Source organism: Cupressus sempervirens, chromosome 10, assembly GCF_028749045.1.
Source record: "Cupressus sempervirens isolate cs-2001-9-10 chromosome 10, ASM2874904v1, whole genome shotgun sequence".
Lineage (NCBI taxonomy): Eukaryota > Viridiplantae > Streptophyta > Pinopsida > Cupressales > Cupressaceae > Cupressus > Cupressus sempervirens.
Genome location: NC_143127.1, coordinates 629,354,255 through 629,426,343, shown reverse-complemented (window position 1 = coordinate 629,426,343; position 72,089 = coordinate 629,354,255). Strand labels below are relative to the sequence as shown.

The 72,089-nt window shown below is 33.0% G+C and overlaps 1 pseudogene; it reads right to left on the bottom strand.

Moving 5' to 3' along the window:
• Positions 1-34,627: 34,627 nt before the first annotated feature.
• LOC149535414 (sesquiterpene synthase Cad-like) lies at positions 34,628-38,390 on the bottom strand (annotated as a pseudogene).
• Positions 38,391-72,089: the final 33,699 nt, after the last annotated feature.

Sequence of the window (72,089 nt, the reverse complement as noted above, 5' to 3'; positions counted from 1 at the left end):
CGTAGTCACCTGCCAGTTGGGATCTACATGATGCACCACTTCCTATCACTATCTATTTAGTTTAGAATATATGAATTTGTAGATGCATGGATTTTATGCACATTGCAAGTATCGAGTATCGACTTCTTTGAATTGCTAGGATGGGCGTACCATATCACAATATCTCAAAGGTAAGAGAGGGGAGATAAATTCTTGAGTCCAAATCTTAACCTTTAAACTGATTGTCCTAGAAAATTAGGGCAAGCATCTATGATGATTACCCTTCTAAATTTGTCATATGACGTAAATTCGTGATTAGAACCCTTGAGTTTGATCTTTCATGTGACATTTTGCGGTGGTTTTCATATTTCATCTTGTAAGTCTTTTGTATTTTTTTGTTAATTAAGTTAAATTAAAAGATTAATTAATGATGTAATTTAATAGAAATTATTATGATATTTTAAATATTTAATTAATTGGAAAAATAATGAAATAAAAAGTATTAAATTTAAAGAGAAAATTATAGTCTAATTTGAGAGCGTAATAATATTTATTTAATTTAATAATAAAATATTTAGGAGATCTTTTTTAAATAAATGCTAACTATTATTATTACATAAATTAATAAATATTTTATCAAAAACACTTCAAAAATTAAATAAAAAGTGAAAGAGATTTTAATTTATTTAAAGATATTTAAAATTGCATGAACTTTTGAAAAAATTAAAAAAAAGTTAAAAAGTTGTTATCAAGGAGTTCCCTCAAGTGATCGCACAATTAGTGCCCCAAATTCAGGAGAGAAATCCTTATTAGCATTTGAGGGTCCATTTTCTAGGGACCAAAAATTTTGGAGAGGGGAATTTTCAGAGAGAAGAGATTTCTCTCACAATCTTTGGGTGTGTGCGAATTAGCATCAGAACCAGGTAGATCCTTGTGTTTTGTTCACCTAGTTAATTATGTAATTTAATATTCATGTCTTCATCGTGACTATGAATTGTTTATTCGAATTGTACTGTGACAAATCTTTCAATATTTTATTTTGAAATTACTAGTATACATGTGGATTCCTTCTATATACGTGAGGATTAAAAATATTAATAAAACCCTTGTTTAGTAGATTCAAAGTTGTAAATTAAATTGGGAAGGGTTTAAAAAGAAATGGAAATTGAAAATTAAAAATTTGATTAGTTCATCGTATTTTTCCTACCACAGTATTGATAGAACTTTTGAAATATATATATAACAAATTAGAATTGGGAGGGAGATTGTTCTATTTATTATAAAACAATTATATATATATATATATATATATATATATATATATATATATATATATATATATATATATATATATATATATATATATATATATATATATATATATATATATATATATATATATATATATATATATATATATATATAATTTTTAAAAATATATTAAATGAAAAAGGAGGAGAGACGAGTTTTACCCCACCTCCTCCCTTTCTCCTACCTCCAGCGGCATAACTGTTGCTGCTCGCAGGATACTGCAACAGCAATAGTACTCTGTACTATTGCGACTGTAGGCCCCTACAACAATAGTCATCAAGGCGGTTGCATAGCTTTTAAAGGCCGATAGGCCCTAAACATAATGTTTCATGAATTTCAAATTTTATTTTTAATATCGTTTTCTTTAATTTTATTAAATTTAAATTGTATAATGTAAATTATTATTTATTAATAATTTGTATTAATATTTAATAATTAAAAAGTAATTAATGAATATTAATATAGTTATTTATTTTATAATTATTAATTAATTTAATTAAATTTAGTTTAATTAGGTTTGATTAATAATGAATATCATCAATGAAGTTTTAAATTTATTTTATTATTGTTAATGATATTTATTTTAATAAAATTGTAATTATTTTATTTAAAAATCAATAATTATTATTTTAATAATTAATTACCTTTGAATTATTTTAGAATATTTAACTTATATCAAATAAGGGTAATTGTGCATTTTGTTCAAGTACAAGAAATGGGTTAAATAGTAAGGGTTAAAGTGTAAATCTTATGTACTCGAAAACTTGCATTGAAAAAAAACTTAAACCTTATTGTTACATCAAACTATGTATTTTCAAAATCAAACCAAACTATGAAACTACATTGTTATATGTATGTTGTCTATGTTTTGGGTTTGGGTTGACTAGAGCGTTGACCAGTCTTAGGACATCTACCAAAGGCTTGGGTGTTTTGTGTTTGTGGTATTATGATGATTTGATCTTTGATCTTTTAAACTTGACCATAGTAATGTGTTTGTCGTGCTCTATGATGAGTTCTCTTATATTGTACGTTATTGCTTTCAATGTTTTTGTGTGATTACAGGATGAATGTTATGACATAATTGTCTTGACCTTTGAGTCTTCGATCAATTATTTTTGGGATACTTTCTAGTTGCTTGTAACGAATGGAGGGGTTATTGTGAATTATCTTTTGATGCTTTCTAGTCACTTGTATAGGATTGAGGTGAAATACTATGATTCTTTGATTTTTGTTTTTATGAGCTTAAGGTAGGTTATCTATATGTAATGTCGGGAAGTGGCTTGCAATGGAGTTCGGGGCCCAAAGTGGTTGCCAAGATAACCCATAATAAGTTGTTTAATAAGTGAAAACACTACACTAAATGAGAGTAAAATGAACCTAATAAGAGTCTTTGTATGCCCTCACCCATGCCTTGAGTGCTAGTATAGACTAGGATGGGAGTATAGAGGACGCTTGGTTATGACCATGCATCGTTAGTATGCCTTGTCAATACGAAAGGATACTAGTGCTACATAAAGTCACTAGGGGCCTGGGGTCAAGTTAGACTACCAGGGTAACTCAATTATTGATTCGTGTGATCACACTTGCCCGCTTACATAGTAGATTCGCTACATGTCTTTGTTTGCCTTCGTGTCTAAATGTTGATTTATCTTGGAACCTTTGAGTTATATTACTTTTAGGGTTTCCTTGACATAGATATTACTTTGATTTTGGGATTGATATCCTATTTGGGACTTGAGACTATCTCCTCGGTGCAGTGGGAGTGGACCTTTTTGGGTTACCACAAGGTTGGGTGGTACTTCTTTTTACTCTTACCATTGAGATTCGTTCGTTGATGTCATGGCTAGAGTTCCTTGTCTACATTACCTTTGTTCTATCTTTGTGTATTATGATGGATAATCATATCTTTTTGATGGATGATTTCATTTATTGTATTGTACTTTGTTTCATGGATCCGAAAGGGATGATGTAATCTATTTTTATAAATGTATTTTTTTAAGCCTTTCATATTGTGTGACATGTACAGTGGATGATTGTGCATTCCGAATTTTATTGTTAAGTGGAATTCAGAACAAATGTATATTATTTAAGTGGAATGGACTTCTGGTTGTACTTCATGTGGATGTGTTATTTATTAGACTTAGTATTATTTAAATTTAAATGTGATTCAACATCTTGGGATCCTTAAGGAATGTATTATGTTATGTTTGCTTATGTATGATTGTATGTTATTTCTTTCACTACTTTATGATTGATGTGTATGTTATTCTTTTTATAAAAAAATGTTTGGAAAACTTAGTGGAACTTTAGGTTAATTCTTTTGGATCCCTTGGCAGGGCGTTACATCTTCCAAGAAGAGGAATAAAATATCTCAAATACAATGTTTTACATGTCATCAATATGGACACTATGCAATCAAGTGTCATGATAGAATGAAACAAACTTCATTTTCTAATGATGGAAAAGATAATATAGAACATGATTCTGAGAAATTTACTTTTTACTCAGCCTTGTCAATCCAAGTGTCAAAAAAACTGAACACTTGGCTAATTGATAGTGAATTCTCAAGACACATTACAAGATTCAGAGAACACTTTGGTAGAAGAATTTTATGAAGAATTATTTATTGGGGATGATTCAAATTATCCAATAAAGGGGATTGGAAATTGCACCTTAAATTTGAAATTCAAACATCTCCCTTTAGCTCACTAGAGTATTATATGTACTAGGGATAAAAGGAAACCTAGTCTCCATTTCTACTCTTGAAGACAAAGGGTATAGAGTTAGCATTATGGATATAAAAGTTTTGGCATGGAAAAATAACTCCACTATAAAGAAAGCACAAAGTATAGGAATAAGACAAGGATGTATTTACAAACTTTCCATATATTCAAATCAATCCCTAATGCATGATACTTTTGAATCCAATGGAATTTGGAACTAAAGACTAGGACTTCATTTTTGTGCTCTACCTTCAATAGAAAAATGGTGATTGGATTTTCCAAACTAAATTAATCCCATGAAGGAGCATTGTGAATGGTGTTCCCCAAGAAATAATACAAAGGGGACTTTCCTAAATAGTGTTAGTAAAACTAAAAATATATTAGAATTATTTCATTTGAACTTATGTGGACCCATGTTTGCACTCTCCATGGGAAATTTTCTTATATTATGTAATCTTTGTAGATGATTTCTCTAAAAAGACTTGGATATAATTTCTCAAATGTAATGAGTATAAGGAAATCCTTAAAAGGTTCTAGAAATTCAAAGCTCTTATAGAAAACTTGTCCAGGAAGAAAATCAAAGTACTAAGAATAGATAATGGGAAGGAATACATTTCAAAAAATTTTAAATAATTTTGTGTAAATATTGGGATTAAGAGGGATTTTATCGTACCTTACAATCCACAACAAAATGGAGTTACTAAGAGAAAGAATGTGTCTATTGAAGAAGTTGCTAGAGCCATGTTGTAAAACCAAAACATATTAATTTCATTTTGAGTTAAATCCTCTAGGAAAGTTATCTACATTCAAAATAGATGTCCTCACTCACACCTAGATAATAAAACTTCTAAAAAAGAATTCACCAATGTAAAACCCGAAAAAAGTTTTTTGTCATCATGTCTACATTCGTGTGCCTAAAGAAAAGAGGTCTCATTTAGAATCTAGTAGCAAGAAAGGGATTTTTTTGGCTATATTGTAACATCAAAAGCCTATAGAATATATATACTTGATATAAATTGATTGAACTTAGTAGAGATGCCATCTTTGAGGAAGACATTGCATTCAAGAGATCCAAGAGCTATTGTGAGATAGAAACTCGAGATCATCCTAAACATATGGAGGGGGATCATGCTCCCAAGGTTAAGAGGGAACTCCCAAAGAAACCATAAATGAAAATCAGACTACTCTAGTGGAACAACCCAACAATAACAAAAAGTGACCACTTTGGGTCGAAAAGATGATTGAGGAAGTGAAAAATTATACAACACCAAAAGGAACTTTTAGAGAAAGAAAGAGAACCCACAAATGCTCAAGCTATGTTGCCTTGATGAGTGATATTATCAAATCAAAGTCAACTTGTGTCACAAAAGCCTTAAAACATCAAGTTTGAAAAGAGACTATGACAGAAAAGCATCAGCCCATTATAAAGAACAATGTGTGAGACATAGTTCCAAGACCAAAAGGGAAATTTGTTGTTTCTTCAAAATGGCTCTTCAAGATCAAACATCATGTTCATGGATGTATAGAAAAACACAAATCTCATTTTTTTGCAAGAGGTTTTTCACAAGAAGAAGGCATTAATTATGAAGAGAAATTTGCACTAGTTTTCCATTCCATCTTGGTCAAAGAAGTATTAGCTATTGTAGCATCTAAAGGATGGAAGATCTATCAAATGGATGTGAAGACTACATTTATGAATGTGACTATTGAAGAAGTCTACTTAGAGAAACCTAAAGGCTTTGTAATACATAATTGAATCAAATGTATGAAAATTAAGGAAATATTTATATGGACTTAAACAAGCTCCTAGAGCCTGGTATGAAAGGATTGATCACTATCTTGTGGGACTAAAGTTTTCCAAGAACGTTGTAGATCCAAGCCTCTATTTTAAGGTAATTAATAGTGATATGTAAATACTTATATTATATGTTGATGACCTTCTAATCATAGGAGAAGATCACCTAATCTCTCAACATAAGATGGACCTAGATTCAGAATTTGATATGAAGGAATTGGGCATTTAACATTACTTCTTTAGATTGGAAGTTTGATAGAAAATAGATGGTGTCATTCTTAATCAAGGAAATTATACCATTGACATTTTGAAAAGGTTTGGAATGTTAGATTGTAGACCCATGTCTACACCTATGAAAACCAATTTGCACAAATTGAAGGAAGCAGCAATAGAAATGGAATTTGCAGATCCCACTCTCTATACATAGTAATTGGATCATTGATAATTGGTCAACACAAGACCATGTATGTTATGTAGTGAATGCTTTAACCCAATTTATGTGTGCACCTAAGGATATACAACTTGTTTTTGGAAAGCATATTCTATGATACCTTCAAGGTACAATTGGATATGGTCTTAAACACAAAAATGTAGACCTATATCTACATGGATACTCTGGTAGAGATTGGGCTAGAAGCGTAACTTATTCCTAAAGCACATTAGGATATTGCTTCAATTTAGGGTCGGCAATGATCTAATGGATCAACAGGAAGTAGTCATTAGTTGCACAAAGCTTTTTAGAAGTTGAATAAATTGTAACCTCTATGAGAGCAAGAGAAGCAATGTAGCTCTAGATATTGCTTGTGAGATTATTTGGTGAGCCCCTAAATCCTACTATTATCAACTTTGATAATTAGAGTTGTATTAAGATTTTAGTTAATCTAGTGTTCCATGATAGATCAAAACACATAGAGATTCCTTATCACTATGTGAGAGATATTTTAGAAAAGAATGTGATTCAATTAAAGTATATTAGTACATGTGATCACAAAGAAGACATTCTCACCATGAATCTATCTAAGGTAAAAGTTGGACACTTTTGGAACAAACTTGGTATGTTTGAAAATGTAAGTCAAACTTGAGATTGAGTCTCAAAATTATTATTAATTTGTACTAATATATAACTAAGATGTTTAATGTGTAAAATCTTGTGTCATGTGTACAACTCCCTAAATTTATGGGTCCCTTGTGTACATTATTGAAAGGTGACGATCTTTCAATTAATAAACACTTTTATTTGACATTGTAAGGTAATGACTTTACATTGATTTTTTTTTACTATCATGATGGATATCATGTAACTTGATATCTGTGGACATGCCACGATAGTTAGTATCTCTTGGACATTCTAATAGATACCATGAGACTTGTTATCAACAAGAGATCATTATGATCCCTAACAAGATAATCATGGTGGATAGTATATCGTAGATATACAATCATTCATTTTGGTAGACATTATGAGACATGATGTGAGTGCACATACCATAATGTGGATAGTTGTGTTATGAAGAATATCATGTGACTTTATATTCTTAAACATATCATATCTTTTGATATCATGAGTAAGGTGATATGGTTGTATACTTGGTTAGAATTTTTATCTTTCCTATCTAAAAGGAAGTGTTGAAAATGATAGCTCCAATCATATATATGAATGATGGTATATATAGTAGTATTTATTACATATATATAAACATTGTATATATATTAGTATACATTGTATGTATATGTATGTATATATACATATATACATATATACATATATATACACATACACATACACATACACATACACATACACACACACACACACACACACACACACACACACACACACACACACACACACATATATATATATATGTATGTATGTATGTATGTATGTATGTGTATGTGTATGTGTATGTGTATGTGTATGTGTGTGTGTGTGTGGGTGTGTGTAATATATGCAAGTATTATATAAATAATATGCTTGAAATAGTATCATTATTTTGATCTAATATTTGAAGACTGATTATCATCCATGTACCGAATCAAAATAACATATATAATAAGTTTCAAGTATAATGGTGATATGCAGTTATATTGTAAATCATTATTATTTCATGTCCTTCATATATAATCTCAATTAGGACATGATCGATGGTGCGGAAATTACAATTAGCTCAAGTCTAATATTATCACCTACAAAGATCGTTGATTGTGTTATACACGTGCAAATTAATGTGTAAACCCTGATTAGTGATTGTGTGTTGTTTGGTAATGATATGGCACTAACAAAGTGGCCTGGTAATGAGTGGACATGTCCACTCGTTAACATGCCTCCTCAAATCTATATATATAGCATATCTAATCGGACCAAGGGGAACACCAAAATCAATTAGTAAAAGCCTCTTGGGGATTAAGCATTAAGTTAGATTCATATTTGTGTATGCAGTAACGAGTGTTTCTTAATATTGTTTATACATCATTATTATATTTGATAAGTATAAAAGTATGCATATTCTCATTGCAATATTCAAGAAGAAAATATAAAACAATTAGCATACCATTCAAGAGTCGAGAAATTAAAAGCAATGAAGAATTCAAATCCTCAATAAATCTAATCATCGTTAACACTATAGCTTATAATGATTTATTTTCCATGTGAAAAAATACCTTTAATAAGAACTTCCTAGAAACTAACCACCAATTAAATTATTTTATTAACATAAAAAATAGAACTAACCTATATAAATGTAAAACTCCAACATTTCCCTCTAATTACATTAATCCAAACAAGAGTGGAACATGGCAAGGTTTTTTAACATAACCCTTTTAGAGACTTTGATGAAGTGCCTCCACCAATCCTCTCCAATCCAACAAACATTAAACTAATTACACCAATGGATCTCTTAGCAGTACAACCTAAAACCATTTACACAACATGAGAAAACATTAAAAAATGTTCCTACCCTCCACATACAATGAGACACGTTACCTTTAGTATTTCATGTCTCTTATGAGTGTTATAGATGCCTCCTCTAGTTCTACATATGAGAAGTCTTTCCTCCAAAAGTTGACATCTCCTTTGAATGTATATAATGACTCCTCAAATGTTTTGGACACAATCCCTCTTCTTCTATACAAACCTCCTACCAAATGTTTCCACATGAGGTACCTTCTCTATAAAATTTCACACTTAATCAAAGTGTGTATAATGTCTCCTCGAGTACTCGACAATTCATTAACCAAATGTGAACACAACAAAGTGCACCCACAGGAAACCTTACCCACCATTTTCGCTTGACGTGACACAAATATGCCAAGCACCATTTTTTCTCCAAGGAAAAAAATAGAGGGCTTCCCATGCAAGGAATAGCACATGAGTGAGAAATTAGCTCGAGATTATATACATCCTCCTACCACCATTTTTGTTAACCTCTTGTGCAATTCTTTGTTGAGATTATCAATTATAGGTGTTATTGGAATATGAAGTCGTCTTAGATCACAACTAGTTGTCATTTAATCATAATAGATGTCATTAAGGCACTTGTTGAAAGGAGAACATGCTATGGACATCCTGCTAGAGGTGAAAAAAATTGAGACTTACTATAATTAGAATTTTTGAATGAGTTGATTTACTATAAATAGTAATTTACTTTGGTGTAAACCAAAAACAGTAATTTCAACAACTATTTTACGTGCAGTTGTATGAGTCACACTAAATTTATTAAGTGGTTTGTAATTTAGACTCTACAACTTGGTTGTTATATGTAACTCAAAGTCATGATTGTTCATACACTTTGAAGAATGTTATAATTGTAAAAATTATCAAAAATAAAGTTGTGAGGCATTTGCTTGTGATTTTTTATTGGATATTTTTACATGGTTTTTCCATGTAAGTTTTGTGTTATATATGTGTCTTTTCTCTTCTCTACAATTCTCTACACTTGTTAATTTCATCATAGATATTACCCATATCTTTGAGATTTTTTCGAAGTGTAGCATGAATCGTCCTAATACACAAAGAATTTGATAAGTTGTACATATATTTAAGGATGTCATGTTCAATGGATAATGCATCCATTACAATAGAAATTTTTAATGTACTTTAGATAACCATTTTCTTTGTCTTTTACATAAGCGAAGAATTCCTACATAAACCTTAAACAATAATTCACTTAATCAACCTTTCATATCTCTTCAACACCAAGATGTGCCTGTCGGTTTGAATATGTTATATGTTTTGATAATCAATCTTTCCTTTCACGTGATTGAATATTCTTAACATGTTTTTACAAATCAAATTTGAGCTATGCAATGCAACTTTGCAAATTATTCTTTGCTTGGATGTGGTTTGTAATGGCAAATCATGCTAAGCTTGTTTTTGCTAGCAACCATTGTTTAGCAGTAATATATGGAACTGGTGATTCCATGAATAGCAGAATTTCTGCTTACTTTTTAATAAACATTTGCTCCTTATTTCCAGTTCCATCACTACATTTTTAAAAACACTTATTTTTATATTTTTAAACAAGTATTGCTTTGTTAAAAAAAATCAATCTAACATTTTCCTTTACTACTGCGAAGTAAGCACAATGTTGCAAATAAACAACAGCATAACGACGTGAAGTAAGTAATAATAACACAAACCAGAAGCAACAAGAAAACCTTATCCTAATCAATGATATATTGGCGCTCAAAGATACGCACGCCGCTCTGTAAAATCAATCCCTCAACAACAACAACTTTGATTTCAACAAAAAAAATGATCCCAAAATAATTTACTTTCATCTCTTTCTTTATGTAGAAAATCCATTTACAAGAAATTTAAATTGCGGAAATCGCCACCGGAATGTCATTGAAAAGATAGACGAGGACAACCCTTGCTTTTTGCAGGAATCTGTCAGTATCGAGAACACCCTTCCTCATTAATTCCGACAGCCTTCAAAAAGGTTACATCATTTCACAGACACAGAATTCAAAGGCGCTCTGGTATCAAATGAAAACAGAAAACAGATATTTCACTAATTCAAAATAGGATACCACTTGCTTAGCGTAATTATGGCTTAACAAAATTTGTCCATTTCAAATTCTCTAGCATCATCATGTTATTGACTAACATCTTGTCCAAACAGCACTTGGCCAAGTATCCCTTATTAGGGGTATTTAAGTTCTTAACATTCTATGTGACAATCTTCATTATTCAATGGATCTTAGCCGCAAATTGGCTAGTGTACTTCATGTCCACTAGCCCAACATCATCTTGATCTATCAACTGTTTGTCTAATTATGTATAATCAACCGACATAGAACTCAAAGAAGGGGGTGTCTTTAAACTCCAAAAAGAACCTATTCATCATTATGATAACCTTTGGTGGAGAAAAACGAGGAGTAACCTCCTTAATCAAAATAGATTGTCTTTAACTAGTATAGAGTCGAAAGACAGCCACACATCCAGCTCCATCATTCTCAAGCCTAATTATTGTAAGATAAGATAATGATATTAATGTCCAACAAGAGAACAACTAGGGTCTATGGGACTGAAAGATACAACAGTGCAAAAAAGAATAACACTACGGGAGCACCAAAAGGCGTCCAAGGAAAAAACAAGAAAAAGGGAAAACAACAAGAAGAGAGAAGGATCAACAATCCTTTCTAGGTATAAAGAAATCTCGCACAGAAGGATAAGACCTAGGACAAGCAAGGGTCAAGGCTCGGCTTTTTCGTTGTCTCTGTGTAGCAGTGGGGATAGGGTGCCGCCATCTGAGAAACCCAAGGCGAGCTCTGACCGATCTGTTGTTTTCAGAGATGGGTGCATGTGGTCGTTTCATCCCTGTAGAAGTGGTGGACAAGGAAGGAAAAAATTTAGTGATGAGCTGATCCAAGGTCTAGCTCTGAGGAAACAAGATCTACAAAGTATGGTCTCTGAGCTAGGAGGCCTCCCTGAGGTAGAGCGCTACGCACCCCTGGTTAGACTAACCAAAAAAGCCCAAGAGAGATTTGCAATCTCTGAATAGGTAGTGGAACCTACCTCTAATCTGATAATAGATGGGGCACCTGAAGATGAAGTGAGTCTCTATCTTTGTCTCTAATATGGTGCAAAGGTGGCACACACATTACTCTCTAGTCAAGTGGTGGTCTATCTGGCAACAAAGTCAGTAAGATCCAACTCTGAAAGACCCCAAGGCGATGCGAAGGGTGTGGCTCCAATGTCAACTCAAGTAAGAGGGACGAACAATAATACCATCGTGGATCACTAGAAAGTGTTGCAAGTAGATGGCCATCTGAGGCCATAAACCACCAAGAGGGCTGATTCAAGTCATGCAGATGTACTACCTGTAAATGTCGAGTCTAACATGTCCATTCAACCCCTGTTGAGAAGGCAGGAGATAGGCAGGTGCATCCAAGGAGAACTAGTATGGCAGAAGATGATCGATGTCAATCCTGATCGACCTCAGTAAGATAGTGGCCTAAGTATACCAGGAATGAGCCTTAGTCATCCCCACCAAGTTGGCAATATCCATAGAAGAACACTAAGCAAGGTATGAGTATCTATGTTGGTCATCGACCAAGTCAGCGAAGCCTCTAAGGTAGTGAATGAATAGTGACCTAAGTATACCAAGAACAAGCCTTAGTCATCCCCACCAAGTTGGCAATATCCACAGATGAACAATAAGCAAGGTATGAGTATCTATGTCGATCATCAACCAAGTCTGTGAAGCCTCTGAGGTAGTGAATGAACCAAATCAAGTCAAAAATGGTGCTAGGTCAGAAAGAGTGGGCCGCAAACTCAGCCAAAACAATACTCTACAGAGTGTAACAGTGGCAACAGATAATCCTACAAAGAAGAAGGGTCTGCACCCGCTCGATCAAGACCCAATCAAAATCAAGAAGAGATGGTCCCCAAACAACTACACCATAAAGAATTGTGGCTCTAAGCACAGAGTCCAAGAGAGATAACTTGTACACAGTGTCCTAGAAGTGGTGTTGGAAGCATGCCCTTGGCCATTCTAGGAAGGTGGGTCAGTCTCATGCTAAACTAAGGTCCAAAAAACTTGAAACCAAGATAAGTGTATGAGGAGACAATCTCAATCTGCTAACCCTAAAGCTGAAGTGAAGATGTGACATCTTTAGACAATCAAAGACCATGACTCGAGTTGTACCCAGGTTCATCACCAGTTGGCATTGGTCACAAAATGAGGCAAGACCATCAAGAAGCCTCTGGAGCCCCTCGGGAGAAGAGGCCAGAAGGGCCACATCATCTACAAATAGGAGAGTGGAGATCAAAACTTGGTACAAGTAACAACCATTATCAAGGACCGAAGCCTCATAGAGAAAGGCTTCGAGTTCATCAATATAGAAACTAAATAACATAGCGGAGAGTGGGAAGCCCTGCTTCACCCCGATGGTACTCTGAATTGGAGTTGAAAGTCCCTCTAGAGTCCTCACTCTGCCAACCACTATCTCATAGAGTCTCATAATCGCTGTCACAAGAATATATGGAGTACCAATATCTATGAGTCTTTGAAAGAGAACCTCTTGAGGTACTGAATCAAAAGGCCCTGCAAAATCTACTATACGAAACAATAGTAGACTTTTGCAATATGGTGTTGGGCCTCCTCAATGATAGCCCGCAAGGTGAAGATGTGATCCATAGTCTAATAATCTATACGAAACCCCACCTAACCTCTAACACGACACTGTCACCTATCAAGTTGTCTGGTAAGAATAATGTTCAAAAATATGGCATAAAGCTTGGCAAAGGTGTGCCCAAACATGATAGTTATGTAGTTAATGCGGTCTAAAGTCAGCTTAGATTTGTGAATCAAGTAAATCACATGCCTCGACCATGAAGGAGGGAAACCAGTACACACCACCATATTGAAGAGCACTGGGAGAATAGGGCACAAAATTAGAATACCGAGCTTAAAAAGCTCTACTTGGAAGTCATCCTTGTCGGCGGCTCTGCAACATCTCATGAGTTTAATAGCCTCTCCAACTAAGGATGGAGTGAAAAGATGGCAGTGGGTGGGGGAGTCAGGGTGTGTGGGTCACTAGCCTAGGATGTCATAGAGAGTGGAGACAAGGGAACCCAGGGAGTGTCAGTCTAGGGTGGAAGGTGGGGGAGGATGGCGGGGGAGCAAAGTACGCTAGAAGGATTTAGGGTCGCGAGTGAGTGTGTCGCAAATGAATTTGGTAAAGAAATTTATCTTTTTTCATATCCAAATCTAAAATATTACCAAAGTTATCCACCAATTTGATAAAGCTATTTTTTAGAGTAGAGTTCAAAGTATTGGGGTTATAAAGTAGAATCCAGAAGGGATTACTCAACAACTTTAAATCCTTTGGGTTGAAAGTAGTACACCATTTAAACATGTCAATGAGATCATTTTGAATTTTCAAAGAGGTCTCTCTAAAAATTTATAGCAATTAGGTTTGCTCAACAAATTGAACAAAATGTTTAAGGTGACTTATCATATAGGACAAAATAAACTTGAGAAAGCTTTTGGCAAAAGCATGTCATACCACTGATCAAGACCCATATGATTGCATTGTAAATACTTATGTTCACTTTGTTATAAATATGGAATATTGAGGAGGGGGATGAATCAATGTTCCCCAAAAATTTTCCCAACTATGGAATCTCCTTAACAAACTTTGAACTTGCACATATGATCAAACTGAAAATTAAACATAACCATAATACAATACAACTCATAACACCATTTTTTGTTAACTAGGGAAACTCTCACCAAGGGAAAACCGTAGTGGGGATGGTACCCACAAAATGTTCCATTGATCAAAAGTATCCTATGAAAGATATTGATCCTATTAGGACTCTATTACATTCGTATGGTGTATATGTCCTTCTTAGAGGACTAGGCCTTGTTAGAAGTCTCAACCTTGGTAGGAGTTAGTACTACAATGCAAAATATGCTAGAAGAGCCCACTGCTCAAACAAGCAATTATATCTTTATAATTCTATAATGCTATCAAAAGATGTAGATATGAAAAACCTTTTACTCAGTGTTGATATCTTCAATATCTGATATGTCCTCGTAGATTGTCTTCAAAACTGATTATGCAACCATACTACTACGTACTAGCATAAAATTTGCATCATTATTGGTCATAGATAGTATGCTTTCAAGTATTATAGCATTACATTACAATGTCACACTTTGTTAAACAAAAAGTTCTTCATTTATACCAAATTTTTCATCTTCTTGTCATTTTTGCTTGATACTTTGCCAACTCTTTTGTAAACCACATTGCTAAATCTTCATATACTTTGCTAAGGTGTTGTTAACCACATGTTCTTTAGTACCCTTACTATCTACATCTAAGAGTGCACATGCCCAAGTGCCTTCAATGATCTGCACTGATCAAAATAAGATGATTGTTCATAGTTTCCCTTCATGATGCTTAAACAATTTTCTAAGTCTTAGTTTACAAAGTTCCATAATATGTGTTCTTTCTTTCTCCAACTCAAGAATTCTCATTTCATTATTTATCTTATTGATTTTCTACTCAATCTAGAATATTTATCTTAGGGTATTTGAGCTCATCAACAACTTTCTCCAATGAACACCAGTTTTGTCTTTATTGTTCTTTGAGATTTCTTTTGACTACTTGTGTGCAAGGCCACACTTTACATAAAGGTCCTTTCCTTTTGATAGTGCACTTCTTAGTTCCTCGATAACTTCAGATCCTTGAGATGATTCTCCTTCACCATATCCAATCCTTGTTTTGTCTCCAATAGGTCTTGTGCTATAATCTGCTCATTAAGTTTCTCAATGCTTGAATATGAATTCTCAAGATGTTTTGTTTGTGTAAGTTCTCATTTTACAATAGTGTTGTGCTTATCAAGTTTTCTATATTGTAACTTTGCAGTCTAAAGTTCCAATGTCACCTTGGTAAGTTTGGACTTCAGATCAACTTTCTCATATCTCAAATCGAATTGACTTTTCTTTTCATCTTCCATCATGCTCATCTTCAAGTGTGTTATCACAAGCTCATGCTTCAAAATTTCATTCCCCTTAAGCTTTGAAACCACTTCATCATCCTTGATTTGATTATGCGACTTTCTTCTTGGATTTAGATGGTTCAATCTACTCTTTAATTTTCTCAATGAAATCTTATGCATCTCTAAGTTTGATCTTTGATTTATTTCTATCCTCAGTAATTGTATTGAGTTCCTCTAAGTCTTCCTTAAGATTATTTTGCAACTGATCCATGTCCATAGAAATCTTACTCAACCTGTCAGACCTCCTCTAAGTAATTATGCTCTGATACCAATTGTTAAAAATAGGGAATACTAAGAGGGGGGCATGAATCAGTGTTCCAAAAACTTTTGCCCAATGATGGATATTATTAACAAACTTTAAACTTGCATATATAATCAAACTGAAAAGTAAACATAACCATAACACAATGCAATTCATAACACCATTATTTGTTAACTAGGAAAAACCTAGCCAAGGGGAAACCCTAATGGTGATGGTACCCACAAAATGATCTACTAATCAAAAGCATCTTACATCTATATAGTGTATTTGTCCTTGTCAAAACCTCAACCCTATTAGGAGTTGGTATTACAATACAAATATGCTAGAAGAGTCCATCGCTCAAACATCTTTCTAATGCTATCAAAAGAGATAGATACAGAAAATAATATACTTAGTGATGATTTCTCCAATATCTTATCTATTGTTGTAGCTTTGTCTTCAAAATTGATCATGCAATTGTCCTACTTTGTACTAGCATCAAATTTGCATCATTACAAATATGGATAGTGTGCTTTCAAACATTACAATGCCACACTTTGCAAACAAATAGTTCTTCCTTTATGCCAAAATATTCATCGTGTCAGTTGTCCTGCTTGATGCTTTGCTAAATCTTTTGAATTAATTTTTGTCATATGTGCATTAGCATCTAGAATCTCGTCCCAACATTGTGTCATCATTTTGGTAAACCAAAACAATCCCTTAACCAAAATGCCTTTATTTTGCCTTTACTTTCTTCATCCTATAACTATAAAATGCTTAACACTTTATTTGTACATATCCAAAACTTGAGCGTTGTTACCCATGTATTCTTTAGTATCCTTACTATCCTCATCTACGAGCACACATGCCCAAGTGCCTCCAATGATCTGCATTGATCAAAATAAGATGATTGTTCACAATCTCCCTTCACAACATTTAGAGAATTGACTCTGTCTTTGTTTGCAAAACTTTATACTATGTTATGTTTTGCCTTGTTCATACAAGGTATATGTTATCATAAATGACAACCCTAACATATCTCCTTGGCCAAATCGACAACACATTTATATGCCATGTGACAACCCTAACATATCTCCTTGACCAAATTACCAACACATTTATATGCCATGTTTTTGTTTAGAGAACTTTTTTTTGATATATTTCCTATTTTTGAAATAGTACATCCCTTTGCCAATTGTCATTGTTTATAACTAAAATTACAACACCTTCATTCTCAAGGTAATATAAGTATTATTCACCCTTTGTTAAAACTTACACATAAAACTACAACTCATATGCAATGAACATTGCAACATGCTCACTTCAACTAGTAAAAATATGAAGTACATTTATTTTTGTTTTCAACCATTTTTATTTCATTAAATGAAAAAATTTGAACATCTATATTGTTTTTATTATTATTTTGTTGCATACAAGAAATATGCAAGATTTGTTCCACATGGAAACTACTATATCCACCTTTCATGGCTCCCACGCCATTTTGAATAAAGAATTTATGAAAACAAAATATGAAGAAATCATGTCAAACATGAACTTTTCCAAGTTCATAATGAAAAAAATCATGTAGAAATCTAAAATTGTTCTTAGATATTTCTATTCACAAAATCTCTTTCATTTCGACATTTATTAAATTAACTGAATAAGTCATGTTTGTATTAAGTTAGTTGTTTTGATATTCCTATGGTCGATCAAACATTCAATTTATGATAATCAATTGTTTATTCTTAAAATCTCACGAGTATTCTAGGACTCTTATCATCCGTCATTTTTCAAAAATCTCTCTCTTCCATCTAAAGCCCTTGAATAATGAAATTTATTTTATGTTACAATTGTAAGGCCGCACCTAAAAAATCATAAAACCTCTCTAAATAATCTCTTTCATTGATCATCCATCCGTCAAATCTATAAATAGCTCAACATGTGCAATAAGTTCGGTCTTTGAATGCAATTTCATGTCGTGCTACTAGTTTAAACAACATCCAATTTTATATCACACTTTTTTGTTGGAGGTTTCAGCGTGGCTTTCGGCACTACTTTTTACATCTGTGGCAACCTAGTTTAGCTTTTTAGGTACGGCTAATCCTTCCTTCACCCTATATTTGAATCCTTAAGAGGATGGTGTCATGTGAAAGATTATTTACAGAAGACAGGTCTTCCCAAGTAATTCACAGAGGAAGAGAGATCTTCCAAAGTATGCTTTTGCTTCCCACACCCAGGTCAGAGGCACTTGAAATGCTCAGACAAAGCCTCACGATGTATAGGTTGCTGGATGTCCAAGTCTCTTTTGTCTGGCAGCTATGCTGCAACCTCAATGCACAAGGAATATGATGTGAAGATTGATGGACATTCAAAACATGCTCATCTACGAGTCAACTGAGCTTTCGCTAATAGTTGACCTGCTGCTTTTAGTTTCCAAGGTCACTTGCATTACAATGATTTTGATTTTGATACAGATTTTGAATCCAAAATTTATTCAACAGCTATGATAAGCATACTGATACTGATCTTCAATTTCTGAATCACCATTTTGCCAACAGCTTGAAAAAACAAAAGCATTCCCCACTTTGACAATAGAGGCAATTAAAATTATTATGTTATATCTATGTCCACAAATGTAGCATCCTACAGCATAAGAGTAGGCTGCTAAACTCCTCCAAGTGTGTATGGATTTTATTCACATGGTCTAAAATTTGAATGCTAATAAATTAATTGTGCATATGTTGTTTTTGAAGCTGTCATAAATAAGATAAAATCTCAGGATACATATATCATAAACTGCTTCACAGTACATCAACATGTGGTAGTGTTTCTAGCATTTGCACATCTCGGCCAAATAAACGAGTTCATTGTAAACAAAGTTTATCTATAGAAAGGAGTACAATCCTGCACTCCTTATCATTATGACTTTTTAGCTTTTATTAGCCAGTTCTTCATTCATTTCAATTCATTCAAATATCACCTACAGATTGCTTGAACATCATAATTTACTCATAAACATTTGCTCTAGAACAAAATTGCAACAAAAATAAAAGTAGAGAAGCATTCAACATTTGGTAAAATATCTTGGCCTGTGAACATGAACAAGTGTAAAGGAACCAGGGACAACCTTGGACATGGGACATCTCTATGGAGGCAAGACAAATTTCGGTATGTCCTAACAGTATTTCAACAGTTGAATACAAGGATTGTAACGTAAAATTGCTGACAAGCAGCCAGCATGAATGTTCTTATTTATAAATTAGATCTTGCGTAATCTATGCACACTCAAAATGCTTTCACACTCAAAAGAGTCATAAGATCACAAAACATAATTAGTATTTTTCTGTTTAATTCTTCAAACATTATCACCTTTCTTCCGTTTTCTCATATCTGTAGGAATTTTCGAGTTGTAACAGAGTAATTCGACACATTGTGGCATGCATCTAGCACATCGAATATGATAAAAGCAAATTTTGGACACCAACCAATTCCATCTAATGTTAACAGGACAAATTGACAAGCCCCATAGATTCTGCATTGTTACATTCTATAGGTATACAGTCCTGTAAGTGAATCAAACATCATCCTGTTGCCAAGTTACACTACTGCCTGAATACCCTGGTCATAAAATAAACTTGAAATTCATGAGAGTCGTTGACACCAAAATGTCAATCAACAAAAATGTCAAACTGCCTAGTTATTTTGAAGTAGCAGCAAGAAATTCTTTACCGAAACAAATACTTGTATCCTCACTGTTCCTGTGCCTCCCTATCTGCAATAGGTCAAAAAAATATAGAATCTAGATATGATGTGAGCTGTCAAAATATCCAAATATATGCCAATTTTTACACATTAATCACTGCTACAATGGTTAGAAAGTAACAATGAAATAACCTGATTATGATGCAACTGAAATGTTGAATCTAGATTTCTACTTTTCTTATACTTAGATACTTCCTAATCGAATATTACTTTTCTACTCCACAAGGATACTTTCTTATCCTTCAAGTTTTCTCCCTCTTCTTTTTCAATTCAATCAACACACTTGCACACACACACTTGAAAATCTCAATTTGACCTTTTATTTATACCTTCTAGATTGTCACGTTGACCCAAATTCAAATTACAATCACCAATAATCATTACCATAGTCAGCTAGAACCAATACTTGAAATAGTTAAGCTTCATATGCCAAAATAAAAAAAATCTTTCATTAGCCGACCCTGCTCTGTAAACACTAGTTTTGCAACAATTTCTTGTGTTAACCAACATAAGCTCAGTTAACACTACAAACTTACAAAAATCCTTTGGTAACTGAGTGAACTTGGTTAGCACTAACTCTGTCCAACTTTCCTTTGTTAACCATGTGGATTCGGTTAACACTATTTTCTGCCATAATTTCCTTTGACATTCGAGTGAGATCGGTAGACACTGTCTTCATAGAGGAAACTTCAGGAATGCTTGGTAGACAAGAAAAATTGTCTTGCTAACCAAGTGAGCTTGGTAAGCATTAACTAAAAATTGATATGACATTTGTGTGACATCAAAAACAACACACAATTAGACAATTATATCCAACACCTCTATGTAGGAAGGAGGGGGATATTACTGAGAAGTGGAATATTCTCCTCGACTTCTAGAATTTTGACAATTCAAAATTGGTTGCTAGAAAAAAATACCCATTGGTTCCACTGTCAAACTAAAATTTGATGGTGTTGTATAGCTAGAGGTATACATTGGGATGAAAAGGGTGATGTGTTGATTGTCTACTTAGGATATTTGAGTCAAGGAACCAATAATGTGGTAGAGGCTACTGCCTTACTTTGGGAGCTATAATTTTCTATGGAATTAAAGGTGAAAAGGCTAACCATAGACGGGGACTCTAAACTCATCATAGACTCTTTTCAAGGGAGTGCTCAACCTAGTTGGGCCTTACGTCACATATTGGTGACATATGGTAGTACCTCACAACCCTAGTTTATTATGACTTATAACACACCTAGAGGGAAGGCAATGCAGTGGTAGATACCTTGGCTAGTTTAGGGTTTGATTTGGAGAACATGAAAAGCTGGAAGAGCGTTGAATCATTGCCTAACTCTATAAATTCCCTCATTAATAGGGAAGAGACTCCTCTAAATTAGGGTAGATGACCTTCCAGTTTTGAAGAAGGGGCCAAGTCGGCAAAATTTCTATTATTATAATAGTTAGAATCATCTTGAGTTTTACAAAAATTTCACAAGGCTTAATTATGTGGATTAATTCATGAAAGGGCATAGAGAAGGGGATACAATTAATAATACTAGCTTTAAAATTAGCGCCATCATTTTTCGGCATTATGGCAAGATTACAAAAAGAAATTATATTAAGAATAAGCCTAGATCTTTAAGGTATTATGTGTGGATTTCCTACACTCCTTGTAATGATACTTAAATTGGTTAGTACATTCTGGGATTTACAGTCTCATGAAGCATACAAAAGATATTTTATTTACCACTAGAAACTGCATTTCTAGGCCCTCCTTCACAATTTTATTGTTGTAAATGAGAATTACTGAGATTAAGGAGGGGGATATCATTGAGGAAGTTGTTCATATGGGTGGGGACCTAAATAGGTTGGAGCCCACTAAAATGGAGGACTTCTCCAAAAGATAGGCCACTTGGATAATGCTAAAGGAAGGAGCATTTGTCCCATACATGTAGGCTATGGCAGGCTACGATGAGAACTGTTCACAAAAATTATTTGCTAGCTAGAAGGATAGGCATGTGTTTATAAATGGCACTAAATTTTAGGTGAATAAGGAGTCAATTACCATGGCAATGGGACTAGACAGAACTAGTAGGAAATGGTAGAAGGTTACAAAGGTGGTAGATGAGGCAAGCACGACTAGTTTCTTTAGAGGCAATGAGGCCCCAAACCATTACCAATGTGATTTTAGGAGGGATAAAACATCAAAACCCTAGGATGATGTTTTTCTAATGATCATGAAATACCTAATGCAGGAAGGAAGACACGGTGTGTATTACTTTTATCACTTCCTACTTCTTAACCATTTTTATAAGAGGGAGCTTATTTGCATTCCTTTCTTTTTAATGTATGCACTTGAAGAGACTATTATGATTAACCTCAGATAGAAATAATAGTTACATGCAAATATAATCAATGCTAGGAAAAGTAGATTGCATAAAAGAGAACACAAGACACTAAGATTTAATGTGGTTCACCCAATTCTTAGGCTACGTCCACCAAAGACAAGTCCAATATTATTATTATTCAGTGATTACAACTTGATTACAATCTATAATCCCTTACAACTCAATACTGCCACAAGAAGCTACAATATTACAATTATATCATGAAATCCCTAACCTTAAGCCTTTTTATACAATCTTTTGTGTCTTACAAAATTAGGGCTAGAATAATTCGTCCAATAGAAAAAATACCAGTTGATGCCTTTTACAATATAAGGGCATTTTTGGATTCAGGGATGTTGCACATGAAAACCCCTGCAAGGGCTTTGCCCCTCAACCCCACCCTATACTGTGATAAGGGGCACACCTAGGGTGCTACCCCAAGACCCGGTAGGGGTGTTGCCCCTTGACCCCATCTTGTTAGCACTACCCCCAAACCCCCATAGAAATAATATGGAGAAAAAACTATGCCGAATAAACCTTTAAGTCTAATTAGGCTCCACATCACAAAAATCTCCCACCTAGAGAGTAATTAGGCCCCACAACAATAACCTCCCACTTGGAGATTGATCACAACACTACTAAACCTATAGCTCCCATTGGAATAGCAAACCACCCTGGACTCTACTATTCTTTTATTCTCTTTAGTCAAGAAGACTGACTAAAGCTGAAGATGAATTCAGCTTCTCCCTTGTTACTACCTTTGTAAACATATCCACTAGATTTTCATCTATATGTATCTTATCTAGCTTTAACTATCCATCATCCAAAACTAACCAAATGAAATGGTACCACAACTATATGTGTTTTTTCTTTGAATGCAGAGCTAAATTCTTTGCAGATGAATGACACTCTAACTATCTATGAAAAAATAATTATCCTTCTGAGGGTGTCCTAATTCTTCCAAGAAGAACTAAAGCCATATCATCTCCTTGGTTGCCTCTGTAGTAGCAACATAGTCTACCTCTATAGTGGATAAAGCATTAAAATTTTGTAATCGAAAAACCTAACTCACAGCTACCCTACCAATAGTAAATACATAATCTATAGTACTTCACCTTGTATCAATATCCCCTACCAAATCCGAGTCAACATAGCCCTATAAATATGTAGTAGAGCCCCCAAAGTGTAAAAACTTACTAGATGTTCCTCTCAAATATCTAAGAATCCATTTAACTGCATTCCAATGCTCAATTCCTAGATGACTCGTATATCTACTAACAACTCCCACCGCATGTGCAATATCCAGCCTTGTACATACCATAGCATACACCAAACTTCCTACAACTGAAGCATAAGGTGCCTTGGACATCTCATCCTCCTTTTCTTGTGTCTTAGGGAACATCTCCTTAGTGAACTTCAAATGACTAGGTAAAGGTGTGCTGACAATTTTAGCATTCTCCATAGAGATACATTGCAACACCTTCACAATATAATCAGCTTGAGATAATGTCAACTTCCTATTCTTCCTATCTCTGAAAATCTTCATACCAAGGATTTGTTTTGCTCACCCCAAATCCTTCAAGCAAATGAATGTGCTAACTGTTCCTTTTACCCCTTAATGTAATCCATGTTAGACCTAGCTACAAGCATATCATCAACATATAAACATAAAATAATGTAGCTATCATCATCCAACCTCTTAAAATAAACATAATGATCTAAATGACACCTACTATATCCATGCTCATACATAAAACTGTCAAATTTCAGATACCATTTCTGAGGAGCTTGCTTCAAGCCGTATAAATTTTTCTTCAATCTATACACTAAGTTCTCTTTACCTTTGACCTCAAATCCCTATGGCTGAGTCATTTATATCTCTTCATCCAAATCACCATGAAGGAAGATTGTTTTAACATCAAGCTACTCTAAATGCAAATCTTCAATAGCCACAATACTTAAAATAGTGTGAATAGAAGTCATTTTAACAACAAGAGAAAATATTTCATCAAAATCAATGCCCTTTTCTGTGAAAATCCTTTTACAACTAACCTAGCTTTAAATCTTTTCTCACCTCCATCCTCTTCTTTTAACCTATAAACCCATTTATTATGTAAAGTCTTTTTACTATGGGCAACTTGCATAAATCTCATATTTCATTTTTCAACAAAGAATCCATTTCTTCTTTCATTGCAGACTCCCACTGAATCTTTCTATCCACTTACAAAGCTTTATCATAACATTCAGGTTCACCAACATTAGTAAGTAAAATAGAATATAAGGAAGGAGAAAATATTTCTAGAGGTCTACTTATCCTTGTTGATCATCTAACATTCACTAGAGTGTGTGGTATTTTTTGTTGCGATTGTTGCAGATCCTGAGGAATTGTTGAAACATCAGCTTTTGGAGTATCATCCAACATTACATAATCATCTTCTTTCTTCTCATGTTGTTGCAATAGATCTTTGTACAACAATTTCTCATTGAATGTGACATCCCTACTTCTTGCAATTTTATGATTTTCAAAATCCCAAAGCCTATAACCAAATCCATTAAATCCATATTCGACAAATACATATTTCTTTGACTTAGCTTCTAGCTTGGTTCTATCATCAAAATCTATATGAGAAAATGTTTCATAATTGAAGGTTTTGAGAAAAGAATAACTCCCCTTCTTACCAGTCCATGATTCCTTTGGAATATCACAACACAAGGGAGTAGATGGATCTTTATTAATCAAATATATAGTAGTATTAATAGCCTCCACACACATGTTTAAGGAAAACCCTGCATGCAACCTCATGCTTCTTGCACGCTCCATTATAGTCTTGTTCATGCGTTTAGCCATTGCATTTTCTTGTGGAGTCCTTGGAATAGTTCTTTGTCTACAAATACCATTAGTGGAGCAATAATCTTCAAATTCATGACTACAATATTCACCACCATTATCAAATTTGAGACTTTTTAATTTCTTACTAGTCTCATTTTCAACCAAGCATTTCCATTTCTTAAAATTTTGAAATACATCATATTTCTATCTAAGGAAATAAACCCATACTTTTCTTATTGCAGCATCAATAAATGTAACATAATAATGAGAGCCACCAAGGGAAGATACATGAGCTAGTCCCATACATCTGTATGCACAAGCTCTAATTTCAGACTTTTATTTTCCTTCCTAGTCTTCATTCCTAGTCTTCACAAAACTCACTCTCTTTTATTTTCTATATACACAACTTTCATAGAAATCCATATTGACACATTTTAGACCTGGTATAACTTTCTTTGAATGAAGTACTTTCATACCTTTCTCATTCATGTGCCCAAGTCTGTTGTGCCATAGTGTTGTATTAGAATCTACAACAACTATATGTTCTCCCTACTCAATTGCAGTAACTGTTCCTGAGCATTCATTTTTCTTTGAAACAATCAAAGTAGAAGGAACAATATGACCTATACAAAGATATAAGGTGCCTACTTTCACACCTTTTCCTACTACAAGGGAACCTTTTGAAACATTTCAATTTTTATCATTAAAAGTAACTACACAACTCTCATCATTGAGTTGCCATACTGAAATTAAATTTCTACTCGGCTTTGGAACATGTCTTACCTCATGTAGTAGCCAATGATTCCCATTCTACAACTTAATCTTAACTTTTTTCTTTTGAATAACCTGATATTATCTCCCAAATAAACAAGCCCAAATTCCCATTGGACATAATCAATGAAATAACTTCTATCAGGTGTAGCATGAAATGAAGCACCAGAATCTAAAAGGTCCATGAATCATCAACACTTTTCTAAAGATAGAAGCAAAGCATTCTCTTCAGATTTGTTACTTACCACATTTGCTTCCTTATTCCCTTCTAGTTTATCTCCTTCATTGTTCTTTCAAGTCCAACAATCTTTCTTCTTATGCCTTTATTAGAAAAATACCAAAAATCTATTGGTCCTTTGGATTAAGATCTCTTCCCCTTTGACTTTTCTCTTGATTTCCCACAATTTTTGAAATTATTTCCTCTCTTAGTTATTTTGCCTCTACTTTGTGCATTCAAAGCACTTCCTGATGTAGATCCACCTGAGATTTTCATATGAGTTTTCTCACTCAAAATAACATCGATCACATCATCATATTTTAGGGTATTAGATCTAGAAACAAAATTACTCACAGCCATTCTAGCTTTTAGGAAAAGACCACAAAAGAGAGCTTTAATTTCTTCATCAAAATTAATACCCATAGAAGATAACTGACTAGTAATAGTATTAAACTCATTTAAATGATCTACAACAAATCCACCTTTTGTCATCTTAATATTAAATAAATGCTTCATGAGAAATACCTTGTTTGAAGTGGAGGGCTTTTCATACAGTTTCACTAGGGTTTCTATCAATTCTTTTGTCATCTTTTCTTTTGTAATGTTAAATGTCACTGATGGTGCCAAGCATAATCAAATGTTTCCAAGTGCCTTTCTATCTAAAATCTCTCAGTCCTCATCTGACATAGTTCCTTGTTTCTTGATTTTTCCTTCCAATGGCTTCTGTAAATCTTTCTGATAAAGATAGTCCTCCATTTACATCTTCCATAATTGAAATTTCTACCTATTAAACTTAGCTACCTTTAGCTTACCCCATTTTTCATTGCTCCCACTCAACTGTGAGACCTTCTTGCAGAGGATAGCTAAAAAAAGAATAAAATGATGCCGGTCTGGCTAAAAAAAATATGACTTTCTGGCTCTGATACGACTTGTTAAGATTAACCTCAGACATAAATAACAATTACATGCAAATATAACCAACACTAGAAAAAGTTGATCGCATAAAAGAGAACATAAGACACCAAGATTTAATGTGGTTCACCCAGTCCTTGGGCTACATCCACCAACAACAAGTTCAATATTATTATTATCTAGTGATTACAACTTGATTACAATCTGTAATGCCTTATAGCTCAATATTGCTGCAAGAAGCTACAATATCACCATTACATCACAAAATCCCTGAGCTTTTGCCACTTACAAAATAAGGGCTAGAATAAGTCTTCTAATGGAAAAATAGTAGCTCGGCACCTCTAAAGTGTCGTAGAAATAATTTGAAAAAAAAATGCCCTGAATAAATCTCCAAGTCTGATTAGGCTCCACACCACAACAAAGAATGTGATGGATGTTAGAGAGAAAAGGAAGAAAGGGGCCAACTTCACTATCCTTCACCAAGGGTTCATGTTTTTCCTTTTCCAATTTCACTTTTCCCTTTGCTTGCCCCATGTGATTGTAATTTCCAATGTCCTCCCCTTTGAGGGGGCCTACACTTGGAATTTGTGGATGACAATTATGCCCCCACCCCTCAACCTTCCCCTAGCCAAACCCCTGCTAAGGGTAGGAAGAACAAGATGGCCCTAGAACTAATTGCTAATAAGAGAATTAACTAGAAAAGAGGGTGGAGGTGGAAATTGGGGATTTGAATGAGGAAATTGGTGCGGGTAGAAGAAGGTTGAGAAGAGTTGCTAAGACTCATGGAAGATTTAAGAAACTGGCTTGTCACTCTCAGGAGGAGGAGGATGACACTAACTCTAAGGAGAGTGACAAGAACTTAGAGGATGGCCAAGAGAAGGGGAAAGATGAAATGGACAAAGAGTTGAAAAATGGGATGATTCCCTAGATGGTACTTGGGATTTTGTGATGGACAGTCCCATCAAGGACCCCTCACTTAACCCCACCCATGTCTCTGCCACCATCACCCAACCTCCAACTGACAACGCAGAGAACTCCAAAAATATGTTTGACTCCCCTGACACCAACTCCTCCTTGGTCCAAAAATATGGTCTGGTAAACCCAAAGGCCCCCACTAATAATCTTGTGATGTAGGATAGCAAAAAAACTCTAGCGAACAACAAGGCTTTAAAGTTGGGAATGGAGGATAAAAAGGAGGTTACTTGCAAGGATCTCCAAGAACTCAAAGGTAGGTGCAATGCTATGGAGGAAGGATTCTCCCTATTCTCTAAGTTCACCCTTTAGGTGACTCATGTGGCTACCACTACTCTTCAGCTACTAGCTAATGAGTTGGAGGAGGATAGCCTAGGGAAGGAGGACTCAAAGCTTCTCTATGGCTTCCTTGTTTAAGATTAGGCCAAGGTGCTCCTGGCTGGAAAAGGAAAGAAAAAATTTGTTACTTACTAGCCTTTTGTTTTTTGTTGTGTTTGGTAGTTTGCTAGTTTTCACTCTCCATCCTTTCATGATGGTTTTGTTTTTTTGGTTAAACTTGGTTCTAGGCTATAGGTAGTATGATGCAATGACCACCTATATGCTTTTTGTTAAATTGTCAAAGTTTTCTTATCCTAAGGGTTGGATCCCTAGTACTTTTAATTACCATTATTCTACTACTTTTGTTTTTGATGTAAATCATTAAGGGTATTGTGTGTGGTTGTCTATTGGTTGCTAGCTCACTTTTTTCTAATTGTGCCACCATTGTTGTAATGGGCTAGCCCCCTAGTTTTGGCTTCTTTTATATCAAAAACATTTCCTTTATTTGAAGTTAAAATAGTATGGATTTATAATGTTTTCAATGCACATTATGAAACTATTGTTCTAAGAGTATCTATGAAGAGAATGATTTTCGTAGTTTTTCAATCAAGGGTAAAAGCACAAACCTGTGTCACCTTTTGTAAAGGAAAAAGCTACCAAAATTATAACTATTCACCTTCAACGACATAAAATTGGTATTATTATTTTCAATTTTAAAATGAAGTAAACTAATGAAATGTGTAGAAATGGATGGAGTTTAGGATTATAATTCTTAATAATTATTTGGAATAAGAATTAATATATTTTCCTAATTTTTATAAATAAATTGTTAGCTATTGAAAAATGTTGAAAATTAGGGGTCTACTTCCCACCATAAAAATATATGGAAAAAAACTTATTTCCCCTTGATCTCAAACTATTTTATAGATAAAATATATAGCTAGAACAATCAAAAATAAAAATCACCTTTAGACCTATATTTTCTCTTTAATAATGATTGAAATTTTGACTCACAATTGATAGTTTTCATCTCCCACCATAGTTTTCAAAACAAATATATTCTAACAAAGAGAAAATTTATACATTCTAGAAGAGAATCCTCTCCTCTAGAATGTGATATAATTTTTATATTTTTTTTTATATGATTTAATATTTTTTCTTTCTCAAAACCGACATCTTTTTGAGTGTTAAAATATGTGCTTGTAGAATTTTTTAATTACAATATACTATATCTAATTAAACACTATAAAATCTATATGAGAATATTCTTGACTCTAAGCTCTATAAAATGGTGTTCATAAGTTATTAAAAAAATATCATAAAAAATAGTAAGAGTTATTGAAATGCCACTTTTTTGAAATAATTTAATTTCTTTAGTAATTGGATAAAAACTAGTATAAAACATGCATTTAGTAGACATTTCTAATTGGAAAAGTGTGAGACCATATATAGCTTAGCTAGAATGAATTTATCTATAAATCGTATGTTTAAAAAAAATCACTTTTAGATAGAAATACTCAAATTTAGTCATTCTGATAAGTCAACCTATAAGGTGACAAAACTTTGTAATTTTACCCATCAATCTCCAATTATAATTTGCACCCAAGCTTCATCATATTGACGATCCCACCAAGACTAAGGATCTGTGATTTTACAAAGGTTTTTTATCATAATATTTGGAGGAATCTTATTATGATGTCAACCAATAATTTTCTAGTTGGATTAAACTTGATTAGAAAATGATGTTGTTGTGTTAATGTTTGAAGTATGTCTTTCATGGTAATAGTTGCTGCCATTGAATGGAAAGTATGATGCAGAACATGAATCCTTTGTGGTGATTAATAGTAAACTGAATTGTATCCATATTGTATGTGCTAAGTCTAGATCTCTAATATGATCCCACTACAATTCAAAACCCATCTCATGTATATGTGCTTTATTACTAGTGGCTTAAACATCACACAAAGGCTTAATTTCTAGAATAAAAATGTTAAATAGTCAAAGCTGACTTTTTTTTTCAAGCTTAAGTTTTGCCTTAGCATGTGATGTTTAAGGTTGGCCCCTTATGAATTCCTCATGATTTTTAATGATAATTCTTGGCTATGGCATGTTCTATTTATTAAAATTCTCCAAGGGTGTGCAAATGATGTTGAGAATCAATAATTAAGGTGGCCCCAAGAATCTTTAAAATTGCAGAGTTTCACCTGGGTTGATTTATGTTGAAAAAGATTGTTCTTGATAGGTAAGTAATTAAAGATGAGTAATCTACATTGGTGGAACTAGTTGGTAAAGATGATCTACAACTACAATAAAGCTTCCAATTAGTCTAACAAGGTCATGGAGCGAATTTACTTTATTTGAGAAACCAATAGATTAGGGAGGATATCTCACTTCTAATTTTATTTTTCAAGATTGAATTCTCAATTGGAATTTTTTTTTAAAATGAAAAATAGATGACTTTCAAAATGATTCCTATGAACAACCAAATAGCTTGCTGAAGTAGTAAATGTTTGATCCTAAATCTCAACTAGACCATTGAAAGTAGGCATTCAAATTAAAATTCTAAATTAAAGTGATGCACAAGTGCATCCCTTTAATTTGGCTCACTTGATGAGTCAATTAACTCCTTGGAGAACATGAGAGTTAATTGCATAAATACAAGTCCATCTTAAAGAGACAACATTACAAAGGATAAATTTTATTGGTTCCTTCTTTGTTTTGATAAATTACTTTGGTTAAAGAATTGATAATACATGTTAGAGAAAACTTCATTATGTTTGCACCACAACTCCACTCAACCTGTGTTTCTTAAGAAGATATGAGTCAATACACCTTGATAATAGTAATTTAAACTCTAAAAGGAGGGTATGTACAAGATCATGGCTTGCCAAAAAGTGGTGATCTGAAAAATCTATAGTTTTGAAATATCTCAAACCATTTCAAAATCTATACCAACTTTTTTTCCACCCATCCTAATACTAAATGAAAACAATTAATATCTTTATAAGGTTTACTATGTCTTTTGATACCGAACCTATATGGTCAACTTTAAAAACAACCTTAAAATGTGCTTTTGGCCTATTTTTATGTGATTTTTGTTTTAAACATGTAGCTGGTGACTTTTTCGTCACCAAAATTTGATGAAATGAAAAGGTTTTCTTAAGAATGTTCTTATCTTCCCATAAATGTAAGGTTTGTCAAATTATGAGTTTAGTAAGTAGTTATTACTTATTTTCTAATGGAGTTATGTATAAGGTGTTTACTGACACACTACTTGAAAAACAACTATAACTTTCAAATAGTATAACATTTTTTAAATCCAAAAGATGCATCACATTCTATGTTTCTTCTACTATAAGGAAAAAAATTGAAAATTTGAATTTTGTAGAGTTTTGAATTAGTTAAGGTGGTCAAACACGAGAGTTTTCTTATTCCAAAATACTAAAGTCAAAAATTAATTAATTATTATTTATTTAGAATAAAAATACCCAAAAATATGTGTCACATCCAAGCATGAGTTTACTACTTATATATAGAATATTATTAAAAAATATAATCATTTGATTTTTATTAAGGTGGCTAGACATACATCTACTTCTTATTTTTGTTCTAAAAAAATTTTCATATTGCATTAAAATTCAAAATTTTGACCAATCAATTTTTATTTTTTTGAGATAAGTCCTAGTAGTTTAGAAACTAGACTCAATTTGCTAGATATTCTTTTCTCTAATATAAATTTAATAGCAAGTAGAAAATTGTGCGTCAAGAGCATAGTTTGGATGACCATGATCCTGCACATACCCAAGAGAAATACATCTCCTCATATTCTCCCTACTCATATACGATAATAAATTTTGCAATGTAATTTGCATACCTTTTTGCTTTATGGGTTTAATTTATACATGAAGGAGAATTATAACTATGTATTCATGTGGTCTTAAGAAAATAGAAAATGGTATCCTAAATATGCTATCAAACAATAACAAATTTGACCACACGATAGCAAACCATATATGAGTAGATGATGGTGGAATATGTCAACAATTATATCTAAGGCCATATCAAATAATTATTTAATGATCAATTTAGAACACATTCAAAATAGATAGTAGAGACCACCACATTGTATTTATCTAATTAAAATAACTCAATTTGTTTAATATCATGAAAAATGGGGGGGTGAGGTAGTGAGTCATGATGTTTTTTAGTAAAACCTGAGTATTTATATAACATGCACACATTATGCAAAATACTATGAACCATTATATATACACATTACAAAATACACACATCTTTATGTGAATTAGAGAAAAGTCATAATTTGTGAGCATGATGTTTTTGATAAGAAAAATAGGTTTTACAGGGATCCTGAAACCCAAAAGTTAAAACAAAAACCATGGTTGATAATAAGCATATAAAGCCCAATCAAACATGGTCAAGTCACATGGCTAATAATAAGCATGAAAGCCCAGCCAAACACAAACACCAAAGAAAAGGCCAGTTCAACTTACATTGAGGAAACCAGAACAAGAAAAAGCCTACTTGACAAAAAAAAATAGTAAACTAATAGCTAAAGACATGAATAAATAAAACATGATTACTCTTCTATCTTTTTCTCAAGCTCCTACATCATCTAAGCTATTTCATAGACTTTGTGAGTCTCCTCATCAATTTTCTCTTGACTCTTCTAAGCTTCCCGGTCCAGGCTGCTAAAAGTAATTTTGATTGCCGCATCCTCTTCCCTCTAACTCTTTCCCTATCCTTGTCCTCACTCTCATCCAGTAGGCCTCTAGCTTTTAACATTCTAGTAAGGGACAAAATGTTATCATCAATAGAGTTGAGGATGGAGATCATCTGGTTCGCCAAATTGTGATTATAGAGATTGTGAGCATGATGTTGTACAAAAATCAATAAAAATATGACACATGCATGCTATATCATAATATGCACAATATTTTTATTGGTTGAATTTAATATTTAATGATAGTCCTCATCTAGGCTTTAATTTTCAAGTCTAAGGGTTCAACATCTTTTTGGGTTTCAATATGATTTGAATTTGGTATTCTACCTTGTTAGCTTTATATCTATTTTACAATAAAATTTCATGAAAACATCACCAAAATAACGAGACACTTCTTACTTTCCTAGTTATAAAATTATTTTTTAAAATTTTTAATAGATTCAGATTTTTATTATTTTCTTTGATTGTTGTCTTCATATTCCCCTAGTGCACATGTATCAAATTTTATTTATAACATCTGACTCCCTTAATTAAATTTAACATACTCATATATGGTTCTCTATGCTTCATTCTATACACGTCCAAATGGAATACATTTTGGATTAGTTGTGTGTAGATTATGTGGCATGCACACTCACTCAATATAATCTTTAAAATGCATTTAGTTGAAAAAGAAATCCCTTGAAGTACTCATTCTTCCCTATATTTCTACAAAATACTTTATTTTCTAAAGCAGCCAAAACAACAAGAAATAGGGAGGTACACTCAACACTAACACTAACACTAATATTTTATTTATAAAAATATGGATACATGTGTGTGTTGAAAATGTTGCCACTATAACCCTAACCACATAAGATCTAGATTTAGAATACTCATTGTTGATCTTATTAATTGTTTAAATTTTGAGTGTACAAATTTCAAAAATTACTCACCGAAGTCAAGGTTTATCTTATTTTAAGAAAAAAGTATGCACACTTCACAAGCACCTATTTAGTTAAAATAAATAATTAAGTATAATTACAAATGATCTTAGGTCTTCAATTAAATAATTATTTTAAGCACTAATCAATTCAAACACATAATCATACATGGTATAATGCAATCATAAAACACATTACCACAATCAAGTTAGTTCTTGATTTCCATATTCCACAATCATATAGGACATTTTAAGTATGTCAACCAAAACTCTTCTTATTCAAGTAAATACCATTCTTCTACTTTGTTTCCTTTCCTCTTATGTACATAGAAATAAATTAATACTTGCAAGAAAGACAAAAACCATCACAAAATAACATAATAAAAATTGTGCATAAACTTTATTTATATCCTACCTAGCACCATCACCAAACAAGACATATAGACAAAACCATATCACACTATTATTACTATTATGTGAAACAACATCAAAATCAACATTAACTAGGAATCTCTTGACACCAAACCAAGACATCATTAAAAAAATTCTAATAATAATTTTTCATATTTAATATTAGTTAAGATGTGCTAAATAATATTAAAAGTAGCACAATTAATAATGTAATAAGAAAAATGTCAATGTCCACATCTGTAGTACATTGAGATGTGATCCAATTTGTTTTAATTATTTTATGTAGAAATTTATTGGATATGAAACTATTGTTACTTCACTACCTAAATTAAATTATGTTATAGTATTGGCTCCATTAGAACTTTCATTACTGCATCACGTATCGCCTTTTGATTAGAATGTGTTATGCCATCAAAATCCTTGAAGAAGAAAAATGTGCCTCTCATGCCAGCATCAAAATATAACCTCCTACAATAATCTGGCATGTTTGAAGGCTTAATGAACTCATGATTCAACTCTTGAACACAACTCTCAATACGGCTTGTGATATAATTTAAAGCATCCTCCTTTGTAGATCCTTTTTTATCTTTCATGTAACACTCTATGCTTGAAGCCATTTCTCCACGAGCTTTCTCATCCTTCAAAATGATCAAATAGATATAAGTACTTCATTTTTCATAATTTCTAAAAAATTCAAATTGTCAAATTTCATTTCTTCCCTTATATCTAACTTTATTATCATTTACCTCATAATCTTTGATATCATCAACAAGTCGAGTAATCAAAGACACAAGACCTTGGAACTTTGATGATGGAATATCAAGTTGCTCCAAAATCTTATCTGATAAAGGGGTGTTCATCAATATTAATGAATGCATCATTAAAACTCGCATTCCACTACTTGTTGTTCCATTCAATATGTATTCATCAAAATTTGGCGTACAATTGGAAGCTATTCATTTTGCTTCTTGATAATAAGATAATATGAAACTCTCCCACTGAAAAATGACAAATCAATATTAGTTTACAATATAAAAAGGTGTAAGGCTCACAACATATGTATGGATTTTACACAATAAATTCACTTTAATTTCAATGTGATTATTAAATGAATATAAAACAATTATTAATTTAATGAAAATAAGTGTTTCTTAGAATTAATTTTATAGAGATTTTCAAATATATTATGTAATAAAATGATTCAATACTAATTATTTTCCTTCAAAGAATATTAATAAAATTACATATGTATTATTTCCAAGTAAACTGTTATTTAAAATTATAACATATTCATATCATCAATATTGTTAGACTATAATAATAATAGTAAATTAATAATGAATGTCTATACCATTTTCTAAGTAATTTGTTTGGTGTTATTCATAGCTGTGAATCCTTCTAAAATATAATAATATATTTTGATGGTAAAACATTATTACAAAAAGCTTAAAATTTATTGAAAAAAATATTAACTTATGTAAATAATTAATTTTTAAACCATAGAATGATGAAAGTTATTAGTATTTAAAATTTAAATTGTATAGAAAATTATAAAAGAAATTTTAAAAAACTTTCATATACATTTTTAATAATAATTTAAAAATGATTATCATTAGTTATATATTTTAATATACTTAATAGAGAAAATTAGTCAATTATACTTGGTACAAAATAAAATTAAATAAACTAGATGCATGTGATATAAATATTTTAAGAATTAATATTCAAGTATATATAATGTGGTTTAACCATATTTTAGTCAAATCATCAATAAAATTGAACTTACGCAATTTTGAATGTATTTCTCAATGAAGGGGCCATGTTTTGTTTTTGCTTCACTTGCAATTTCCTTATGTATTTCATAGGCAAATTTAAAAGCAATTTTCATGTAGTCTAGCAGATTCTCAATGATCGAAATATCCCATCTACGATTGTAATGAATGCACAAATTTAGAATAATAATAAAGAAATATTATATAGTATTACCAAATAATGCATTACCTTATCAATGATGTGGTGAAGGGTTTTAGTTCATCAATGGTTCCATAGGTATCATAAATATCATCTAGAAGTGAAAGACTAGTAGCCAATTTTGTAAAACCAACTCTACTAGCACTGAACTCAGGCTCAAATAATGAGCAAGCCCACCAGAAATAAAACTCCACATGTCGATGCCTAAAGAATTCAAGACTGATTACACTTAAATGCTTCCACCACCTACCATGAAAAAACATTGTGTTATGATTGAAAAAATCTTTTTTAGTTTAGAATATTTTATTCTCATAAGAATTAATCAATTTTATAATTTATTACTATTTTTTTTCCTTAAACTAATTTATTATTAACATTTTCTTGCTAAAAATGTGTTACATTAAATACATAAGCATTAAAATTACCCTTTCAAGCATAATCGCATGCTGACAATACCTAATGTTTAAGGGGACATTGATTTCTATATGCTCTTCAACTTATACTTACGTGGAGACTAATTTCAATTCACATTGATGTTGAGCCTGTAAAATATTGAAGTCCAATATTGCTACTTCCAGTAACTTTTGCCTGTGTGTATTTGGCGTCCTGAAAGACATCATGGACATGGATTATATCAAACTATGTCATTTTTAGTTGTTGGTTTAAAAAATTATAATGCATTAAAATATTAAATTTTTTTTAAGCTTCTTTTGGAAGGGGTAAATTGAAATATGAAATATCATAAATAAAATTTAAATCTTACTCATAAATGTCATTGGCAAGCCATTCATTTTGACTTTGTTGTTTGAATATTTGAATAAAGTTCCATGTTTCCCATCTTGGAATCCTACATCTCCATGGATATCCCAAATTGTACTCAATCTCAAAAAAAAAATATCTTATTGTTAGAAATATTGCATGTACAACTAAAAAACGTAGTACTTATAATATAACTCAACCATTACAACCACTTCTTATGATTAAATTTTATTTTATTAAGAAAAAGAGGGTGGTAGATGGATTGTTGTACAAATAGAAGTAATTTTTAGATAGAAAATAATAATGAATATTTTATACAATGAACTCTTGTCTAAATTTTAAAAAACAACATTTTTTTCTTGAATGTTAAGTCCTTCCATAGAGGATTACTTGCCTCCATTAGAATTGGGTTTTTATTTTCTTGTATCACCCCATGTTCCTTGATAGCCTCTTCCAAATATGTTGACGTGAAAACCTTGGCTTCTTTTAAGATTATTTCTCCAGGAAAATCTAGCTCTGAAGCTTTATATAAATTCAACATACTTGTTAATTTGGTATATTCTTGACTACATCCAAACCCAAAGAATTGTCCATTCTCGCCTTTGAATTTTTCAAATACATCTGCTCACAAATGAAATATATTTTGGAAATTTGAAAGACTTAGATCTAGAAAGGTAATCCAAAAATTGTTCAAATTTTATCACCTGAAGAAATGTCATATCGATTCAATCGTAGCATCCGAAAACCTAAAGCTATCATGTTGAGATGTCCAAATACACTTTGATTCCAACATCTATTAATGGTTCCATTATTTGATCAAAGGCATTCTAAAATTTAATTTTACATAATTTTACATAGTATTGCATACACCTCTATAGATAGAATATCTAAGGAAAATGCTCAAGTATTTATAGCTAACATGTTTTGAGAAAATATATACGTACTTGAAAGTATACTCAAGTATTGATCTAATTTGATTTTGGAAATATCGATCTATTCCCAAACATTGTACAACATCAACAAACCAAAGCCTTTGAAGTAGACCAAATTCTTCTCCTTTGTTCAAAAGATATTTTGTGAACCTCATCAATTAGCATATCCTTGTGTTTGTGGTATAGTGAATCCTGGTTTTAAAGTTTTTATTCTTTTGTATTAGATTTCATAACATGAAATATAAAACAAATATATTCATGTAAACTTGAATGTGGTAGTATTTCATACCCCATATTGAGAACTAAGAGACTGTATGAAGTCATCACTCCACAAGTTAGAATGATGATTTCCATGTCGACGAGTGTTGGCATTAGGCATAGAACTATCTTCCACTCCTAAGTTGGATGATGTTATAAACTTATTTTGTACTTCAGCCATGATATATACCTATCACAAGTCAACACAAAAAAAGGCACACATAGTATGGTCAACCTTCGATTACAATATTCAATAACTAATTCAACTAGGACAATTAAGAAACTAACTCTATAATTCATGATAAATTTATATTACTAATTGTAGAAATACTCAAGAAAATTCACTATTTTGTATTGTATGTATTGTGTTGAAAGATATTATTTCTCAATTTTGGAACTTTTTCTTGAAAATAATCAAGATTTATAATCAGTTCTCTATTTAAAGGTGGGTTTTAAATAATCAATAAATTATAATTTGATTTGAATCAAAATTAACTTATACTTCCAAGTTAAAATAGTTCACATGCATGTTTATAGGAAAGAAGATTAAACTATTTATCTTAGCAAGATATTTGTTGTGGGTTAGAATGATGATAAAGAAAACATTATTTGAAAGAAAAATAATACATCATTGTTAATGTGTGGTCTCACTTTTGGAGGGGAACTTCTCTCGTTTAGATTACATAATGCACTCTATAAAACCTTAAATCTAGTTTTAAAAATTTTAGTCTAAATTTTAAGAGTGTCCCCAACATAAAAAACATAGTAAATCTAAAAAGATAACTTCAAGCGAGCATGAAATAAAAAACTTAGTAAATCTAACATGAAATTAGATTATACAAACCTTATCTTCATATAAGAGTGTGCTAGTCAATTAATAAAAACTTATATCTTAGATATGATCTAAAAGGTTATGATCATTTTATCTAAGCGACACAATAATATATTATAGTTCATGTGAGGTGTCAAGCATGGAGACAAATTCATTTTCTTATATTACATAATATACTCTATAAAACCTTAACTCTAGAAATAAAATCAATCACATTTTAGTTTAATTTTCAATTATTTTTGTAACATTATACATTATCTACTACAAAAATTCCTTTATGACATTGAGAAGTGTTTGAAATAACTAAACATGAAATAATATTAGTGTTGATTAAAATAATTATAACTTGATTCCTAACAATATATGATAAAAATAAGACTAATAATAGATTCTATCCTACAACTATAATAACTTTTAATATTATTATTTTTTCTTTTACATTATAATTTAATTCAAATTAAATTTAGATAATAATTATAATTTAAATTACTTATTTCTTAACAACTTAAATGTATAAAAATAAAATATAATCTAACCTTAAAACATAATACTAGAATACTAGACAAATTATTAAAAGAAGAAAAAACTCTCACATAATAAAAACCAGAAACAACAAATGATCAAAGACTAACTAAAAAAATGACAAATGTAAAACGTCATAACACAGCAAGATTCACATTGATTTAAAGATATAAAGATTTCTTTTTCATTTTCATTATATTACGGTGACACATTTTAAATAAACAAGAAGAAATCTCAATCAAATTAAAATTTACCTTATCTGTTTTATGCAGAGGACGTGACGCTTAAGCAAAAAATTTGCTAATAAAAGTAAAAAACATTTGTTATTATTTATTAAATTTAATTATTTTTATTTTAAAAGATAATATTCAAAGTTTTTATTTACTTCAATAAAAGATTAGTTTAAAAATATACATACGCAATAGTTGTTTTAATGACATGTTGTGTAGAAATAGATTTAAATTAGTATTACTATCAAATAGATTATACTATGATGAATAAGCATAGCTTTAGAATTATAAATCATAAAAAAAAATTATTCATAGAGTTAAAACAAAGAAACTTAAATTTTGGTAAAGGAATTATTAAAAATATATCATTATCAATCTTATAATGATCCAAATGTTTCAACCAAGATAATCATTATTTTGCTATAAAAAAGAATACTATGTAATCTAATCAATAGTATAGACTAACAATAATAAAAATTTATGAGAATGTGGATACCTGAGAGAAAGCCAATGAGTGTAGTTAAGAGAGCGAGACACTGTAGTTGAGGCTCAATCGAGCTTTCTATTTATAAGAATAGCTAGTTAAAGGTTATTTTTCTTTCCACATAAGGAAACGAAAACTATGCTTGAAGAGAGATGCTTTTTTGTTTGGTGAAAAATATAATATCAAATAGCCAGATTAAGTACATAATAAATTAGATGAATAGTAAACTCCTTATGAAAATGAACTAACCTCTTCTAATACCCACCAAATCTCTTTCCCAAGATTTATTCCACATTCATAAGGAAACAAAAACTATGCTTGATGAGAGATGCTTTTCAGTTTGGTGAAAAATATAAATTTTCAACCTAACGACGAGATTAAGTACATGATAAATTAGATGAAGAGTACAAATCCTTGTGAAAATGAACTAACCTCTTCTAATACAAACTATTATCTCTCAAATCCACCCAAGATTTATTCCCCAACCTTTGAAAATGGAGTACAAATGACACATGTGATAGAAAATGACATTTATCAAATCTCTAGTCTAAATGCTAAGTTTTAAAGAAATAATTTGTTGTTTTGAATGATAAGTGACATTGAAGGAATGCCACTTATATTCATTCTACTACTAATGTGACTAAAATGACAAAAGAACATTCTTTTGCTAGTTGATGAGTGACTTGACTCAACACTCTGAGAAAGTAGATAACAATTATAGGGTTGGAATTAAATGGTCACCCTTGGTTATTGGTTTTTCATGTCTTTTATTTTCTTTTTAAATAAATATTGATTGTTAGTTTTGTTGGTAAACAGATTTGTCACAATAGAATTTACCCAATGGAATGTGTGGTAAAACATTCACAACAATTGGATAGGCCCTTGATATCCGGCCTTCCTCTGCATTTAGAGGGTATGCTCCCTCGTAAGACAAAATTTTGGATTCTTTAATACAGATGAGAAGAACTTAGGAAATAAAAAGGAAAACCATTGATAGCGAATGCACCACACGCCTTCAATGTTTTCATAAAAATGATGTAAACTATTAATGAGAGCTATCAAGGACTACGCTTGAGAACTTTCACCAATACAATGCTAATTCAACCATCCACAAATACTCACATCATACCATGAAAGTAATCATAGATGAATCAACACTTTAACAATCCAGATTCCTTGGAGAGAGAACGCTAAATATACTTCCTTTTATTTCTTGCACCAAGAAAGAAAGAAATAACTGATTACACAAAAACAACCATTGTACACGCTTTCCAAAAATTGTTTTATGATCAGAGCATAAGTGTTCCCCTGTATCCAAGTCCAAAAAGTCCCCCATTACATTGAGATTTAGAAATTTATAGTCCTTCTAGCTTAACTAACTTTTCGAGTTCATAACCACTCAAAAAATTAGAGTTTGGACTACCACGAAGATGGTTCATAACTAACTCTAACATTTGCAAAGTGAAAGTTAAATTTTAACCTATGAGTGACAATGTTACTTTCACAAAACCAAAAACCAAAAATACAATTCATTGATAAGCATGTGATCGGTCTTGCTGACTTAGCCTTCTATCTTCATCTGCCTCTTCTTCATTTGTCATCACTTCACTACTTGAATAGTTAAATACTTATTATATCCAAAAGAGGTTCTTAAAACTTTATTAATACTATTCAACTTCATCTATATTCATTTTCTTATTGTTTCACTACTTGAGGATTTGAAAGCTCCATCAGAGTTGTGTCATGAGTTTCCTTTTCCAGCATACTGGTGCAAAATGGTGTGAGCTTTGAAAGCCACATGTTGACCAAGTTTATTCCATCATCTTTCATGTCATATCACTGTATCAATCTTAGAGTCACTTCTCATTGAGATGTTTGACAAATAGCTTATGTGTGGTCTATACAAAGAGACGTCAGATAACCGGCTACAAACAAAGGCTCATCCTCCTTTCTTATGGCATCACGGCTAAGAGTGTGAGATATCTCTCATCTTCTCAAGCATTTGGAGTTTGTGTGTAATCCACACTTGGGTTTGAGGTGGCTCATTTCTTCATACAATTCTCTTGTGTTTTGAAGAAATTCTATCAAATAGTTCACGCACTTTGTCTCGAAATCTTTTTAAATATTGAATCAATTTTCATAGCTGCAAGTTAGAATGAGGAGAACTCCATCGAATGGTTTCTGTGCTTTGTCTATGGCTGCATTTCTCAATACAAAGATTGTAGATTCTGCAATAATCAACCCCTTTAGAAATGAACTCTTTAATGGTATCATTAACATTATCCATTTTAATAGTAGATTGCATAACCCTTTCATGAGGATCCTTTGGTCAACTTGGGTAACCTTTTACAATCTCTAATATAATTTTGCATTGTCACCAAGCAGAGATCCTCAAACAACAACATCAGGTTTCATTGGTATTTTACTGATCGAATATCGAGCCTCATTCAATTGCCCAACACGTTGAAGGAAATCAACCATGTAGCCATAGTGCTTTAATGTGGGCTTTGTCTCCAATTCTTTAGAGTTGTTGGGGAGAACAAGATGAGAATGGGTGTCAATTTTATGCTGAAGGCACTCTGCAACTATGTGCACATTCTTCAACATCATTACAAACGAGGAGCTCTGCATTTTATCGATATTTCTTCTCAACTCTTTGATCAATTTTGCAACTTGTGTGGTTGCATCTCTTAACTCTTTTGCAAACTCGTTCCTCAGCTTTTGAGAGGCCTGTAGTTCAGAGTGCAAGCACCGATGGAGGGTTCTAACTTCATATGCACAATGATGGAGTATTTCCCAAACCCCCCCCCCCCCCAAATTTTACATCCTGAGCCTACGGATAGAAGAAAAGCTTGAACGTCCCATGTGGAGGTTCCCATTTTGCAGATTTGGCCAGAGTTTATTCTTTTGCAGAAGAATTCGATGATGTTATGTATCTTTGAAAAGATGGCTCACAGTACTCCATGTCATCTACGATATTTGTAGATCTTGCGTGAGCCAAAGCAGATTCCTCCAAGTATAGCTTCACACATTCTTCTAGTGAATCAGCAACATACTCAAAATTCTTCACAATCTATTGATGGAGTTGTTCGCCTGCCCAGCTAGGAAAGACAATGGCACTGACTAGCATCGGGGCAGCACCTCCAATGCATATTGAATAAAGCCTATCTACAGTAGTTCTCACAGTGAGAATTTGGACAAACATATCATGGGTACCCTACCTATGATTCCACATTCCCAGATTTTCCATGTGCACTTAAATTAGGAATGGTGACTAGGAGCATAATTTGGGAGTATGAAGCCACACACTACCCAATAACTTTCACAATTCTAGATACCACAGTCTGCAAGATTGAAGATGTTTACTGAAACAGTTCATGTGTCTGGCTCGTGATGGATGAGCAACATGCATTTATGAGGTATTCTGTTAAATAGTTTGGCACCTTTTAGATTGGTGATCAACGAACATTCGTTCAAATTTCTTTTTAACATGAGCAATCCTTATTCATCCAGCTGCGTTGAATCTTCTGATAGCAAGTTGACTTTTGATGTAGCCACAATAGTTGATGAACCCCTGCAAAGAGTATTGTTGATATAATTGCTCCCGTGAGTTTTTGTGAAGCTTTTGCCAAACGTGCCTCTTGATTTATGCCTAAGATTGAAAGTTACATTTCTATTCTACTTTGGTAGCTATCCATAGACATTTTCACTGCACATTCTTCCAGTGTAATAATTTCCAAAACCTCAGTCAGGAACCAATTTTAGATTGCATCTTTCAACTTTACTTCCAGCTGGCAGTTAATTGGAAGTTGGGATTTAAGTTTGGGTTAGGATTAGGTTAAAAAGTTGGAGTACAAGGAGAGAGAGTATGGCTAGTACATGGAGAGAGAAAAATTGAGTGTGAAGGTTCAAACCCAAACTTCTTTCTAAAAGGTTTGAGTACGTGGAGAGAGAAAGGTTGGAAGAGAGAGAGTGAAAACCCAAACCCAAAACTCAAACCCCGTACTTCTCTCTAAAAGTTTTAGTACGTGGAGAGAGAAAAGTATGGGAAGAGAGAAAATTTGATTTTTGTTGAGGATTAATCTCTCTCTCTTTCTAATTAATTAACATAATTAAACCCTCTGTAAAATGTTTGGGTAACAATTTTCTAGTAGTATAATAATTCTTTTAAATTTTAATATTCAATCGATATAAATATTTATTTTAAAAATATTTTACATACTAATATTTTAAATTGTTAATATAATATTTGTTATAACAAAAGAACTACTTTATCAATCTATTAAAATGCTTCTTTTTATTAGTATTTGTTGAAGGCTATTAGTATTTGTCGAAGGGTAAATACTATTGCAATCCCTTTTAACTTTAAGAAGTGATTAAATTTTCTTATTTCAACCAATAATAACTCAAGATTTTTCTTTTCTAATTTCTAAATTTATGTTTATATAATATACCACTACACATGATTGTGACTTTTTAGGATGCATATAAATTTTAACTTAAGCATTCTTTTTAGCATTCTTACTATATTCAGTTATACTTAATATTATTATTAAACTAAATTTATTTTCTTATAATAATTAAATTTATTTTTAAATTCTTACCGATTAATTCTTTATATTTACCTTTTATTAAAAATGTTTCTACTATACCTAATTATATTTAAAATTATAATATAATTAAATTTATTTAATATTATAATTGAACTAAACTTTTCTTATCAGCAAATACTAGCCATTATGTGGCACTTATTTTTACTAGAATTTGAAAATATAAAAAGCAATGAAAATAATCTTAAATGCAAGGATAGATAGAACATTAAAATCAATATCAAAGATATGTTCTTCTCTCTCAAAGTTTGTAGAGAATCATCCCTACTCTTATCAACACTATGGTGGGAGAAAGACATCGTACAGAGCCAGAGGATGAAGTGGTGAAATGGACAAGAAGGTCAAAATTTTGGGAGAAGTTGAGGGAAGGTGACATTTCAAATTACATTGAGAAATTGCATGGCGGGAACCCTAAGGTGACTAAACTTATGGTCACGTCTTGGAGAGAAAGGAAAGTTAAGATTGATGGAATTGATTTTCAGGTTAATGAAAGTGTTATTGTGGAGGTCACTAACTCCCCTTCTAAGGGCATCAAATTCTTTAGGGATAAGAAGGTTTCTGTCAATGTTGTAAAAGACTTTGCCAAGAATGCTAAGGAGATGAAGGATTTGGTGAAGATGGGAGCATACCATGAACTAGCTTCAATAAAAAAAACTCTAGAGGTTCGTTCTTAGGGAAATCATCTCTTACATTATGTTGAACATAAGGTATGATAGAGTCTATCCCCATCACTTTTTCATCCTAAACCACTTCAGGTATGACATTAAGATATTCATCCCCTACTACCTCTTCTTCTCTATAAATAAGAATATCGTGGAATATAAAAAGAAATATTATGCTAACCCGATTTTCCATGAGGGCTTGTTGTTATTGATTTATGAGCACTTTAAGGCTCAAAATTGTGGTAGATCCATAGCCCATAAAATGTAGTCCTCAGAGGACAAAGAAAGCTCCTATCTCTTGTCTGACATTGAGGCCTGGAACTAGTTCTTTTTTGCAGGAACTAATGGGGTATAGCTAGCACCAATTTTGATAGATGCTAGGCTTCATTCGGATGATGAAGAAGAGGTAGCCAAGATTATAAAGGATTTGGGAAAAAACAAGAAGAAAAGTGAACCCAAAAAGAATATAATCGAGGTTGGGAAAGGGTTGGAAAGTAAAATTAGTAAGTCTAAGGTTAATTCTATTGAGGACTATAATGAGGAGGATGAGGGAATGGACATAGAGGAGCAGAATAATGTGAAAGAGGAGGTTATTAGCAAGGTTCTTATTCGTAGGAAGGTGGAAAGCTCAGCTAGAGGAGAAGGCGCAATGAAATGGATACAAATCAGGATTCTAGTAAGGGAAAAATAAGGATTATGGCATAGAGAAAACCACCTATACTTTCAGCTCTAAGGGTAGGAAAATAGTCTAGAGAAACTTTGAAACTCAGACTGCAAAAAAAGGCATTCTGAGAGAAACTATCCAGCCCAAGGTCTTGGAGGGCAATGATGGCAAAATTCATCTCGAGGAAGTTATTGATTCAGCCATGGTGATTCTCAATGATAATGCTAGGGAGGTGGAGAGGAATCTCCTCAATAATGCCCGAAACAACATGGTGGTCAACTTTCAATCTATCAAGTGGATTTTTCATGAAACTAAGGAGATAAAGAACAAGTTGCAGGGTCTGGAAAGGAAGGAAGGGGAAGAAGGGATTGATAGAATCAACAAAATGGATAACAAGGTTACTAAGATGGAAAAAAGAATGGAAAGAATGGAGATCTCTCTCCATAGCACTGCAAACCAAAGCTTCAATATTAGCAAAACCTTAAATGATAATATTAAAAAATTGCATACTATGATGAAGGTTAGTACAAGGGTCAACGATGACATGGAAAAATGAGGACAACAGGGTAACAAAAGATGATGTCAACCCCATTATTGAGAGCCTAAGCAATAGAATGAGATCAAACAAGAAAAAGAGGGATAGGGATGACTCTCCTGATGACATATAGTTGATGAGTGAAGTGGTTAAGAAAATGGAAATGATGGAGCTCAAGGCTGTTGAGCTAGTCAAAAATACAGTGCCCTGATATGTTCCCTTGGCTTTTCTATTTTTCCTTTGGTTTTTCATTTGCTAGGCTTGCCTACTCTTTCAGAGGTTGTGTTTTATATTGTCAAGATCTCCTAGCCTTCTATGGCATGTTGTTTCTTGTTAATTTTCTTCATGCTCCAGACTTAGTGTTGATTTCTTTTGTTTACTATTGGGTTTTAGGCACCCATTAAAACCTGTTTTACTTAATCAAAAACATTAAATTAATACTTGTGCCAATAAATAGACATCTAAATTTACTCAAGACACGACATCAAGAAAGGGCCATTATGAGACGCATATCTAGAATTGTAGAATGACATAATTCCTATGCAAATGTTGTGTGCTTGAATATTAAATTGGTCTTAAATTTAACTAATGAAAGATACAACTACCACAAAAAGTGTAAAATGTGTAAGATAATGTTCATCAAAGTTATTCTTGTTGTATTACTCCATGTATAATCCATTTATACTAAATTCAATGTGATATTCACCACTTAAAATAGTGCAATTAGAAGAAAAAACACAGTTATTTAATAGATTATGAATTTCTTATAAGACCAAGGAAAATTTTACAAAATAGTTCCCTTATTGCATCAATGAATTTTTCCTTATAATGGTGTTTTGAAATATTAACATCATTAATGGGCCCTTGCTCTGTAGGGTTCACCCTCCATCAAAAAATAAACAAATGAACATCAAAAATATGCCTCTAAAATCAATGTTCAAAAATTATGAAATAGGAAAACAAATATATAAAGTAATTAATTGAATTTCCTAAATAATTTCAAGAGTTCTTTTATCACCATTATTCTTTACTATTAGTCAAAAATTTCTATTGTTATACGTTGACCTTTACATAAACTAATGCCCTCTTCAATCACTAGACAAAATTTAGAATTTGGGTCATTAATTCAAATTTTTATTTATTGATCTATTATTCATTATTTAAAATCTAAAGTGAGAAGATAGTACAATAAAATTAAATCATTACTTCCTATTTTACTAGTTAAATGGTTACAATGAATATAAATAATACTTTATAAAAAAAATTGAATATATCTTTATGATTGTAATAATATTATTAATAAGATTAAACAATAATTTAAGAACATTTTTAGAAAATAATATGTTTCAAAACTAAAACTAATGAACTTTTATAAAAAGATTTGATATTAAATACATTATGCATGTGAAATACTTTTAAGATTAGAAATAATTTGAAAGAAGTACTATGTATAAATAAACAAAAAATAATAATATGTATTCATTGAATAATAATTTATTTAATACTATTTATGAATTGAGCGATATGTAATTATCTCTTTATGAGATATTTCTAAAATTTGAAATAATTTGAAAGAAGTACCAACATATAAATGAGCAATAACTAGTGAAGTTTCTACATTGGGTGATATGTACTTCTCCTTCAAATCTGCTTGGTTGGTTGAGTTAACTCCCAAACTTAATATCCTTATTATTGAGAGATATTGTTTTCGAATTAAAAAGCAACCAAACAAGGGAGCTAGCCCTTACAACAGACAAAAAAGGCAACTATCAGCATAGCGCCAGCTATAAAAAAAAACCCCAATGCTTATAAACCAAAAAACATCACTGAAAAGATCAAGAAAAGAGTTTTAGCAGGAATCAAACTAATATTTCCTATACTATAACAACATAAACTATAAAAGTCTTTAAACAAAGGCACACCGCCTTAAAAGTATCAGAGTTCTTGAACTAGCAAACTAAAAGCATAGAAAATAAAGAGGAAACAACCCTAATTGGGCTTCTTCTCATCCTTCTCTTTGAGGAGGACATTAGCCCAATCGTCAGCCAGGAAGTTGAATGCATTTTAGCATCTTGGTTGGTCAGATCTCCTTCCTGGTTATCTTTCAGTAGGTGCAAGGTAGTAGCTACAACATGTGTCACCTTAATTGTGAATTTGGCCAGAAGTCTCATTCTTTCCTCTAGGGCATAGACTCTTTCCCTCAGGTCTTTGCCAGCCCATTTATGAGCCTCCTCGAGGTCCTCCAATTTACCATGTTGATTACCATCCACCAAATCCTTAGCGACTTCCTACAAAATAAGGGGGTTAGAGATAGCTTTGTTTAAGGTTAAAACCTTAGCTGGTGAGGACATTATCATGGGGAAGGGTTCTATTTCCACTATGTTAGAGAACTAGTCTTGCATGAGGTCCACACATCCCACTATAATGGAAGCCAAAACATGAGTTGTCTCTTTCCCACCTTTAGTCACACCTCTCGAGCTAGACATTGAGGAGTTTGAAACCTCCACCTCTTCCTCTTCCACATTCCCCCCTCAATAATTTGAAGTCTTCTATTTTAACCTTAGTTTAAAGTGGGCCATCTCCTTTGAATCAAAATCCTCTTCCTACGAGGCCCCACACCTCAACATCCTTTTAGCATTGGACTTAGCATTTATCCTAGACCTCCTCCTACCACCCCTCCCCTCATCCTTCAAATCCTCTAGCTCTTTTTCCTTACCTTTCCTCTTCCTCTCCACAGAGGAACCACTAGGAGAAGTTGGGGGGTAGGGGCTCTAGGTCCATGATTCTAAGAAAGATTTGGTGGGGGCAATGGTTAGGGTTAGCTAGGATGTCAACCTCAACAATCTTGGGGATAATAGGGCTAGGTGAAATTGATATAAGTAGAACATCAACCCTTGATGGAGAATAGTATAATTAACCCCCTTTCTCATTTTCTACTTAACATTGGCAACCATATCAACCAAATCATGTAATAGAAAAAATGAAATAGAAATGTGATCTTGGTGTTGAAAATGGTTTAGAAGAGGAAAAAAATAATAGTATCAAACACCATACCTCCCTTCTAGTGTTAAATATTTGATCAACACCAAGCAGACCTCATTACATGGCTCTGGAAGCTTCTCCCTCATAAACCCTCCCCTATGACAAATGAGTTCTTCGTCATCCAAGAAAATTTGATTTATTCTTGCCTCATCAGCTACCTTCATCACCTTCTACCACTTCCTCCCCTTCATAGCAAGCCCCATAGCCAAAGAGATAATTTCCTCAGAAATATGGAATGAAATCCCATTAATAGTAACCTTTCTATCCTCCCAAGAGTTAACAAATTGCATAGAACAAATTTCCTCATATCCATGCAGTGCCTCCATGAACATGATAAACCTCCCTCTTTAAGCATATACCAAACCAGCGGTTTGCAAGAACTATCCTGAACCATTGAAGGCTCAATGTGTAGAAGATCACCACCAATCTCATCAACTTTCACTAGGAAACTCTCCTTTATTAAAAAACCACAGACAATTACTAACAATGCAGTTACACTTAAGTGAAAAAAATTTTGGCTTTAAGTATTCATAAAGGCCTTTATTGTTATGAATAGTTGTATCACATATTTGCTGAGTTGTCATGTGTCGACTACCTTTGCCCTAACTCCAATCTTTTCCATCATTCCCAATAAACCCAAACCTATTAAAATTTAAAATTTTGCTCAACACCAAGTATGAGGACATGTACAATAAAATTATTAAAAATACCCCCATATCATACTTTGATATCCTTTCCCTTTTGAACCATGTGAAGTAATTATCACACATACACCTTTCTACATACCCTACCATCTATCCATAATGACCCCTCCACTTCAGCCCACTCAACAATGAGTTGTCATTATTAATCGATAAAAATCCCCAACTAAACTTAGTCATGATTTAATATCTTTGTTCACTAAAACTCTTACCAAGATGGTAGGACTCTAAATTCTCTCCAACACCGTAGGCCATGCACGCTCGGCCCTATCGCCGCCATCCCATCTGCCATCCCATTTCCCTCCCACAAAATATGGCACAAGTCAAATATTTTCAAAATGATCAATAAATGTTTGATATCTTCTATGATTCTTTTGATTTCCCAACCTTCATTCATGATATCTTTCACAGTATAAATTATAACTTTTGAGTAACATTCAATCTCCACTCTCCCATCCAATGTTGATAACCATTTTCAGACCCCATAACAAATTCATAGCTTCTATGACATTATTCAAGACATTTCCCAGGTAACCAACATAGGCTAGAAGTATTCTTCCCTTACTATCTTTGTTTATACCTCCTCTAGTCAATCCCTCCTCCCTCGCAGCTCCATCAAAATTAAGTTTAACCCAGGTCTCCCTAGGGGGTCTCCATCTTGTCCTTTTTCTAGCAAGTTTATTGGAATTATCTATCTCAAAGAACCCTTCTTCAAGGTTCCAATTTCTAGCAATCTTTTGTTCCATCTGACTCGAGGGGGGCGATCACGAGTTTCTTCCACTTGCAACTCATCATATTTTCCACAATTAGCTTGCATGTAATAACTGTAACAGTCTCCTCACTTATCTCTTCATTTCTAAAAGATCTATTGTTTCTCTCCTTCCAAATACCCTAACAAACATGAGGGGGGGGATAACTTTCCACATTTGGACAAGGAGAGGTTGGGTAAACAGGCATTGCTAGCTCTTAGCAAATTGGTCAATCTTAATATTAAACACCCAAACCATATCCAACTCCTATAACAACCTTCCCCATATGTTAGCATATCTACATTCCAGGAATAGGTGTGAAATATTCTCTTATGCTCTCTTACAAAGGTACCATCTATTGGGTAATTAGAATCCCCTTTTCCTTAGATTATCAATGGTGAGGATCTTCCCATGTATGGATGTCCAACAAAAATATTGACCTTCGAGATCAAATGGCTCAACCAAATTTTCCCTTAGAATTTAGGTGCTAATTCCTTATCAAAAATTAATTTATAGGTAGAACTTACAAAGAAATCCCCCGTCGTGGTCACCTTCCAAATAAAGGTATCATTTTCAGTCGCTCCAAGGATTCTGCAACCTTTGAGGAGATCATTTAGCTCCTCCACTAGTTGCTTTCGATTTAAGAAGTTCTATTGTAATTCTAATATTTCCCACTTCCTCCTTGGACTGATATAGTTGAACACCTTATTGCCCGCTTGCTCCTGAAGGTGGTCTCGGAGGAACCCATACTTCATTTTGGCTAGAGGTTTATCAATTAGCCAAGTATCCTCCCAAAAATGAATCTGAAATCTATCACCCACTAGCCATCTCACTCCTTCTCTAAGTAAACTTATATTTTTAAGAATGTTACCCAAAATCCTTGAGCCCAATGGGAGGTCATTTCTCGAAATGCAATGAATAAAGTTCAGATTTATGAGGTACTTAGCTTTAACAATCTTACACCAATTAGCCTCATCCTTCAATAGTTTCCACCCCACCTTGGTAAGAAGGACCTTATTCAAATCAAAAATCCTTCTAATTCCTAACACTCCTCTACTTTTGGGTGTAATAAAACCCTTGTTCTGTAGATTCAAAGTTGTAAATTAAATTGGGAAGGGTTTAAAAAGAAATGGAAATTGAAAATTAAAAATTTGATTAGTTCATCGTATTTTTCCTATCACAATATTGATAGAACTTCTAAAATATATATATATATATATATATATATATATATATATATATATATATATATATATATATATATATATATATAATTTTTAAAAATATATTAAATAACAAAGGAGGAGAGGCAGGTTTTACCCCACCTCCCCCCTTTCTCCTACCTCCAGTAGCATAACTGTTGCTGCTCGTAAGGTTCTGCAACAGCAGTAGTACTCTGTACTATTATGGCTATAGGCCCCTGGGACAACGGTTGTCGAGGCGGTTGCACAGCTTTTAAAGGCTAACAGGCCCTAAACATAATGTTTCATGCATTTCAAATTTTATTTTTAATATTGTTTTTCTTTAATTTTATTAAATTTAAATTGTATAATGTAAATTATTATTTATTAATAATTTGTATTAATATTTAATAATTAATAAATAATTAATGAATATTAATATAGTTGTTTATTTTATAATTATTAATTAATTTAATTAAATTTAGTTTTATTATGTTTGATTAATAATGAATATCATCAATGAAGTTTTAAATTTATTTTATTATATTTAATGATATTTATTTTAATAAAATTGTAATTATTTTATTTCAAAATCAATAATTATTATTTTAATAATTTAATAATTAATTACTTTGAATTGTTTCAAAATATTTAACTTATATCAAATAAGGGTAATTGTGCATTTTGTTCAAGTACAAGAAATGGGTTAAATAGTACGGGTTAAAGTGTAAATCTTATGTACTCGAAAACTTGCATTGAAACAAAACTTAAACCTTATTGTTACATCAAACTATGTATTTTCAAAATCAAACCAAACTATGAAACTACATTGTTATATGTATGTTGTCTATGTTTTGGGTTTGGGTTGACTAGATTGTTGACCAGTCTTAGGACATCTAACAGAGGCTTGGGTGTTTTGTGTTTGTTGTATTATGATGATTTGATCTTTGATCTTTTAAACTTGACCGTAGTAATGTGTTTGTCATGCTCTATGATGAGTTCTCTTATATTGTACGTTATTGCTTTCAGTGTCCTTGTGTGATTACGGGATGAATGTTATGACATAATTATCTTGACCTTTGAGTCTTCGATCAGGTATTTTGGGATGCTTTCTAGTTGCTTGTAAAGAATGGAGGGGTTATTGTGAATTATCTTTTGATGCTTTCTAGTCACTTGTATAGGATTGAGGTGAAATAATATGATTCTTTGATTAGCGATTCTATGAGCTTAAGGTAGGTTATCTATATGTAATGTCAGGAAGTGGCTTGCAATGGAGGTCGGGGCCCAAAGTGGTTGCCAAGATAACCCATTGTAAGTTGTTTAATAAGTGAAAACACTACACTAAATGAGAGTAAAATGAACCTAATAAGAGTCTTTGTATTCCCTCACCCATGCCTTAAGTTCTAGTATAGACTAGGATGGGAGTATAGAGGACGCTTGGTTATGACCATGCATCGTTAGTATGCCTTGTCAATACGAAAGGATACTAGTGCTACATAAAGTCACTAGGGGCCTGGGGTCAAATTAGACTACCAGGGTAACTCTAGTGTTGATTCGTGTGATCAAACTTGCCCGCTTACATAGTAGATTCCCTACGTGTCTTTGTTTGCCTTTGTGCCTAAATGTTGATTTATCCTAGAACCTTTGAGTTAGATTACTTTTAGGGTTTCCTTGACATAGATATTACTTTGATTTTGGGATTGATATCCTATTTGGGACTTGAGACTATCTCCTCAGTACAGTGGGAGTGGACCTTTTTGGGTTACCACAAGGTTGGGTGGTAGTGCTTTTTACTCTTACGATTGAGATTGGTTCGTTGATGTCATGCCTTTCATATTTTGTGACATGTACAGTGGATGATTGTGCATTCCAAATTTTATTGTCAAGTGGAATTCAGAAAAAATATATATTATTTAAGTGGAATGCACTTGTGGTTGTACTTCATGTGGATGTGTTATTTATTAGACTTAGTATTATTTAAATTTAAATGTGATTCAACATCTTGGGATCCTTAAGGAATGTATTATGTTATGTTTGCTTATGTATGATTGTATGTTATTGCTTTCACTACTTTATGATTGATGTGTATGTTATTCTTTTTATAAAAAAATGTTTGGAAAACTTAGTGGAACTTTAGGTTAATTCTTTTGGATCCCTTGGCAGGGCGTTACATCTTCCAAGAAGAGGAATAAAATATCTCAAATACAATGTTTTACATGTCATCAATATGGACACTATGAAATCAAGTGCCAAGATAGAATGAAACAAACTTCATTTTCTAATGATGGAAAAGATAATATAGAACATGATTCTGAGAAATTTACTTTTTACTCAGCCTTGTCAATCCAAGTGTCAAACAAACTCAACACCTGGCTAATTCATAGTGAATTCTCAAGACACATTACAAGACTCAGAGAACACTTTGGTAGAAGAATTTTATGAAGAAGTATTTATTGGGGATGATTCAAATTATCCAATAAAGGGGATTGGAAATTGCACCTTAAATTTGAAATTCAAACATCTCCCTTTAGCTCACTAGAGTATTATGTGTACTAGGGATAAAAGGAAACCTAGTCTCCATTTCTACTCTTGAAGACAAAGGGTATAGAGTTAGCATTATGGATATAAAAGTTTTGGCATGGAAAAATAACTCCACTATAAAGAAAGCACAAAGTATAGGAATAAGACAAGGATGTATTTACAAACTTTCCACATATTCAAATCAATCCCTAATGCATGATACTTTCGAATCCAATGGAATTTGGAACTAAAGACTAGGACTTCATTTTTGTGCTCTACCTTCAATAGAAAAATGTTGATTGGATTTTATAAACTAGATTAATCTCATGAAGGAGTGTGCGAAGGGTGTTCCCCAAGAAATAATACAAATGGGACTTTCCTAAGTAGTGTTAGTAAAACTAAAAATATATTAGAATTATTTCATTTGAACTTATGTGGACCCATGTTTGCACTCTCCATGGGAAATTTTCTTATATTATGTAATCTTTGTAGATGATTTCTCTAAAAAGACGTGGATATAATTTCTCAAATGTAAAGAGTATAAGGAAATCCTTAAAAGGTTCGAGAAATTCAAAGCTCTTATAGAAAACTTGTCCACGAAGAAAATCAAAGTACTAAGAATAGATAATGGGAAGGAATACATTTCAAAAAAATTTAAATAATTTTTTGTAAATATTGGGATTAAGAGGGATTTTATCGTACCTTACAATCCACAACAAAATGGAGTTACTAAGAGAAAGAATGTGTCTATTGAAGAAGTTGCTAGAGCCATGTTGTAAGACCAAAACATATTAATTTCATTTTGAGTTAAATCCTCTAGGAAAGTTATCTACATTCAAAATAGATGTCCTCACTCACACCTAGATAATAAAACTTCTAAAAAAGCTTTCACCAATGTAAAACCTGACAAAAGTCACCTAAGGATTTTTTGTCATCATGTCTACATTCGTGTGCCTAAAGAAAAGAGGTCTCATTTAGAATCTAGTAGCAAGAAAGGGATATTGTTGGCTATATTGTAACATCAAAAGCCTACAGAATATATATACTTGATAGAAATTGATTGAACTTAGTAGAGATGTCATCTTTGAGGAACACATTGCATTCAAGAGATCCAAGAGCTGTTGTGAGATAGAAACTCAACATCATTCTAAAGATATGGAGGGGGGTCATGCTACCAAGGTTAAGAGGGAACTCCCAAAGAAACCATAAATGAAAATCAGACTACTCTAGTAGAACAACCCAACAATAACAAAAAGTGACCACTTTGGGTCGAAAAGATGATCGAGGAAGTGAAAAATTATGCAACACCAAAAGGAACTTTTAGAGAAAGAAAGAGAACCCACAAATGCTCAAGCTATGTTGCCTTGATGAGTGATATTATCAAATCAAAATCAACTTGTGTCACAAAAGCCTTAAAACATCAAATATGAAAAGAGACTATCATAGAAAAGCATCAGCCCATTGTAAAGAACAATGTGTGAGACATAATTCCAAGACCAAAACGAAAATTTATTGTTTCGTCAAAATGGCTCTTCAAGATCAAACATCATGTACATGGATGTATAGAAAAACACAAATCTCATTTTTTTGCAAGAGTTTTTTCACAAGAAGAAGGTATTAATTATGAAGATGTATTTGCACTAGTTTCCCATTCCATCTTGGTCAAAGAAGTATTAGCTATTGCAGCATCTAAAGGATGGAAGATCTGTCAAATGGATGTGAAGACTACATTTATGAATGTGACTATTGAAGAAGTCTACTTAGAGAAACCTAAAGGCTTTGTAATACATAATTGAATCAAATGTATGAAAATTAAGGAAATCTTTATATGGACTTAAACAAGCTCCTAGAGCCTAGTATGAAAGGATTGATCACTATCTTGTGGGACTAAAGTTTTCCAAGAACGTTGTAGATCCAAGCCTCTATTTTAAGGTAATTAATAGTGATATGTAAATACTTATATTATATGTTGATGACCTTCTAATCATAGGAGAAGATCACCTAATCTCTCAATGTAAGATGGACCTAGATTCAGAATTTGATATGAAGGAATTGGGCATTCAACATTAGTTCTTTAGATTGGAAGTTTGATAGAAAATAGATGGTGTCATTCTTAATCAAGGAAATTATACCATTGACATTTTTAAAAGGTTTGGAATGTTAGATTGTAGACCCATGTCTACACCTATGAAAACCAATTTGCACAAATTGAAGGAAGCAGCAATAGAAATGGAATTCGCAGATCCCACTCTCTATACATAGTAATTGGATCATTGATAATTGGTCAACACAAGACCATATATGTTATGTAGTGAATGCTTTAACTCAGTTTACGTGTGCACCTAAGGATATACAACTTGTTTTTGGAAAGCATATTCTATGATACCTTCAAGGTACAATTGGATATGGTCTTAAACACAAAAATGTAGACCTATATCTACATGGATACTCTGGTAGAGATTGGGCTAGAAGCGTAACTTATTCGTAAAGCACATTAGGATATTGCTTCAATATAGGGTCGGCAATGATCTCATGGATCAACAGGAAGTAGTCATTAGTTGCACAAAGCTCTTTAGAAGTTGAATAAATTTTAACCTCTATGGGAGCAAGAGAAGCAATGTTGCTCTAGAAATTGCTTGTGAGATTATTTGGTGAGCCCCTAAATCCTACTATTATCAACTTTGATAATTAGAGTTGTATTAAGATTTCAATTAATCTAGTGTTCCATGATAGATCAAAACACATAGAGATTCCTTATCACTATGTGAGAGATATTTTAGAAAAGAATGTGATTCAGTTGAAGTATATTAGTACATGTGATCACAAAGAAGACATTCTCACCATGAATCTATCTAAGGTAAAAGTTGAACACTTTTGGAACAAACTTGGTATGGTTGAAAATGTAAGTCAAACTTGAGATTGAGTCTCAAAATTATTATTTATTTGTACTAATATATAAATAAGATGTTTAATGTGTAAAATCTTGTGTCATGTGTACAACTCCCTGAATTTATGGGTCCCTTGTGTACATTATTGAAAGGTGACGATATATAATGTGTGTGTGTAATATATGCAAATATTATATAAATAATATGGTTGAAATAGTATCATTATTTTGATCTAATATTTGAAGACTGATTATCATCCATCTACCAGATCAAAATAACATACATAATAAGTTTCAAGTATAATGGTGATATGCAGTTATATTGTAAATCATTATTATTTCATGTCCTTCATATATAATCTCAATTAGGACATGATCGATGGTGCAGAAATTACAATTAGCTCAAGTTTGATATTATCACCTACGAAGATCGTTGATTGTGTTATACACATGCAAATTAATGTGTAAACCCTAATTAGTGATCGTGCGTTGTTTGGTAATGATATGGCACTAACAAAGTGGGCTGGTAATGAGTGGACATGTCCACTCGTTAACATGCCTCTTCAAATCTATATATATAGCATATCTAATCGGACCAAGGGGAACACCGAACTCAATTAGTAAAAGCCACTTGGAGATCAAGCATTAAGTTAGATTCATATTTGTGTATGCAGTAACTAGTGTTTCTTAATATTGTTTATACATCATTATTATATTTGATAAGTATAAAAGTATGCATATTCTCATTACAATATTCAAGAAGAAAATATAAAACAATAAGCATACCATTCAACAGTCAAGAAATTAAAAGCAATGAAGAATTCAGATCCTCAATAAATCTAATCATCTTTAACACTATAGCTTATAATGATTTATTTTCCATGTGAAAAAATACCTTTAATAAGAACTTCCTAGAAACTAACCACTAATTAAATTATTTTATTAACATAAACAATAGAACTAACCTATATAAATGTAGAACTCCAACATTTCCCTCTAATTACATTAATCCAAACAAGAGTGGAACATTGCAAGGTCTTTTAACATAACCCTTTAAGAGACTTTGATGAAGCGCCTCCACCAATCCTCTCCAATCCAACAAACATTGAACTAATTACACCAATGGATCTCTGAGCAGTACAACCTAAAACCATTTACACAACATGAGAAAACATTAAAAAATGTTCCTACCCTCCGCATACAATGAGACACGTTACCTTTAGTATTTCATGTCTCTTATGAGTGTTATAGATGCCTCCTCTAGTTCTACATATGAGATTTCTTTCCTCCAAAAGTTGACATCTCCTTTGAATGTATATAATGACTCCTCAAATGTTTTGGACACAATCCCTCTTCTTCTATACAAACCTCCTACCAAATGTTTCCACATGAGGTACCTTCTCTATAAAATTTCACACTTAATCAAAGTGTGTATAATGTCTCCTCGAATACTCGACAATTCTTTAACCAAATGTGAACACAACAAGGTGCACCCACAAGAAACCTTACCCACCATTTTTGCTTGACGTGACACAAATATGCCAAGCACCATTTTTTCTCCAAGGAAAAAAATAGAGGGCTTCCCATGCAAGGAATAGCACATGAGTGAGAAATTAGCTCGAGATTATATACATCCTCCTACCACCATTTTTGTTAACTTCTTGCACAATTCTTTGTTGAGATTATCAATTATAGGTGTTATTGGAATATGAAGTCGTCTTAGATCACAACTAGTTGTCATTTAATCATAATAGATGTCATTAAGGCACTTGTTGTAAGGAGAACATGCTATGGACATCCTGCTAGAGGTGAAAAAAATCAAGACTTACTATAATTAGAATGTTTGAATGAGTTGATTTACTATAAATAGTAATTTACTTTGGTGTAAACCAAAAATAGTAATTTCAACAACTGTTTTACGTGCAGTTGTATGAGTCACACTAAATTTATTAAGTGGTTTGTAATTTAGACTCTACAACTTGGTTGTTATATGTAACTCAAATTCATGATTGTTCATACACTTTGAAGAATTTTATAATTGTAAAAATTATCAAAAATAAAGTTGTGAGGCATTTGCCTGTGATTTTTTATTGGATATTTTTACATGGTTTTTCCATGTAAGTTTTGTGTTATATATGTGTCTTTTCTCTTCTCTACAATTCTCTACACTTGTTAATTTCATCATAGGTATTACCCATATCTTTGAGATTTTTTTGAAATGTAGCATGAATCGTCCGAATACACAAAGAATTTGATAAGTTGTACATATATTTAAGGATGTCATGTTCAATGGATAATGCATCCATTACAATAGAAATTTTTAATGTATTTTAGATAACCATTTTCTTTGTCTTTTACATAAGCGAAGAATTCCTACATAAACCTTAAACAATAATTCACTTAATCAACCTTTAATATCTCTTCAACACCAAGATGTGCCTGTCGGTTTGAATATTTTATATGTTTTGATAGTCAATCTTTCCTTTCACGTGATTGAATATTCTTAACATGTTTTTACAAAAAATATTAAAAATACATTAAGTACAAATCGAATTTGAGCTATGCAATGCAACATTGCTTGGATGTGGTTTGTAATGGCAAATCATGCTAAGCTTGTTTTTGCTAGCAACCATTGTTTAGCAGTAATATGTGGAACTGGTGATTCCATGAATAGCAAATTTTTTGCTTACTTTTTAATAAACATTTGCTCCTTATTTCCAGTCCCATCACTACATTTTTTAAAACAATTATCTTTATATTTTTAAACAAGTATTGCTTTGTTAAAAAAAATCAATCTAACATTTTCCTTTACTACTGCAAAGTAAGCACAATGTTGCAAATAGATGAGGACAACCCTTGCTTTTTGCAGGAATCTGTCAGTATTGAGAACATCCTTCCTCATTAATTTCAACAGCCTTCAAAAAGGTTACATCATTTCACAGTCACAGAATTCAAAGGCGCTCTGGTATCAAATGAAAATAGAAAAGAGATATTTCACTAATTCAAAATAGGATACCACTTTCTTAGCGTAATTATGGCTTAACAAAATTTTGTTTTATATATGGAAAGCTTTCTGCGTATAAAGAAATCTCACATAGAAGGATAAGGCCTAGGACAAGCAATGGTCAAGGCTCGGCTTTTTCGTTGTCTCTGTGTAGCAATGGGGATAGGGTGCTGCCATCTGAGAAACCCAAGGCAAGGTCTGACCGATCTGTTGTTTTCGGAGATGGGTGCATGCGGTCATTTCATGCCCATAGAAGTGGTGGACAAGGAAAGAAAAAAGTCAATGATGAGCTAATCCAAGGTCTAGCTCTAGGGAAACAAGATCTGCAAAGTATGGTCTCTAAGCTGGGAGGCCTCCCTGAGGTAGAGCGCTATGCACCCCTGGTTAGACTAACCAAAAAAGCCCAAGAGAGATTTGCAACCTCTAAATAGGTAGTGGAACCTACCTCTAATCTCATAATAGATGGGGCACTTGAAGATGAAGTGAGTCTCTATCTCTATCTCTAATATGGTGCAAAGGTGGCACACACATTCCTCTCTGGTCAAGTGGTGGTCTATCTGGCAACGAAGTCAGTAAGATCCAACTCTAAAAGACCCCAAGGCGATGCGAAGGGTGTGGCTCTAACATCAACTCAAGTAAGAGGGACAAACAATAATACCATCGTGGATCACTAGAGAGTGCTAAGTGTAGATGGCCATTTGAGGTTGTAAACCAGCAAGAGGGCTGATTCAAGTCATGCAAATGTACTACCTATAAATGTCGAGTCTAACATGTCCATTCAACCCCTATTGAGAAGGCAGGAGATAGGCGGGTGCATCCAAGGAGAACTAGTATGGCAGAAGATGATCGATGTCAATCCTGATCGACCTCAGTAAGATAGTGGCCTAAGTATACCAGGAATGAGCCTTAGTCATCCCCACCAAGTTGGCAATATCCACAGAAGAACACTAAGCAAGGTATGAGTATCTATGTTGGTCATCGACCAAGTCAGTGAAGCCTCTGAGGCAGTGAATGAATAGTGACCTAAGTATACCAAAAACAAGCCTTAGTCATCCCCACTGAGTTGGCAATATCCACAAATGAACAATAAGCAAGGTATGAGTATCTATGTCAGTCATCGACCAAGTCTGTGAAGCCTCTAAGGTAGTGAATAAACCAAATCAAGTCAAAAATGGTGCTAGGTTAGAAAGAGTGGGCCGCAAACTCAACCAAAACAATACTCTACAGAGTGTAATAGTGGCAACAGATAATCCTGCGGAGAAGAAGGGTCTGCACCCGCTCGATCAAGACCCAATCAAAATCAAGAAGAGATGGTCCCCAAACAACTACACCATAAAGAACTGTGGCTCTAAGCACAGAGTCAAAGAGAGATAACTTGTACACAGTGTCCTAGAAGTGGTGTTGGAAGCATGCCCTTGGCCATTCTGGGAAGGTGGGTCAGTCTCATTCTAAACTAAGGTCCAAAAAACTTGAAACCAAGATAAGTGTATGAGGAGACAATCTCAATCTGCTAACCCTAAAGCTGAAGTGAAGATGTGACATCTTTAGACAATCAAAGACCATGACTCGAGTTGTACCCAGGTTCATCACCAGTTGGCATTGGTCACAAAATGAGGCAAGACCATCAAGAAGCCTCTGGAGCCCCTCAGGAGAAGAGGCCAGAAGGGCCACATCATCTACAAATAGGAGAGTGGAGATCAGAACTTGGTACAAGTAACAACCATCATTAGGGACCGAAGCCTCATAGAGAAAGGCTTTGAGTTCATCAATATAGAAACTAAATAACATAGCAGAGAGTAGGAAGCCCTGCTTCACCTCGATGGTACTCTGAATTGGAGTTGAAAGTCCCTCTAGAGTCCTCACTCTACCAACCACTATCTCATAGAGTCTCATAATTGTTGTCACAAGAATATATGGAGTACCAATATCTCTGAGTCTTTGAAAGAGAACCTCTCGAGGTACTGAATCAAAAGGCCCTGCAAAGTCTACTATACAAAACAATAGTAGACTTTTGCAATATGGTGTTGGGCCTCCTCAATCATAGCCCGCAAGGTGAAAATGTGATCCATAGTCTAATAATCTATACGGAACACCACCTAACTTCTAGCACGACACTGTCACCTATCAAGTTGTCTGGTAAGAATAATGTTCAAAAATGTGGCATAAAGCTTGGCAAAGGTGTGCCCAAACATGATAGTTATGTAGTTAATGTGGTCTGAAGTCAGCCCAAATTTGTGAATTGAGTAAATCACATGCCTTGACCATGAAGGAGGGAAACCAGTACACACCACCATATTGAAGAGCACTGGGAGAATAGGGCACAAAATTAGAATACTGAGCTTAAAAATCTCTGCTTGGAAGTCATCCTCGTCAGCGGCCAACAATGTTCTTACTCCTTCCAGTCTCATCATAGGTGAAAAATTCTAATCATAATCTATTCCTTCTTCTTGAGTTTTAACTTTGCAAACTAGTCTTACCTTATTTCTCACTACTCCATTTTTATTTAGCTTATTCTTGAAAATTCATTTTTTTCCTATCACATTCTTATCTATAGGTCTCAATACCAATGCCCATGTATTGTTCTTCTCTATCTTATGAATCTCTTCATTCATAACATTTATCCAATTCTAAGTTTCCAATGCATCCTAATGTCCATGTGTTGTTCAAAATCAACTATCAAGAAGGTATTATTTCTTAAGTTATTTCTTATATGTATTCCATCACTTCTATCACCAATAATTTCTTCATGGGATTGATTCTTTCTCACATATTTTTCCAATACAAGTTCATCTCTCTAATTCTTATCATTTTCTCCAGTTGATAGGGGTTCAACTTCTTGCTTGAGTTATATTGTCCAGTGCTTGGGTATAGGAGTCTATGACTCTAGTAATACAATCTGACATTTTGTAGCTCTCTAAGGCAACTCAAGTAGTTTTTTTGGTACATCTTCATACACATTCACAAACTTGTTGTAATTCTTAGGTTCTTTCTTTCCACATTATTCTTATCTATAAACTCATCAATCCTCACATTTTAGCTTTCAATAATTTTGTTAGTAACTCTTTTCAAACATTTATAAGATTTTCTCTAAGATGAATAACCAAGGAATATACCTTTTCCTCCTTTTAAATAAAATTTACCATTCATTTCATCCTTGTTAATATAACACCTACTTTCAAAGATTTTGAAATAATTTACATTAGGTGTATGACCATACTAAAGTTCATAGGGTGTTTTGTTTGTTCCTTTCTTCAACTAAACTTGGTTTAGAGTATAAAAAACAATAGTGAGTATTATTTCTAGTATTCATAGAGTCTCTCAATTACTGAGTAATGGATACCTTCCAACCAACAAATTACCCATTAATGAAAGCTCTAGCTTTAGTTGTCCGACCTTTGATCGAGTGGATTGTTGTCCATGGGTTTGAATCAAACTATTGCGATGAGAACCCTATTGCCTTATGTAGCAAAGAATGACAAGTTGATTGACCAACTGGAAAGGTCCCACTAAGTTAGATTTAGAGGGGTTAATACAGACAACAACAATACTAATAGCTTCTCTATAGAATATTTGTGCAACATCATTTTCAATCATCAATATCTTGCACAATCTACAATTGATGTATATCTTCTCTTAGCAATACCATTATATTATGGTGTCCTCAGTTCAGATAGTTGTCTCTTAATGTAATCACCCAAAAATGGCCATCTAGATTATGAGCCATTTTTTTAGCAATTTTACTTAATTCATAAATTGCTTATTCTTGATCAAATCATCACTTTTTTATTTATTTGATTATAACATATGGTTTGACTTGTTTATCCTAAGTATTTTATTTAATTAAAATAATTCTCTCCCTTTTAATTAAATAAAGTTCCCAAAAAAATTTTACCCTAAGTGTGCACACATAAAGAATTATTCCTCTTTTTAAAAAAAATATGAAAAAACATTTTTGTTTTCACATGAATGCACAATGTTTTATGTGAGAGGAATCTTCTATGTTAACTTTAATTCTCCTCCACACATATTTTACCTCTTAATGTCAACCATTGATCTTGATTAGGTAAGATACTTGTGCACATAGATCAGTCAAGATGCATTCTCCACCATTTATTAAGTCCCTTTTCACTCTTAACCCCAATCGTCCATTTTTCTTTAAAATGTAGGGCTCTCTCCTCATTCTCTATCTCTTATTATTTTTTACTAACATTATGTTGCAAGATTTCTAGGTGACTTTGGACCTTTCTAGAATTCAAGGCATTCTTACATTTCCACCCTCATATTGGCTTTATCATTGCTTGCATTATGACATTTTAGCTAAGTCTTTCTTTATGCTCATAGCTTAGATCACATAGTCTAATAGGAAGGCTTTGTAATACTCTCATCTTTCTATTTTAGCTTGTATTTGAATCTTTCATTTATCTTGCATTGTATTTTCATGTTTATTCTTGGATAGTACCATTCTTGCTCATATCTTTGAGTCTCTCATTCTATGGTGCACCTTGCAAGGGTTGCATAGCTTAGTTCATTTGAGAGCCACCATGCTATCATTTTGCACCTTTGTAAGTCATAGAAAGAGAGCTAAAAGTCATCACTTGAGAGACTCTCTTTCATGGCTATTATTGAGAAAAGGGATTTATAGAAGTGTGCCTACTTTTTGGTATACATTTTTGGTGCCCATCATGGGGAAAGAACCAAGTTTCTAGCTCCATTTCTTGCAATTCTTTTTAGTTTGGTAGTTTAACTTGCTAGTATTTTAGTTGTACTTCTCATTTATAATTTTTCTAGTAGCTTATTTGATCTAATCAAGTGGTTTTGTAGGGTTATTACTTTTGTTTTAAAACCTAACCCTTGTGCAGATTGACATTAAGGCAAAAAACCTAGTTTTTCAAAGATTTGATCATATCTTCCAAATGACTTACTATTTAGGGCTGAAATTGTTTTTTCTGATTGACAATGGATTAGAGATGTGATTCATAATTTTTATAGCTTATTTGTGTTACTTATATTTTTTTTCATTTTTTTCATGAAAAAACATTTCTGGTTGCAAATTAGTCAATATTTTGGAAAATTTTAAATTTTTGGAAATTTCTAACATTATGAAGGGGTTTTGTTCTTTGGGGTTCGAATTTGGATATCATATTAAGGCTCAATAACTCAATTTGAGAAAAGTGGTTGGTTTTGGGAAAATGGGTCCCTAGGGCACAAATTAAGAGATATTTCCAAAATTCTTGCATTTATTGTTGGAATATTCAAATGGGAAGAGTACTTCTCAGCGGGGGGGGGTGAATCAGAAGTACCAACACCCCTTTTCTTTTTTTTATCCTTATTAACACATAACTGAAAAATAGGGATGATACCCACAAAAATCACTGCAACAATCAATGTTCAACCACTTTTGATGGTCTGCCCTATGAAAGGCCTACCCTGGTTTACACTATGTGAATAGTGACGTGGTTAGAGGATTTATAAACACTTACATGAAGTTTCACCCTATTAAAGGATTTACAATAGGTTGTTAAACCCACCTAATACATACGATTTTCAATTACCCTCTCCAAAGGTTCTCCTACCTAGCTATTAGGCTAACCTATTAATATAGGATTTCAGCATCTAATAAAATTGTGAGAAATTATTAGAACATTTGACCTAATTGAATGCAATCTCAAATTTTTGGGTTTAGGTACTAGATTTTCTCTTCTCATTCTGATCCTTGCTTGATCTGATCTCTGTATGTGGTCCTTGTCCCTTGTACTATTCTAATCAACTTGATATGAAATTGCTACTCTATTCCTCTAAGTCTTTCCTTCTTCACACTAAAATTTTGCTATAATCTTCCCATACATTGTTCTCATCCACACATGCAATGGGTTTTCAACTTCCTATTAAAGAATACAAAGACTTAGGGTTAGATATGGATCTATGATCCATATTAAATCTCAAATTCCCACTCAAATCCTTTTTTTTCAACTATTGGTTACATGTTGTCTCCAATTTTCTAAGTGGCTACATGTTGATTTCATAGGTAATTGTAAGGATTTGATCTTATCTTCTTATCCCTTTGTGAGTCATGCAAAAACTATTGTACATGTTAGTTTGTGATGGCACAAACTCTTATGTTGATCCTAAGTTACTTGGCACTCATTACATTACTGATGCTTGACATGAACTGATTCCTAGATTGCTCGACATCTATTAATTTCCATGTTTGACCAACACCTATTAAACACTATATTGCTCAATACATCTATGTTTTGTAGTGCTCAACATCTAAACATTTTTGGATTACTCAGCACATGAACTTTCTTGAGTCACTTGGCACATACCATGTTCTAACTTGCTTGACACCAACTGTGGCTCGACACCTATTGAAATTATGGCTCAGTATACAATATGTACTTGGCATATATAGTGAAAATGGTTAAGTGTGTTGACACTCAATCGTCAAGAATATTCTTTTGACCAACAATCTCCCCCTTTGACATGAGTGTCAAAAAATTCTTAACTAAGCATTTATGAACTTAACCTTATTGAGCACATTCTTTTATTTGCTTAGTGTACATGAAAAAATTCAAAAATATTGTAAGTAGCAATGTACCTTATGACTCCCTCTGAGTTAATTCTCTCTGTCCTTTGTCTTATTTCTACATTCTTACCCTGTGTGTTGTAGCTGATTTGTTTGAAGTTCAAAATTTTGCATCTCCCCCTTTCTCCTTTATTACTGGTCTACCCCTTTTTGGCTATTTACAAACTTTCCACTTTATTCTCAAAATGAATGAAAGAATGTAAAAAAAAATGGTTCAAAATTTGGTATTCTCCCATAGTATCTACATATATACATATCTCCCCTCATACATATAGCCCCTCCTTTTTGACACTGATGTCAAAGGGTTGTATGGAGTAGTATCATGCTTAGCCAAAAATGTGATATTTACCTCCAAGAGTATTTTCAAAGCTGCATCCCAATTTTCTAGTGCAATGTCTAATGACTTATGTTGAATGGGAATCTCTACTGCTAGATGTACAAGTCCATCTGAGGTAGAAAGATTTGAATCTTTCTTGAGGACTATTTTTGCATACATTTTCTCCTTATGGAGTACCTCTAAGTGAGGGAGTATAGAGGACTGAATTTGCATCAACTTAGCTTTTGTATTTGCCTCCTCTACTATTAATACAACTAATTATCTTTGTGTGTGAAGTGTTTGAGAAAAACGCTTCTCAGTTTGAGCTAGATTATTTGGGAGTTGCATACTAGAAATCTTTAGATTTCTCTCCAAACTCAGTACCCTCTAGCTAATATCCTTTGTGAAGTTGGAAAAATCACACAACTTGTTGTACAAGGAAAATATATTCCCAAGTACAATTTTTACTCTATCCAATTATTTAGCTAGCTCAACTTGAGATAGTGCTATATCACCATATATGTTCTCATTTACCTTTCCTTGGAACTTCCTTTCTAACCATTCCATTAATTTTGCATTTGTATCATGGTCTTCATTTGTCACCTAGTCAACTATGTTAGATAGTTTCTCTACTATTGGCCTTGGCTCATCAGGTTTCTGCAAGTTGAAGGCATCCATGAAGATGTCCTCTATCTCATTTAGTGCCTACCTATATTTATATTCTTTTCTCAATACCTCTTTTCTTCTTCTTCTATCCAGTGCACTCTATATTTCATTAATCTTCTCCTCATTGAGAGTGCTAGATTCATAGTAAGGTATTGTGATTTCCTCATCAACCTCAGGAATTCCATACTGAAGTTTCCTGGCTACTTTTGTTGAGCTTGAGCTTGGTATTCTAACTTACAATGCTAGCATTTTAGTGCTCAACATCTAAAGAGTTTGAGTGGAAGTAACTATTTTGGGTAGTTGAACCAAATTTTGTATGGCAGTTTACTCCTCATCTCTTGTCTCTTCCTTCTCTTTAGCTTGTTTCTCCTTTTCACTATCAATGGCTGGGGATGTGCTTGCTGGTTGTTCTATTTTTCCTATGTCTACCCCTGCTGTTGCACTCGACAGTTGAAGTGCATCTGCTATTGTTTTTGGTGGAGATAGAGGTGGAAGCAATAAGAGTCTAGTAGTTTGAGTGTGCAAAGGTGGTTCTTGTTTTTTCACCTTGACTTCTTTTGATTTTACTACTGCCTTTTGCAACTCATCAACACTGACTAGTATAGGACTTGTGCATAGTCTGGCTACTTGGGTTGATTGGTCAAGGATCTTTGTGAGATCCTATATAGTCAATGGATTGATGTTTTGACAAGTAGTGTCAATAACATTCTTAATCTTAACAATCTTTGCAGGTGTAATGGTGGCATGAGGAGGGCTAGGATGTGATAGTTGTGTGTCTTACACACTTTTTTCTTGCTACTCATTTGTACCCTTTTCTTCCTCTTTTTCCTCTTTATTCTCCTCTTCATGTTTCTTTTCTTCTTCCACTTTCTTCTCTTCCTCAACCTTCTTCTTTGTCATTTTTATTTCCTTTATCTTGGCACTTGCTTCTGCCTTGTATTCCTTATCAAAAACATCATCAATTTTCTTATGAATTATTTTCCACAATTGTGTGGATTTTCTCACAACATTTTCAATTTTATTTTGAAAAATACTAAATGCCCTATGCTTTGGAGTAAATCTACTTTTGTGCCTCTTGACTGCATTAGTTATTTGACCCTTAGTCAAATCAGGCAACAATCTAGCTAAAGTAGACTCCCTTATTTCCTATTCCATTTGTAAATAGAAATGCCATTTTTCTTCAATGATTTTATACAACTCTTTGGGCATTGAGCCATCTAGCTCTAGAGGTGTGTGCTTGTACTCGGCCATCATAGCATACACAGATTCCTCTATTTTATTTTCTCCTCCTTAGTGAGCTTATTAAAATCTAAATTCTTTAAATCTTTCAAGTCATCATTTCTAATCTTTGTACAGAATTTATCGATTGAAGACTTAGGTGGATGACTTACCACTTTGAACTAACTATTATCATCTATCTTTGTCTTTTCTTCATCTGAGTTAGGTTGAGCTACACATTTTCTTCTTTTCTTTGGCTCCTCATCAGTCTTCTTGGTATTTTTCTTCCTCTTCTCTACCTTTTCTTTGGCCTTTTGTGTTGTAGCTCTAGTGGTGGCTCTAGTAGTAGGTTTCTTTGATGTAGGTTTTGCCACTTTCTTTTCTTTGAGTTGAGGAGCAGGTGGAGTTTTAGCCTTCCTTTTAGTGATCTTGGTTCTGATAGATGCTTCCTCAGCTTCTTTTTCCTCTACACCTTCTTCCTTGTCCTCTCCTAGGACTTGTGTCAATTGTAGAGGCCCTTACTTTGGCTCTTCCTCTTTATCTTCACTATCATCTTTTTCTTCCCCTGCTTCCTCTTCTTCAGCAGTACCTATTGCTCCAACTCCAAATATTTTCTTGATCTTCTTGATCAATTTGTCCTTCTTTTTCACTGATGTGGCTATCTTAAGATCTATCACCACCCTTGATTTGACAATGTCATAAGTTCCAAAATGTTTTTCAGCCTTGTTAATTTCCTTTGCAAGTAGAGTTGTTATTGCTACTAAGGCTTGATCAACATCAAGTTCATAGCCCAATGGCCTAAGCCATCTCACTCTAAGTATGACTGCTTGTATATAAGTGTAATCAATATCCACTAGAAAAAAAATATTCTTTACATGTTGCTCAACCAGTGAGATTGGTATCCTCATCCTCTGTTTCATGGACTTCTTAAAGTCCTCAAAATAGCTAGTCATTTGGGCATCAAAATTCTCACCCATCTGCTCAATGAATCCATTTATTAGCTCAACAATGGTCTTATTCTGATCCCATTTCACCTTTCCTACTGAAGGGAATTCTTTCATAATATAGAAAAACATACAAACCAAAACAGAGAAAAATTTGCATTTAGCTCCCTTAGACTTCCTTATAGCTCCTAGATTCTCATTGATCTGTTGTAACATGAGCTTTGCAAGATCATATGTATGATCTTTCTTCACCAATTTATAGGCTACATCTACTGCAATACATGGTACACTATTTAGTCTTCTTGACTAGTAGAATTTGTGGGATATGACTCTCATAGTAAAATCTAGTAGGGGTTCTATAATGGTGTCTATTGTCATTCCCCTATTATTCCACTTTGCACCTGTATTCTTCTCTATGGCTTCCCTTTTATCACTTCTTAGGGTCTTTGGCCAATCTAAGATTGGAATACCAATAACCTTATGAATAATTTTCTTTGTAAATTTCACTAGCCTTGTCTCTAACCAAAAGGATCCATCATGGATTCTGCTCAACACTATGCATATCCATTCCATTTTGAAAATAGTAGGGAAAACTAAGGCTTTGGTCAGACCCTTCTTCTCAACTATGGAGAATTCATCTTTAAGTTTTCCATTATCACATAGTTTATCAAATGCATTGAAAATTTCTAAATCTCCTATGGCTCCAACTTTATAGTTATAAAAATTTTGAATGTCTTGAACCATAACAAATTTATTAGGTATTACAGATAGGGCACCAGTGGGATCATTCTTATAGGCAACTTCTGAATGGGCCTAAACTCTGGCTATTTGACTTCATTAATGACTAGTTGAATTTAATGACTTTCCTTCTTGTAAGAATCTACCTTAGGGAAGAATTTACCCAAGACCAAGGAACTCAAAACACAAGCACAAATTAGACTAGAGTATGATCAGAATAACTATATAGTATTGAATTCTATGTACAAGTACACTAGGAGTGCCTCAATATAAAGGCCTCTGAGATGCATCTAGAATGCCTTGAAATCAGCATCATGATAAGTCCAACAACTAGGCACATGTCTACCAGATATGGGTTATCCTCCATTATGCACGAAAGTAAGTGCAATGATGTGAGGATAAGCCCACAAAGGTGAAACATGCACATCAGTGTTGTAGACAACATGTGCTAAATTAGGAGTGCGAAAAATTGTGTCATCTACATGACAACTTAGTGAATGATGAAAACTCCTGTGTGTAGATACCATGTGCATAATTAGAGTTGCGTACTTCTATGTTGTCTACATGACAACTATAGAAGATGCACAAACTCCTAAGTGTCTCATAAAGAGAAATAATAAAATAATGCACTAACCTAAGTAAACTTAAGTAAAGTGTAAATAGTAAATACCTATTTACACCAACGCCCCCCTTAAGTGCAACTTAGGGGAATGTACTTAATTTCACTAATGCGTAATGGGTCCTAGCTACGAGGCCATGTTAGGTACCCATGTACAAAAGTAATGCTAA